The 72,089-nt window shown below is 37.9% G+C and overlaps 1 protein-coding gene and 1 long non-coding RNA gene across 2 annotated transcripts; both read right to left on the reverse strand.

The window, feature by feature from the left end:
• Positions 1–8,277: 8,277 nt before the first annotated feature.
• On the reverse strand, positions 8,278–40,171 carry C1H14orf180 (chromosome 1 C14orf180 homolog). Its single transcript, XM_060687300.2, has 6 exons — positions 39,249–40,171; positions 31,780–31,962; positions 27,767–27,874; positions 23,216–23,313; positions 22,329–22,455; positions 8,278–9,758 (listed from the first exon to the last, which is right to left on the reverse strand). The coding sequence occupies exons 4-6, from the start codon at positions 23,279–23,281 to the stop codon at positions 9,556–9,558; spliced, it is 396 nt and encodes a 131-aa protein (XP_060543283.1). The 5' UTR covers positions 23,282–23,313; positions 27,767–27,874; positions 31,780–31,962; positions 39,249–40,171; the 3' UTR covers positions 8,278–9,555.
• A 6,909-nt stretch (positions 40,172–47,080) lies between these two features.
• Positions 47,081–55,277, reverse strand: LOC117666155 (uncharacterized). The gene is made up of 3 exons (XR_015733492.1): positions 55,116–55,277; positions 49,543–49,656; positions 47,081–48,737 (listed from the first exon to the last, which is right to left on the reverse strand). It is a non-coding gene; the product is annotated as an uncharacterized LOC117666155 (long non-coding RNA).
• Between the last annotated feature and the right edge of the window lie 16,812 nt (positions 55,278–72,089).

Here is a 72,089-nt window from a genome sequence, read left to right on the forward strand (position 1 = left end):
TCAGCGCTTTGTGATTTTTCAACCATGTGTGCAAGTTCTTTCTATTGAATAACCAGTGATATCAAATCAATTTCTCAGGATTAATTTAGGAAAACTAATTCACACGGGCAAACAATGATATGATGCTGCAAGTAGATATGTCATATATGCTTAAACTAAGTATTAGACTGCCATTTGTGTAGATTTGTTTACTTACCTAAAGTTGCCATTCCTGTGAGTTTTTTTTAGATGTTTGAAGACATAATTTTGATCCATCTGCTTAGCTGAACTCCACTTTCTTTCAGAAATGACGTTCTGCATGATATGAACAATCCACATTGATATCTAATCATGTATTTATCCAAATGATGTGACTTTTCCTCTTAAAGTAGGGTGGAAATGGAAGTCAATGATTGGGTATCTATTAAATATAATGTTGAAAGGAGGGATTTTATGTTTCCATGATATAGCTAAAATCCATGGAATAGGTAAAATCCATGGGAATTTACACACTCATGTTAAGTATATACCTCAGTAGGAGTTGGCCATATGGCTTGGACAAAATTATTTGTGGCCACTGGTGCTCGCTCTCTCTCTCTCTCTCTCTCTCTCTCTCTCTCTCTCTCTCTCTCTCTCTCTTTCCATAATTTCAATGAATAAGCCTTAGATGTTGTCTTTTGGCTTCTATGACAAAATCTTAATTAAGAAAAACAAGATAAATGAACACTTATTTTTTTAACACAGCTATGTGCCAAACCGTATATATCTGATGCATGTGGAGCGGGTGGGGAGAGCTTCTGCTGATGTAGTCTGAAACCATGATATGTATGATTTAGCTTCCATCAATTGACACCACAATTATGAGAACAATAGCAATTGTGGTTCAGTATTGAAAATATGGCACTTAATTTTAGCCCATTAAGTATAGCACTTAATGATATTAATATTTCAATTGTGCATTGGAACACTGAAACTATTCAAGCATACTATTAGCTGCTTATCATGTGACTCAAAAGTTCTAGTCTTCTACAGATAATATTATCTTGATTATTTAAGGTTAAACTGAAACAACATTATCTTGGTTATTTAAGGTTAAACCGAAAATATTTCAGAATCGGCATCTAAAAATGTGATGTCGCAGATTTGCCAGTTAATTTGTTACACTTATTTGTTACACTTATTTATTATTTAACGCAACATTTCCAATGCTTCTGAATATGCAGCAGCAATGGTCTGTGTGAAGTTGCAGATTTGAATTTTGCCTTTTTTTAGTTTCAAGTTTCATTTTGAAAAGTTGACAAACAATGTCCTGCTGGTACATGTTCTTATATTATTATAATGAGGTAGACGACTTGCTGTAAGGAATAATCCTAGTATACTCTCCAGATCTCCTCAAGGAATTGCAGACTGCACTCTTGCTTAGCTTCAACTTTGAGGTTGGCACGGGAAAGATATTATTATTGCTTAGTAAAATATAGTGACAATATATATAGTGATAGTTGACAACATCTCTTGTAAGCAATTAATATATCTTGCTTGCTTCTTCATATATGGAACTAGCATTTATGCTATAAATTGTTAATTATATATTCCACTGTACTAGTGTTCATTTTTGATGTTGCTATCTTAAATCTGTGCGTGTAATATACAGTATTGAGTGCAACTACCCAAATCTATAAAATAAGCATCTAAATTATTGGGCAGTTGCTTCCTGGTTGAATTAGAAGAATTTCTTTTAATTAAACTACTGTGGTGGCAATCCAGGGCATATCTTTTTCAACACCATTTTCAAAACCTGTACAGGCATAATACTCTTCCATGGTTAGTGTTATATTTTGCAGTATAAACCCTGACCAAGTCATCTTTCTAATATAACTTGAAAAATAAATTGTGCCCTTGAAAGGGATCCTATGGAATTTACATAGAATTTACATGGAATTTAAAAGCAGAGGCAAGAAAATTATACTATAGCTTGAAGTGAATTATAATTTTACATAAAAGTTGGTGCAATGTTCCCATGTTCCAAGAGGCAAAACAATTTAGTCTGCATTATCGATGGATAGTTACAGCTATTTTTTGACAAATAAGAATCAATTTGTGGAGTAATTCATCAGCTTATTCTGGTATCTCTTTGAAGTTACTTATTTGATAATCTGAATGTCAGTCCCAAAGGTATTTTTATTTTAAAAAACAAAACATTTTCAATGGGGCTCTCTTCCAAGGAATTATAAGTAGGGATTTTAACTACTTAGTTCCAAAGCTTTAATGAGAGTAATAATACAATAAACCTGCTTTTTTCCTACACCTTTAATAAATGTAGTCTTACACAGTGATGCTTTTATTATTTATTTCAAGATGAAATCAAAACCCTCTCATAATGCAGGAATTTATCTTGTTCTTGGCTTCTTAAAGCTTTAGAGTTTACTCCAACAAATTGAAGACTTTTAATGATGAATTAATATATTTGTTGCTTTTGTGTAATATAGGATCATTTCACATAGGTAGAGATAGTGCTGGCTGACAATTGTGGACCCATCACATCAGGATATTAGTCATTGGAGAAGACATGTGTTATCAATCTTCTTAATAGAAATGATTGCCAAGAGAAATACAGACTTGAGTGGTGGGATAATTTGTTTGATCTTCATGAGAATGGGCATATGTCTCTGGAGACACTTGTTCTTGGTCATTTTTGCAGTATTGCAGCTACATTGGATTGAGATGCTTCCCTTTTTTATAATGTTGCGGGGGTGACATTTCTTAAAAAATGAAATTGTTTTCTGAATCAATCATTGATGTTAATTTTATATTATATTATATTATATTATTATTATTATTTTTGTTTTACTGCACTTTGCTATTCAAATTCCATTTTGACTCTGAGGGCTTACAATCTTACCGCATAGTAGAAGGTTGGATTCTTGTCCTTACATTATAGTTGTTTTCCAAATGTCTTTTGAAAAAAATAGATTGGATGCTGCTCAGTGAATACATTTTCTGAGAAGTATCTTGTGAATAATCTTATATTATTTAATTTGAGAATTTAAAACAATGCCAGTGATCTCCATATGAAACAGTACAGTCAGTTATAATGGAACAATGCATGTGGTCAACCACACCTTCATAGCTATCCTAAAAATGTTTTGGTTAGCTAAGGATGGATTTTTGAAACAGAAACCACTCATTAATACAGAAAAATTAGATCTGAGCACCAATCATTAATCACTGAAATTGCCAAACTAATATTCTACTGCCTTGTCAGAATTTGACATTATTCCAAATTTTAACACCCATCTAGGTATAAGGTTAGGACAGAATAAAAAAATATAACCAAACGCTGCATAAGTGGAACTTTTCATCTCATCGATTTGTGTCCTCAAATTTGAATTCTGAGCTTCTAAACACATTAAAATGTACCAGGTCAACAGATGAAATTCAAAATAAAATAAAATGAAATTGAAAATATATCTTTTGCATTTGTTTTGTACTTTATGAAAGTGCATATACGTCTGGCTGATTTCCATTGTGTTTTGGAGTCTGTTTATTCAGGCATGAATAGCATGCAAATATTAGAATAATTTGAAATTTTAACAATACTGATGATGTTTATTTCTTTTAGAACTGTTTTTTTTTTTACATGCAGCCAATTCTATATTGCAATGCTTCATGAATATCAAGCAAAGCTGAAATTTAAAGATCCATTACTTTTCTCATGTGAATGGCTGACCTATTTATGTTGGCTTTTGGGGGGGGGCGGATTTAGGTGGCCTAGACAGCATTGTACTGTAGTGTTGTATACTCTTCTTGTTGTTGTTTAATGAATGTGTTTTATATCAACTGCTTTTGCTTCCCTTTGGAGAGCATACTGAGCTTCTGATACAGTGCCATGCATAAATAAATGGTCGTAAAATTTAGTGTATTTTGGCATGTTATTTCAGAAGAATTGAATAAGCATGTTTATAAATCAAATTATATTTTTCTCAAGATAGATTTTCTTCTCATCTTTAGAAGGAATCATAATTGGATTGTATTTATCAATTTTTAAGGCTGCTGCTGAGTTTGATATCTACCACTCTTTGAATATACTTCTTTTCCAAGCTGTGGTGCAAAATAACACAACAACAATATCTATCCCACCTAATTGGCTGTTGTGTTACATTTCTAGTTTTTTACTTTGGAACTAAAATACTTCCTTTAATATTTCTCCATTTCTGGTTTGATTTCTAGATCACCAAAATTATATTATTTTATGTGATATGGAAGGAGTGAATATGTATGTTATAAGATTTTAAATTATAACATTTTAAATCATGTTTGATGCTTAGCCTCCCCCTTGTTCCTTTATTTTGGAGTAGTATCACAGTGTTCATCAAAGATCTTTTAATGAAGATAAGGACAATTCATGATCAGAATCAACGTGATAACAGTCCAGTTTGACTGTATGAAAAATAACATTAATTAAAATGAACTTAGCACTGCTGGATTCATTGCTTAAATGTAATCAAGAAGCATCTGTCAAAATAAAAATGCTGCTAGCCTATATAACAAATTAAATTGATTTTAATTATTATGTTTATGAAAATAGTGTCTTTTACACATGCAGGCACATTGTGTCTATACATAAACAAAGAAAGTGTCTTAGAATCAATGCTTTTCCTTGAATTTTTTTTGTTTTACCCTATTCTATAGGAGCTTTCAGAAGGAAAATTAGCCAAGACAAAAACAACTAAAGAGGATACAAAATGAAATAGCCTAACTAGTGGGCCCCCTTTCCTTTTTAATGGCTTCAAACTCTTCCAATTTCATTCATTCAGAAAGATGTGACAAACAGGATCAACCATTCCAGGGCTATTTTCAGAGATTTTAGGAGCTTTTTACTATCCCTATAATAAAATCACAACCATCATCATTGGGGGATTGAGAGAAAAGTAGATAAAGATAAAACTTGGCAATGGTTTACAACTGGAACATTAAAAAGCTAATTAGCATTAAAATTTAATTAACATTAAAAAATTAAAAAGTGAATACTGAGATAATATAATAAAAACACGAACAGAATACTGGCAGGAAAAATCATTACATGATCAACATCTGCAACAGATCGAGGGGAAAGTGGATAAAGATAAAACCTGGCAATTGTTTACAACTGGAACATTAGAAAAGAAACTGAAGGCTTGTTTGCATTAGTTTTTGAAGCGCAAGCCATTCAAACTAAGGCAATCAGGCCAGAATTGAAAAAATAATGATTCAAAGTGCAGATTCTGCAAAGAAGCACAAAAAGAAGATCCCACCAACTGATCATAAATAATAACATAAATGAGTTGCCAAAATGATTCACTGGAGCATCTTTAAAAATTGTCATGAACCAGTAATGTAAAATTGGTGGAAACATATAGTTGAAAAAGTAGTAAAAAAAAAATAAGCACGTGAAAATATTGTGGAATTTTTGAATATAGACCGATAAAGTTTTGGCTCAAAGCATAACAGATATAACTGTTGTTGAAAAGAAGAAAGTGCAGAAAATTGATTTGGCAACCTCATGAGATAGAATAGAGGACAAAGAATTGGAGATTACATAGTTTTAGGATCTGAAAATTGAAATTGAAAGATTATGGCATAAACTGGCCATGGCGATCCTAATGATTATTGGCACTCTGGGTGTCATACCCCCCCAAAAATCTTGGATGGCACTTAGAAAATCTGAATATTGACAAAATTTCTACTTGTCATTTGCAAAAGGCCATATTGCTTGGATCCCACATGTACCGCAAAGTAGTATATGGCTAGTACTGTACGTAAGAAAACTAGCAGGAAAAACAACAAGATCTGGCAATGGCTAAGACCAGGATGGTTGAAGAAAGAGATAGAGGAGTGAATCCTGGCTGCATAAGACCAAGCCTAAAGAACAAATGCATACAAAGTCAGAATTGAATAGACGGCACAGATAGCAAGTGCTTTCTGCAAAGAAGCTGAAGAAACAGGGCAGCTGCTGCAAAGAAATCTCACAGACAAACAATAAGATGAGAAAGTAGCAACAGTGGTGCTTTGGTGTATCTACAAGAAATACCATTTGCCCAGAATCAAGAAATAGTCAAAGTAATAGAAAATGAAAAAAAGTTGTTGGACTTTAGAATTCAAACATCTGCCATGCAACATAATCAAGATGATTAGGGGACTGGAGGCTAAAACATACGATGAAGAAGTTTCAGGAACTGGGCATGGCTAGTCTAGTGAAGAGAAGGACCAGGGGAGACATGATAGCCATGTTCCAATACTTGAGGGGCTACCATAGAGAGGAGGGGGTCAACCTGTTTTCCAAAGCATCTGAAAGCCAGACAAGGAATAACAGATGGAAACTGAACAAGGAGAGATTAACCTGGAAATGAGAAATTTTCTGACAGTGAGAACAATCAACCAACGGAACAGCTTGCCTTCGGACGTTGTGGGAGCTTCATCACTGGAGGCTTTCAATATACTATAGAATTAGATAATTGGCAAAAATTATGGGAAAGAAATTACAAGTTAATGATGTCAGCAGCATACAAAGAAAACATGTACAAAATGTTTTATAGGTGGCACTTGCCACCAGCAAGAGTGGCAAAAATGTTCCCAAGTATGTCACAAGAGTGTTGGAAATGTAAACAGGTACCAGGATCCTACTATCATATGTGGTGGACCTGTCCAACGGCAAAAAAATATTGGTAAAAGATAAAAAGGTAGTTAGAAGAGATGACAGCACAACAAATAGATCTAAAACCAGAACTCTACTTATTAGGTATACTACCGGGGAAATACAATAAAAGAATCACATACTTAATGTTACATGTAATAACAGCAGCTAGAATCACATATCCACAAAATTGGAAAAACGAAAGCATACCTATAGACAAAAAGGTAATAAAATATTAGAATGCGCCAAATTGGTCAGGTTAATGATGGAACTTAAGATAAAGAGGAATCAGAGTATTACTTAACATGGGATTTATTGTACAAATGGTTAGATAACAGGTGCAGAGTTTAGTAACTTAATAACGAAAGAAGATTAACAAAATAGAAATAAATACAGTAGATATATATAAGAATACATATTGTAAGCAATAGTACTATTTGATGTACGTGACTATAGATTAAAATGTATAGAGTGGCAAATGTATAGTGTTATAGTACAATTATGAAAATAATGGTTATAACTATGACATACATTATGTATTTAAAAGAGAATATACTGTATGACTACAAGAATAATGGTTATAATCAGGGTGTATAATACTATGTATACTTAAAAAGGATTTGATACAGCCAGTACACTGTCGTTGCAAAACTGGAAATGTGATGTATTATAAAGAAAAATGTATAATAAAAATATTTTTTTAAAAATGCCAAATCCAGACTAAACATCTGGTTGACTGTGTGAACAACCTTAATAAAGGGTTTATTATTAATTATTATTATTATTATTAACCTTAATTATGAAGGGTTTGGAAGCTAATTTGGACCCCTTTAGCCGGAAATATCATATAAAATAAGGTGAATGATAAATTGTAAAGGTAACTGTTGGAGTTTCCAAATTTGCTTACCTATGTATGGTATCAGGTTGAAGAAGGTAGCATTAAAATAACATCTGGGTTCTATAGTTTTCTTTTATAATTTTCCTTGGATTTGCCTCATATCCTAGGGGAGAAAGAGCATAGCTCTGGTATTTTTCTTAGAATGGAAGTGATCGTATCATCTGGTTGGATGGATCTCTGTTGTTTTAGCATGGACAAAGTTGATATTAAGGCCTTTATGATTTAGTATAATCAAGCTATGTCTAGATACTTTCAACAAATCCATACTTCATGTTTAAATTCCAAAGGCTGCATGTTATCTCACTGCATTTGATTAATAAAGTATTTCTGATAGTCCCTTCTCTATGTGAAGTTCCTGGATATGGAGAAAATGGCAGTGTCAAAATCCATCTTGAGTATTCAAATAAGCCCCTGTATAGTATGGAAACCCCCACCTCTGAAGACCAGAGTAGCACTGTCACTTTATCTTCAGAAAGATTGCTAAAATTTCCCTATTTTATAAGATATTGAGCTCCACTTGATTATTGATTACAACCAATCACCAGAATTATATAATTTATTTTAAGTAGTAGTGTCTGTTATGCCATTTTTGTTTCGTTATTACTTTGCATATAGAATCACACAATTGGGGCAATTAACAATGGATATATAAATAAATATAAATAAATAAAATATACATAAATAAAAAATACCTTTCAAGTTACGTTTCATAATAATAAACAGACTTCCCTTTTGATGTGGAGAAACATTGGATCATATTTTTATTATAATCTAAAACAAAAAGTATTTTGCACTGTATTAAATTACAGAATACTTAGTATATTCATGATAAGATATACATAGTATACCACTTTTAGAAAAAAATGGTTCAATGATTGTTTTAGAAAGAGTGTTTGTAAATATACCATTAAGCTATAGCAGCATTTCTATCAGTTTAATGTTTAGATTCTCCATATTCTGACTTCTGACTTCCCATAATTTAATGATAGACTAGATAATTAAAAACAATAAAATGGATAAAATGTATTATAAATACAAACCACCTTGTCTACTTATGGCCAAAAATATAATCTGCATAAGAAGAAGCAATTCCCAGTTCAGTTTTACAGGTAATCCTTGATTTATGACCACAATCGAACCCAACACTTCCACTGCTATGCAGGACAGTAGTTAAGTGAGTTGCACCCCATTTTACAACCTTTTTTGCCATAGTTGTTAAGCAAATCACTGGACTTGTTGAGTGAATCATGCAGTCATTAAATGCTTTCACCATTGACCTTGCTTGTTGGAAACCGACTGGGAAGGTCACAAATGGTTATCACATGACTCTGGGACAGTGCAACCTGCCATGCCAGTTGCCAAGTGCCCAAATATTGATCATGTGACAACAGGGACGCCGCAATGGTTGTAAGTGTGAAGACCAGTTGTAAGTCACTTTTCCCCCTAGTGCCACTATAATTTCAAATAGTCACTAACCAAATGGTGGTAAGTTGAGGACATAGCATCTCATATACGGCATCTGGTTGTCAGAAAACACAAAAAATTGAGCTGTGTTTAGACATTCCAGGTCTGAAGGAAGAGCTGATAATTCCAAGGAAAAAATGTTTTATTATATTCACCTTTCCATGTTTATGTCCATACATCATTCTGTAGATGATGTTCAACATTTGTTTCCACATTTAGCAGTCACAAAGAAGCTATTTGTGTGTTGTCTAGTTTGAGAATTCTTATTTTTAAAGAAATTGACTGGCAATACTTTGCTATTTTGTTTGTAATGCCCACACATCCCCAAGATTATTCTCAGTATGTTAATTATCTTAAAACAATGGGCTCTAATTGCTACCAAGATGGCTGATAGATGATAATTGCAGTCTGAAAACAAACTTTTATTCTACCATATGACAATGCTTTGTCCTGTTTAGTTTTCCTAAAAGCATTTTCCCCTCACTCCAGAGTTCTTCAGATGTTAATCTAAAATAAACCAGCTGTCGCTTCTAGCCTTATGGGCCTATTGCCTCAAAAACCAAGTCCAACATTTCAAAGCAATACGTCTGATCAGAAGAAGGATTGTAACAAGGTGGGAGTGAAATTCTTCCAGGACTTTGAAATCTTGTTTCCTGCTGTTGTAGTATAGACTTGCGGCTAACAGCATCACGACACAGAAGGAAAGGCCCAGGAACAAAGGTAAGATCCTGATTGTCTGCTTGTGAGCTGGGGTGTTGCAAAAGAAACAGAGAAACGGATTAGCTTACTCCTTTAAATTTTGAATTCCTTATCACATTAAAACCTTTTTGCACTTAGTAAAAATCTTGAAGAACTTGAGAAGGAGTATGGGTTTCTCTGAGCATTTGTGAAGAGGTGTCTATTGTTCTTCCAACTCAAGAATTTTCACCATCTCCTGCTCCTGTGTTTTTTTGGCTTTTTTAAGATTGCTGCTCAACAACCTATATTGTCTTTCATAGCACCCTGGGACCTGTCTTATTGTAATTACTACTGTCTTACTGTAATTACTTACTGTCTTACTGTAATTCAGCCTGATAGACTGTAACCTTGCCTCAACAGCAATGCATTGCAGATTGGAGTACTGCATATGTGGGGCTGCTCTTAGGACAATTTGGAGCCCAACCAAATACCGTATTTTTCAGAGTATAAAATGCTCTGGACTATAAGATGCACCTACCTTTTTTGGTGAGGAAAACAAGAAAAAGAAATCTGCCTCTGCCGCCCAGCAATTTTGCCTCGTTGCAGCAAACAGCAAATAGCCTGCTTTACTTTCATTTTCGTTTCTAGCATAGCTTGATTAGCACAAGAAAAAAAACCCTGCTCCCAGCAATTTACCTCCTTGCAGCAAGCAGCAGAAGCCTGCACAGCAATAGATAATGGCAATCCCTGCATCCTGAAACAGCTGCGAGTCGGGAGGCCGATCCAAGGGACAATCAACTTGTGCTAATTAGGCTGTGCTGAAACTGAAATGGACTGTTTCTTCTTGCTTGTTGCTAGAAGGATTGCTGGGAGGCAGAGGCCAAAGGGTGGGGGCCAGTGGGTGGGCGGGGCTACATTTGGTGTATAAGACGCACCCAAATTTTCACCCCTTTTAGGAGGGGGGGGAAAGGTGCATCTTATACTCCGAAAAATATGGTAACCTGTGGAACTGGCATTTGGATATTATGACCCCTATTGGTTTGATTACCTATTTAGTCCTGAAACCTATTTAAGGAACCCCATTGCCAAATGATTATTCATTCTTGGTATATATGATAAAGGGAAGCTATTATGTCTATTAAATTAATCAATACAGAAAAATGCGCGTACTGTTCACCTGTTGCCTCTGCCTTTTTTTCCTGTTTCCTCTTGTAATGCATTGATTGAGTTGCTGGTCCTCATCTTACAACTGTAATTGAGTCCAGAATTATGGTTATAATTCATGGAGGTTATTAGGTATAAAATCACACCGATTTAATAATCTTTTTTGCAGCTGTTGTTAAGCAAATGCTGTGGTCATTAAGTGATCTGTTTTATTCAATGGGCTTTTTTTTTTTTTTTTGCTGGAAACTAGAAGTTAATACTGGAAATTAGCAAAAAATGCTAAAAATTCTGGTCATATGACTACAGGATATTGCAAATGGTCACAAAACTAACCGGGTGCTAAGTGCCCAAAATACAATCATGTGGCCATGGGATTGTATATGTGGCCATCAGAATTTTGGAACAGGATTGTAAGTAGCTCTATGGAGGTCTGTTGTAACTTCAAAGTTGCTAAGTGACTAGTCAGTGACTATCTGACACTATACATTTCACAGAGCAGCGCTCCACCTATTTGTACTGTCTATTTATACTTCATAAAGTACCTGATAAATAATTTTCACGTTTATGTATTTCTTAGTTTTTGGTATGTGGGTTCCATTTTGGACTTTAATGGTGGGATCAGACAAAGATACATTTGTTTTAATATGATTTTAATTTTAGTTTTGTTAAAATTGCAGTACAGTGTTACAATTACTCTCCATTCAATAATCTTTCCTTAAATACTGAAAAATTTGAAGAAACCTTGGCAGCTTTCTAGAGTAATGCTCAAAATATTGGTGAGGCTTGAAGCCATAACTGAGGAATCTCATTTTTTGTTTTAAGGTATAAACCTGTATTTTATATAAAAAACAACAACCCTAAGCTTTAAAAAATAGGGTTAAAATCTTTATTGCTTCCATTCCCAATTAAATAATGTAGGCAATTCTTTTCTAGAATTGTTTTTATTGTCATTTTTATGCAGGTTTTTCTCCAGGAAGCTCAGAATAGCTTGAAGAGTCCCCTTCTCTCTCTTGGTTTGTGGTTTATCATATCTTTGTGAGGTAAAGTGGAAAGGTAGAAATATAATGAAACCCAGAACGGAATGAGGATTTGCGCAAAGATTTCAGCAAAGCATTTCACAGCACTTTGGCTAAGTTTAATAAAAGTTCAGCAGGACTTGTGAGTACCTGAGTGAGACAATATCATGAAATCTGAGAGATATTGGCTAGATTGGAAAGTTGAAAGAAATCCCCCCCTTTTTTTCCCCATGTAATGCTCAGGAACTGAACTCAGCTTACTGAAATCTTTGCCTCTAATGCTATTCAGCACCTGGATTGCTGCACCCTACTAGGCTCACCCTAACTCGGCCATCTTGATACTCATAATATATATCTATTTGAAACTGAAGAAGAAATACAACTGTCAGAAGTTCAGGGTTCAGAACCGATCCAGGTCATGCAAGGAACGCACAGGGCAAGTCGCTTGGACCAGAAGCATCGTTAATTTGAGAGTTTACACCAAGTTACAGTTCCCAAATGTTTACCTTTATATCTTTGCTTTGTTCCTCCCAGAACAGAGCCCATCCACTAGGAATTACTGGAAACTATAATTTGCTGACCAATAAGGCTGCTTGTTGATTAGGCAACCTGCTGAACTTTTGGGATTTTCACATATCAGCTGGTTTCTTGCTTAATTTACATTGCAACTCAAGGTAGCAGTCACATTAATAGGTGTAATATTTGGCATCCTTACCACCTTTGGCCACTTTTCACCTCTTTGTTGTGTTCCTTATCTTTTGTTTCAGTGTAATTTGAGGTGAAATCGGAGCAAGGAAAGTGCAGGTTGGCTATACAGATATAGGTTGAATGTGAGGCTATAAGTACCTTATTTATATAGGTTGAATGTGAGATTATAAGTACCGTATCACTTAACAATTGCAATTTGTTAAATCTCCATGATGTTAAAAGGCATAATAAGTTCACAGTACCTCATGTCTTTCAATAAAAATTGTTACCTAATCTAAAAAGGTGGTGTCAAACTCCTCCTGATTTTTGTATCCTATATGAGGACAAATAGGTTGATGGTGGTGAGCCTTATACTAAATCATTTAAGAACTGAATTACCACAATGGGGAGAATCATCCCACCTCCCCCATTGATAACATTGATTAATGATAGGAGATGAAGTTAATTGCTGGAGAAAAGCTGAATCAGATCATGTTTTGCATGAACAGGATGCAATCCTATGTGTTTCAGTATAAAAGATAGAAAAACATCATTTCCAACACATATCCACAGATTTCTTTGTAAGTGAAACAACACCTTAAAAATTTGACTGTCACAACAGCACCAATGGGTAAGCCACTCCCAAAAACATGCCACAGGTAGTCCTCGACTTACGACCACAATTGAGCCCCAAAATTCTATTGTTAAGTGAGACATTTGTTAAGTGAGTTTTGCCCCATTTTACGACCTTTCTTGCCTCAGTTGTTAAGTGAATCACTGCAGTTGATAAGTTAGTAACCCGGTTGTTAAGTGAATCTGGCTTCCCCATTGACTTTGCTTGTCAGAAGGTCACAAAAGGGGATCACATGACTTCGGGACCCTGCAACCATCATAAATAGGAGTCAGTTGCCAAGCAGCTGAATTTGGTCACATGATCATGAGGATGCTGCAAAGGTAACTGTGAAAAACGGTCATAAATCACATTTTTCAGTGCCATTGTAACTTTGAATGGTCACTAAATGAACTGTTGTAAGTCAAGGACTACCTGTACTGTCTGTACCAAATATTTCTCTCTCTCTCTCTCCCTCTCTCTCTCTCTCTCTCTCTCTCTCTCTCTCTCTCTCTCTCTCTCTCTCTCTCTCTCACTCACACACACACACACACACACACACACACACACACACACATTGAGAGGCATCAGGGTCAATTGTCCATAAACATAAGGATATTAAAGATGGATGTTTAGAATTAGCATTTTAGGAACAGTAATTTCCTTGAATAGTGGTATTTTTTTGAATTTTTTTTCAAAGTCAATCTACCCAAAGTGTAATGGGACAGAATAACAGTTGAATGGATATTATCCTGACAATGACTAGATTTAGACTAATCTGCATAAATCATATTAATAATAAGCTGTAAAAATCTATGAGCAGTTTGTATATAAGGCAGCTTCCCCTCTCTCTATCCAGCTCTGTTTTGGAACTAACGTAAGTGTCAAGCCAGGACATGCTGATGGGTTGCAGAGCCAGATAAAACATCTGCTTCACCTAACGTGGCAATTTTTATTTAAGGTGCTTCGCTATTATTTTGTAATAATGGTATTCTTTTATAAAGCTATTTGTGCATGGAAAATCTGCGCCTCAGATAATGATTTTAAAAAATTGAATAGACTACAGCCATTTGTCTGTTATATGCATATAGCTCGTAAGTGGAATTTAAAAAAACAAAACAAAAACCCTGCCATTGCTGTATCATTATGGGTAAAGGTCCACCATTCACTCTGGCCTATTTAAATTACCTGCTATTACCCGCTCCAGAATTCATGATAAACACACTTAAGCTGTCAGGCCAAGGCACATGACGAAAGGAGAAGTCATAAAGTCAGGCAACCCAGCCCATAATAATGTATCAAAATGTGTGAGGGGGAAGCACAATTCTAAGAGCAAATCGTTTTAAAACACCCAAGAAACTGAATCAATGTTCTCTAATAGAGTCGGGGGAACTACTTGCAGCAAATGATTTATTCATCTTTCATGAAGCCGTTCTTTCCGCTTGCAAATTATCTTTGAACAGCCTTCCATTTTCTTTGTTAAATCGATTGCTATTTAAAATTACTCTCTTTTGTCCCTTCTGTGAATAGTTGCCAGTAGCTTGTTTGCTTATTCCTCCATGCATGTACTGATTCAAAAAGTTATTTTGCTTCCATCTCATTTATTATTATTGTTGGTCACATAGTCAGCCAGATGTTGAGACTGGATTTGGCATTTTTATCCATCCATCAAGTCCTTTCCAAAGATGGGGAGAAAGGCAGATGTTGTTTCATGGTGTCAAAGGTATTGTCACAGAAAGTAAGCTGTTCCAAATAGAGCTGTGTTGTTGTTTTTTTCAATTGACTGATGGTGATTTTGTCAGTGTTGAAGGTGTTCAAGTGATGCTCCAGATGTTTTGAGATTGTACCCAAGACCTTTTACCACAGTCATTCTACTTCTATTTGCAGGTATTTGTATTTTGTGATTTTCTCCAGTTCTTTGTTTTCTATTTTGCTGTCTCCAGATACTGTCATGCCTACTGTTTTAATCTGTAGAGTCTTTCTATTGGATGACTGTTAAATCTCAGGTTTTATGTGGCAGGTGCTTGTCTATTTGAATTCTAAAATCCTAGAACAATTTGGCTTCTTCATTTTCTATTATTTTGTTGGTTTCGTGGTCCAACCAATTTTTGGTGCAGGCAAATGGTATGTCTGGCAGCTATTCCAATGCACCATTGTTGCTAATTTGTCAGGCCCTTGTTTGTAGTCAATCTGTGCAATCTTCTTGCAGTGCCTAACTAGGTTTCTTCACCTTCTTTACAGAGCTGGCATTAGCTGTTGTTGCTGTCTTCTCAATTCCAGCTTTTATGCATTTGTTCATTATTTGTTGGTTTGTTTGTTTATCAAATTTATTAGCCACCCATCTTACCACAGGGTAATTCTGGGTAGCTTACAATCTTAAAAATAAAACTATATAAATAGAATGTTGCAAAACTATAAAAATAGAAAATATGACACCTAAAAGATGGAGAGAGAAGGAGTAGGATGAGCAGGGAGGTAGGTAGAATCTGATATTAATCTGCAAGCTACCTCCAACATGAAGCTCTTCCTTTGGACCCCCAAGCCAACTGGCAGAACCAGGTCTTTAGGTCTTTAGGAAGATCAGAAGGGTTGGAGAGGGCCTCTCTCCAGAGTGGAGGAAGATGTGTTCCAGAGGGCAGACATAACAGCAGAGAAGGCCCTTCTCTTGGACCCTGTCATCCAGAATTCCCTGACCAACGGGAACAGAATACCATCTTTGCTGGCATGGACCGGGGGTGTGGGGGGATCCCAGGGTGATGAAACAGGTAAGCTGGACCTATGCCATGAAGGGCTTTAAAGATGATTATCAACATCTTGAATTGCACCCAGAAGCAAACTAGCAACCAGTGCAGTGTATTACTGTACCATGACTTCTAATATCTGAAATAAATGGTCTGAGATTGCTTGTTTCTTAACTGAGCAAGAGAAAGCTCAACTGCTTCCATATATCTTCAAATTATGTACTCAGAAATGTAGTACTTTAATTTATATTAGCTTCTTGCCCCAGAGACATTGCAACTAGATTTCCCAGAATTCCTAGCTATTGAACATGTGGACAGAGCATGTAGGTTGCTATAGTCTCAATCTATCTTGAAAGCAAATCTTTAAAGGAAGCCATTTTGGCTTTTGGGAATTTATCCTTTTAGACCAGGCTTTCAGCTGCCATGTGCCAGGTGAAAACAGAGGGCATGCCTGCAAACCTTACCTCCATAGATTCCATGAAATCCAAATCTCAAAGCTCTGCAGAGTCCCCATGTCAAGTATTAAGGACACTTTTAGTAAGTCTTTACAACAAGCTTGCAAATGGCCAGATAAATGCATGAAGGCACTCAGTATTTCTCTAAAAGTCCTGATTCAAAAGGAGAAATGGTTAAGAATATATCTCAGTCTTACCCAACTTTCACATCTTTTAAATGAGTAGACCTCAACTTTGAGAATACTCAGGACAACAATGCTGAGAAGGGAATTCTCAGCAATTCCATATTGCTGAAGGTCCACCTAGACTGAGAAGGATGATTTATGACTATCCTTTCTCTCCTGTTTTATGCTTGCGTCACTAGTAGTCATACTTCTTTTTATTGGTATTAAAATTTTCTTTTAATCCATAAAATTGCTTGTTCTCACTCTGAAGTTTCGCTGAGAAGTTCTGTGTGTGTGTGTGTGTGTGTGTTTGTGTGGCAGAATAAAAGTAAAATGAAGTCTGTCATTGGCAATTTTATCTTGCACTCCAGTGTGTGTGAGGAGCCTGCTACAGCTAGTTCATCATTGCTACATACCATCTTCATTTCTTTGATTGATGCATCTCTCTACCAGGTTAGGTGGTATGTACATACCTAATACATACAATAGCTCTATAAGACAGGCCATTGTTATTACATAACCACTTATTTCAAAAGCATAGAGGGGTTAATGCTAAGATGGAAAGCCTGGCCCAAGATCACCTAATGAATTCCTGGCAGAATGATATTTGAGCTAGGGAAGAATTATAATACTTTGGATCCATTCCAACTGATTTGTATTTTTATAGCGGGTATGCATTAGGCATTATTAATAATAATTGCAACAAATAATATATGTCTCACAGTCAGTGTATAAAAGGTTATGGCTATACAACTATTCAGTCACAGTAGGCAATGTCTAGAAAGTATATCACAAAGAAAATCTTTGGGGATTAATTCAAACAGGCAAATTGGATAAGGTTGGAAATTGCCCAGTTAAGAAGCAAATACTGATTTACTTAGTTGCAAATGTAATGAACAGCTTTATAAAGCTTCAAACAAAGTGAGCAAGATTTCTATTTCAAAAGTCATTCAAGTTAATTTAGCTGATTCCAGTTTCTTTCTGTAAAAGAACATGCCTGCTCAGATTTCTTCTTAAGAAGTTTTGGCTGGACACTGTTGCCTTCCTTATGCATTGGACAAATCCAATGCATAAGGAAGGTAACAAATATAAAATATGGTTTTGTGTAGCCACATATCAGCGTCCCAAGCTAAAGATTTAATTAATTAATTAAATTTATGTGCCACCCATCTCACTATTAGAGCAACTCTGGTAATATGACTGAGACAAAACTCCGATGTTGCCTTTTCTGCTAAATAATGATTATGTTCCTAGGTGGACAGAAAAATAGACAATCAAGGGTATCTTCAGGGTGTGTATGTCAAAAATCAAGGCAATAGGCACAACCAGGGGTGAAATCCAGCAGGTTCTGACAGGTTCTGGAGAACCGGTAGCGGAAGTTTTGAGTAGTTCGTAGAACCGGCAAATACCACCTCTGGCTGGTCTCAGAGTGGGGTGGAAATTGAGATTTTGCAGTATCCTTCCCCTGCCACACCACCAAGCCATGGCCACCAAGCCACGCCCAGAGAATCAGTAGTAAAAAAATTTGAATTTCACCACTGGGCACAACCGATGCAGTTGAGGCACTTTTCAAATGCATTGCTTGAGGCACATAAAAACAGGTGGGGCTTCAAGTATATGGCTATGACTGCCATCTTGAATTTTTGACCCCTCTATGCAGTAATTTTCTTTACTGACTTCTTCAGTCTTTCTTTGATACTGGTTTTGTCACTAATCCATTATTTGGCATTTCATTTTCTTTTTATGTTCATTGTTCCCTTATCTTTAACTATATTGTAAGTACAGATGGTAATAGAAAATCTCATCTCTGCAGATGTGTTTTCATTTCTTCAAAATGTGTCAGATATTGCACTACTGGGGGTATCTGAAGAACAATGTTAGTCACTAGACACATGACTCTACACAATGCTGAATTCCCCTTGAGGAGTGTGATTATTTTTCACAGGATGCCCCAGGGTGAGGAATATTTGCATATTCTGAAATATTTTCAGTAAATCAAAATGGTGGCTATCAAGAACTGCCACAAAAATTAGCTGCACTATTCTCATCTATTGAAGCAAAAGGAAGAGTTGAACAATTGTGGAATAATGAAAGCAAATGAGAAACAATAAACCAATTATTTGCCTTTTTTGCCCTAAAAGACAATTATTAAATTAATGGTTTTTAAAAACAAACTTCCATGCAAGATGTTGCGATATGACTTCATTTAGAAATAAATTAAAACAGGTTGCACTTGATTTAACTATTTGTTACAAAATGAATGTTCTCCTTATATGCAGCTTTAAATGACAGAGGGCCTTATACAAGAAAGTTCAACTTTGAACTGGTTTGTTACCTATTCAGGTGTCTTAAATCTACCAGTTGAAGAACATATGTTACCCTATAAAAAAACCTCTTTTGTAATCATGCTACTCCTTTTGAAAGGAGTTCCAAAAATAACTATGGATCCTTCTCTGGATATTCTGGAAAATGTCATTCTACTCATCTTTAAGGGAACTATTATCAAGTAGCTAGGTCTGTCCTCCTCCAAGATAAATATCTATAGTAGATGTCTCCTCCTGTCAATGGAATTGCCATATGAGTTAGGATCCTAATTTATTAGGCTTTTCTCTTATATTAAGATGGGACTCTCCATTTTAGACATAGAGGGGTTTTTTTGGTTGCTTTCTACACATGATGAAATGGAGGATGAGGATGGGATCCCAATGGGATGCCATTATTTTCTATTACTCAGACCCCCCCCCAACACACACCAGAGGTGGTATTCAGCAGGTTCTGACCAGTTCTGGAGAACTGGTAGCGGAAATTTTGAGTAGTTTGGAAAACGGGTAAATACCACCTCTGACTGTCCCCGCCTCCATCTGGTCTCTGCCTCCTGAGTCCCAGCTGATCAGGAGGAAATGGGGGTTTTGCAGTATCCTTCCCCTGGAGTGGGGTGGGAATGAAGATTTTATAGTATCCTTCCACTGCCATGCCCACCAAGCCACGCCCACAGAACCGGTAATAAATTTTTTTGAATCCCACCACTGACACACACACATACAAAAACATATGTGCACACACACATATAATACATATTCACATGGATATTCACATGAGTATTATCTTCCCAATGCAATTGTTGGCTGTGTGGCTTAGCTAGGTTTGGAACACTGAGAAAACTTTGGGGAGGGAATTCTTGGGGAGATGGGGAGTCAGTGTGTTAGGAATACTTAATCCATGTGGGGTGAGAATTCTAGAAATTATAGACTAACCCACATCACGGATACTAAATTAGACAAATCTATGTTATAGAACGTTTTGAGTAGACATCCATTTTATAAATCCATTTCAGTTATAAGAAGAATGATGATATGACTTTGCTTGTTGTGGAAATACAGCCTGTTGTAAGAAAACAATGATTTTGTAACCATGCTTTCTATTTTATTCCCAACCCCCCAAAACGTGACAGAATAAAAAAAAAATCTGCTTTTTTTTTAGAGTCACCCATGGTACACAAGGATAGATCATCTGCTTGTATCTTGGAATGATATTTGTTGATAAAAGCCATCCAAATCTTGATTTAGGGAGAAATCTACTGCAAATGGAAAAATGTCTGTTCTGCCAAAATGCTTTCATTTTTCAGTCTATATAGCTGAGCCACATTGATGGTTTGTGTTGTCATTTGGCAACATAAAATTTATCAGAGACCATTTGCACTAAAGGATATAAATGGGTGAGTTGGCAGTAGAAAATGAGGATTTCTTACCACTATTCCAAACATGATTTTTCATTGTGGGCTTTGTCATCATAGCAACTTTATAATAGCTCATGTAACTTTATAGTAACTGTTTTAAATAGAAGTAGGGACAAACAATTCATATATTTTGTTTTCACTCAATTTTTCATGTTTACAACTTTGAATTTGGTTTGATATGCTTTCACTTTTTGTAGCATTTTTCTTTTTAAAAAATATCTGCATTTGTGAACCTTTTCTGTGTGTAATTTTGTATACATTTTTTATTTGTACATTGTACGTACTTCAGTCTATAATAAGGCATTTAATGAACACGTTCAGCTAGTATATATTACTGCATACATGATATTGTAGCAACTGCATTTTAGGAAGTATTGTTGAATTGTGAACAGACAGAACAATTAACATCTAAGTTTATCATACTGCTGTTCAACAATTTTCTAAAATGGGGTGAGGAGGCAAAAAGTGGATTTGGGGCTGAGATCTTTTAGCATCCTTTCTGCAGTTCCTCTGAGGATGTCTGTCCCAAAAAAATATTGCCTTTTTTTGTATTTCTTGAAGAAATTGTGATATTTTAGGACTTCAGGTGCCCACTTCATTTTATAAAATCTCAAATCTCCTCTCTTCTCAAATTGGATCCTGGCTTTCACATTTTTGTATTGTTCTCAAACTACTAATAGCAGTTGCTTAAGAAATAATGGAAGATAAATTATACTTTCTAGATAGAAGTCACTGAGTAACTGTAATCCTGACCTTGCTTGGAAGTTGATTTAATAGATGACATTAACAATTTATAGGGACATTTCCAAAACATTTTATTACATATTATTGCACTATGGTAGTGTGAAAAGCAGTTTTTAAATCAAGAGTAAAGGAACATCCCAGTACCCTTTAGACACTTATGAAACTTCTCTGAGCCCCACTAACACTCTTAGTGCATGAGAAAGTTATACTTGCAGGATAAAATCAGTGTTGGGACCGAAAGGTAGTCTTTCTGTATTTGATTTTAGCTTCCAGCCTCAATTTTTATCCTGAAATTCTTTCTCAAAGATTTCCATTCATTTATTTGGGAGTAAAGTGTACTTATGAAATAAAAACACAAATTAAACATAATCTGAGAGGTTTTTTTGAATGTTCTTGTGAAACATTGTGGGGATGGATGGGTTTGTAAAAACTTGGTTAAATCTTGAGACAACGATGGAGGAGTTTTTGGAAACTCATTTATTTGTAATTTTAGTGTGTCATGGAAGATTTACCTGCTCCTACTTGTTTTTCTTAGTAAAGTGGCATAATGTTTAATGTGTAGAGCTATGATCAGTGAAACCCAGCTTAAATTCCAGTCTCAGTCGTAACTCACTGAATGACTTTCTTTCAACCCAATCCATACAACAGCATTTTGTTGTGAGAAAAATTGGGGGATAGTTGGTGTATGCTGTATGTCACCTAGAGAGCTCACACAGAAAATTCTAACATCAATCAATCTTCATGTGAAGCTATATTACAAACTTCCTGATACCTGCTCAGACCACTTATTCTTATAAATCTTAGTTATCCTTTTTGAATGATGGCAACTCGTCAGGTCCTCAAGAGCCCTTTTGAAGTCCTCTCATATTTGGAATCTGATCCCTCAAAACATTTCTTTGTCTGATTTGGGTCTTTCTGGATGCAAACAATGTACTCAGCCACTAGGCCCTTTTCTTTTTGATTATTTATAACCAAATAATTGGGAGCATTTGCATGTAGGGCAGAGTTAGGCACATATTTAAACAAAACAACATCCATACAATATGTGTAAATGAGATCTATGGTTATTAATTGACTATGCTTTAAGTCTAAAGTATGAGTCTTATACACCAAAGAGCAACCCCCAAAAGATAAGATTTTCTTCTCTTGATCTTAGAAAAGTGAGTCTCGTATTCCGCTTTAGGGGTCACTTCAGGGGTTGCATAGGGATACAGCCACAATTCAATAAAGATATCTTAAAAATAACTCAAAGCTACTTTAGAACGCTTCAAAAAGATTGAATATGACAGATCATAACTGAGAAAGCCTGAAACATACAGTACCATTTGTAATCATTTCTCCTGGTTCCCGGAATCGAACTCTTCTCTCTACTTTTTCCTTTTCTCTCAATGCTTGTTTCATGGAAGATTTTTTCCTTAGTATGGATGGAGGACATTGGGTAAAACGTGGCTAAAGAAAAAAGAAAACACTTGAGCATAAGATAAATGTCCAGTTAGTTTATGTGATGGTGTGAGAATTGGTTACATGTAGTTTGGTTATAAGATTCTTTGAATCTCTTTGTACTACTGTAAGAAAGGGTTGATTGGCAAGCTGCTGAAGATTCAAGTCAATTGGTAGCAACTACCAGTATAAATGGATAAAGAAAATAAAATGGGGAGATAATTGAGAAATGTCTTACTTGGTATTAGAACAGAGGTGGTATTCAGCAGGTTCTGACCAGTTCTGGAGAACCAGTAGCGGAAATTTTGAGTAGTTCGGAGAATCGGTAAATACCACCTCCGACTGGCCCCGCCCCAATCTATTCTCTGCCTCCTGAGTCCCAGCTGATCAGGAGGAAATGGGGATTTAGTAGTAACCTTCCCCCGGAGTGGGGAGGAAATGGAGATTTTACAGTATCCTTCCCCTGCCACACCCACCAAGCAATGCCATGCCCACCAAGCTATGCCACGCCCACCAAGTCATGCTCATAGAAACGGTAGTAAAATTTTTTGAATTCCACCATTGTATTAGAAGGAAAGAAAAGGAAGGAAATCTGGGATAAGATTTGGAGATGATTTAGCAATTCTATTTTTTTTAAAAAAGCAAGTTAGGAGGAAGTAACAATATGAAGCACTTAAGAATTTGACATAATGAGATGTCTACAGTAATTATATGTGCAAGTACATCATTTCAAGTGGGATAAATTACCATCATTCCAGATAATTATTACCTCTGAATCCTCCATGTAGGCTTTAGTTGATGAAAACAACATACTAGAAAACAGGGTAACGTCCATATCTCAGTATCCCATACTGAAGAAAATAAATCCTATTAAATAGGAAAGCAATATTCAAAGAAGCTTAGTTGATAATAAAGATAATAAAGATGTGTTTAATGTGGGCCATTAGTTGGAATCAGCTTTGAGTGGAAATCAAGTTCCAGAAGAAATGGAGGAGGGAAATTTGATCCATGAAACACTAAAAGAGATTAGTACAATTAGGGTTGTACTGAATCTTTCTTCTTAAATAACATGTCCAACAGTTAAAATGTCCATAATGCTGTGTTATCTCAGTTGGAATTAAGCAATGGATGTTTGATAATATGAAGCCTACAGCAGACAGTAGCATCCAGCTGACCTTGGCTGTTTTTCAAACAGATAAACAGGATTACAGCTCACTAGTGTATAGATGGCAGACTACCAGAAATCCCATGACTGTAGGCTACATGACGAAGTTAAAAAAGAAATATCTTGGAACAAAAACATGGCAAACAACTTTGACATTACTTCCCTCATTGGGCCATCCAAAGAAGCCCACAAATCTTTCCTTGAGATCCACAAGACCCCTTCTTCACTAATGATTTAAAGGGTCCTTAAGAGTCATCCAATCATTGTTGTGCCAAAATAATAGTAATGCAGATAAACTTTATATCTATTTAACAGTGGGTAGCTGATACAGAAATGATGTTAGTTATCTGGACCCAAGTACATAATATTATTTGCTGTACTATGTACAGCAAATAGTATTAAATACTATGTATTTAATATTAATATGGGCTACATAAAGATCTGGATTCAAAAGGCAAAATGTGGATCTTCATACAGTTAAGTATGGGTAACATCTTATATCTTATATCCTTGGGATTGTTCAGCTACCAAGCCATGCAAGTCATCTACGTTAATATTCTCACGTATGCTCTGAAGTACAGTATGTTCTTTCAGTTTGGGCCAAACACCAATGTTCTCAATAGCACAATAGTTTCTTTTAGCTTGTTTTTGTACATAGATTAACGCCCTCAGAAATCAGCCTAGTTGTGGACAGCTCATTCATCTTTCTCATGCTAATGTAATATGATTATATTACACAGATATGATACAAATTAGATCACTTTTAATAATAAAGTGGAATTAGAACATTAGCATTTCCTTTCAATATTATAATAAAATTATTCTAGAAATTTTTGTTGGGAGGCAATGTGGTTTACCATAGTCTAGGATTTCAATACTCTAGTCCTGCTCTAGTTAATTCTTAATCCCAGGTACTGCTCTACTACCTGGAATTAAGATGACTCAGCACTGATTGCTGAAACATGTTTTTTAAATTGGTTCCTGCTGTGTCAATGGCACCTGGAAGAGTTTCTTTTCTAAAGCTATTTGTTTTGGACTCTTCTTCAGATGGGGAAGAGATGATGCCTTTTACAGGTAGTTCTTGCTTACCAACCATTCATTCGACAATCATTCAAAGTTATGATGGCCCTGAAAAAGGACACTTATGACTAGTCCTCAAAGTTGAGACAGTCATAGTGTCCCCAGGGTCATGTGATCATGATTTGGGTGCTTGGCCACAGCACCTTTTCAATCACGTTTCTGGTCTTCACAGTTGGCTTTTGGCATGACAAGTTAGTGGGGAAACTGAAAGGAAGCCAGAAGTTGTAGTCATGTGACTCCTTGCTTCACAATCTGTGGTGACCACTTAACAACCACAGTTGGAATTGATGTCATTGTCAGGTTTAAACACATGTTCTTTCATTTTATGATCATGTTGCTTAGTAGCCCCAATTGTGGTTGGTAAGTGAAGGCTACCTCAATTGCCATATGAGAAGGGGAAAATTGTTGCCTTTATTAATATCCCCCCCTCCATTTTAAGAATCTCAACAAGAACTGAACTGTGAGGGAATCCATAGCGACTCTGCACACCAGGTGGGAAAAAAATGTTTAAAAGTGTTTGTAATTCTAGACTTCTCTTCTAATGTTCATGTCAAGGTTCTGACTAATGAACTCAACCAATTCAGCACTCCGAGACTTTCAGCTTTCTCAAAGGACTGGTTTATCGGCACATTTGAAAGCAAAACCAGCTCTGGCTATTTCCTGCACTTTCAGTATAATTAAAGAATAGAGAGCTCCCTCCCTCCTTGTCATAGGTCTCATTGTTCAATTAGATGTTCTGGGGTCTCCTTGATAACCACTTCCAGTCTCTGGCAGCACCTGTTGGGATGACCTTGGTTCCCACAAGATACTAAGGTGTTGATGTTTGGTTTGACATTCCAGAGCTCCCTCCCTCCTCCCCAAAGTGTGTCAAGCTGCGAAATGGAGAAAATGGCTGTAACAGGCCTGATCCATTTCGAAGTTGACAGTTCATGGGGCATATTTTTAAGGAACCACTGAGAAATGGTTTGATTCATGTTTTAAACTAAGCTGATTTTCACGCTCTGGAAGAATATATAGGAATTCTATGTTTTCTCCTAATTTCTCCTAATTTTATTATATAGTTCCTTCTTAAAAATACTAGAATACATTTTGCCTCTGTTTAGTCACATGTAGTTCACATCTAGAGACTGCTTGGACAGGACCCTGAAGTTTTCTTGGCAAAGTTTTTCAGAAATGGTTTGCCACTGTCTCCTCCTTAGGACTGAGAAAGAGTGACTGGCCAAGGTTTTTAACAGATTAACAGAGTTGGAAGGGACCTTGTAGGTCATCTAGTCAATCCTCCCACTCAAGAAGGAGACCCTACACCATATCTGACAAATGGCAATCCAATCTTTTTTTGAAAGTCTCAAGTGAGGAACCTTATGAAGGCAAGCTGTTCCATTGGTTGATTGTTCTCACTGTCAGAAAGTTCCTCCTCATATCTAGGTTGAATCTCTGCTTGTTCAGTTTCCATCCATTATTCCTTGTCTGGCCTTCAGGTGCTTTGGAAAATAGCTTGACCCCCTCCTTTCTGTGGCAGCCCATCAAATATTGGAACACTGCTGTCATGCCTCCCCTGGTCCTTCTCTTGACTAGACTAGCCACGCCCAGTTCCTGTAACCATTCTTCATATGTTTTAGTTTCCAGTCCCCTAATCATCCTGGTTGCTCTTCTCTGCACTTTTTCTAGAGTCTCAACATCTTTTTTATAGTGTGATGACCAAAACTGGATGCAGTACTCTAGGTGTCATCTTACTAAGGCTTTATAGAGTGGTATTAGTACCTAATTTGATCTTGATTGTATCCCTCTGTTAAGGCAATTTAGGATTGCATTGGCTTTTTTGGCTGCTGCTGCACACTGCTGGCTCTCACAGTCACTGCTATTAAGCCTGGTTTCACCCAGTCTATATGTGTACTTTTGGTTTTTCTTGCCTAAGTGTAGGACTTTACTCTTTTCTCTACACAGAATTTCATTTTGTTAGACAGGGCCCAGTGTTCCAGTCTCTCAAGATCCATCTGGATCTTGAGCCTATCTTCTAGGGTGTTAGCTATTCCTTCCAGCTTAGTATCATCTGCAAATTTGGTAAGTTCCCCTTCTATTCCTTCATCTAAGTCATTTATAAAGATATTGAAGAGTACTGGGCCTAAGACTTTGGGCTTTTTGCCTAAGGCAAAAAGAAGAACTCACAATGTCCTGGCTTCTAGCCTGATTACTTAACATCACATTAAATTACATTAACATCAACATACAGGATATAATGGACAAAATGTATATTAAAGCAAAAATTAAAAAATGTAGAATTGCATTTAGCAAAGAAATAAAAACATTTGCTTAACTTTCAAGTAAAGAAATACAAACCCCAGCAGAAGAAAATGTAGTTCTCCAAAACAGTTGATCTTGTGAAATGGAGCAGCTCTGGAATTGTTTCTGTATTGCTGCAAAACCCTTTGCCTAAGTGGATTTTCTTTCTTAAAAGGTTCCTGGTTGCATGTATGGTATTACATCGTGCTGTGATTCATTCCCAGTTCTACATTCCTAATAATAATATTGCATTTGTATGGTGCAAGAAAGATCTTGTCCTTCAAGGAAAATACTGCAGACAAATTATTACATTGGGCTGATAACACTATTCATTTAGTGTCTGTGTTTGTGTGTGGGAGTTAGAAGGAGAAATGCATGTATCCAGAGGTTTGTTCCGTTTTCTGAATCTTATTTACAATGGCTCCATTTTGTGTGTAGATTGTGTCGGTTACTTTTATGTACTAAACCCAATCACATCAAAACATCCAAGCCTTCTTTTGTTATAAGAAACCCTGAATGTTGCCATCAAGAAATAAAATCTCAAAGCGTCTACACTGAAAAAGTCACCTGAAAGTGTGTAGTTTATCTTAAATGTAAAATTTTTAGTAAAACCAGACAAATTTATGGATCTAGAGAATGCAAATTACATCTTCCTCTGGTCCCTAATCTTTTTAGCCCAGATGGCTTTCCATTTCATACCCAGTACCTAGTCAGGATCATTGTGGCATAATTATAGACCTTGTGGGTTTAGTTACCATCTGTGACTATCTGCTACAAGCATTCCAGAATTCTTACCTTTTTTTTCTTGTGCATTGGAGAAACTGAAAGCAGACATTTATGCTGCAAAAAAATGACATTTGCAGAACTTCTGAAAGCCTTGGAAAAGAAGCTCCTTCAATACATCTGTGAATGTAAATAAATAAAATAAAGAAATGCAAACTGATCAATGCTACTCTCATGATCAACATCACCCCTCATTTAGTAAAGACCCTTTTACTTTTTCTTCAGAAAAAACAAAGTTGAAGAAGAGTTAGCGGTTTTGCTGCTACTAACCTTTTATTTTACATCAGCTCTAAAATTTATTCATGCGGTCAGTAGAAAAAAACCTTTGAGTGTTTGAGTAAATCAATGGCTGGATACACTTTCCTCTATCTTTGCTTCTTGCCATAGATCAGGCCATTCTGTTGCAATCCTACTTTATTTGGATTGAGCAGAAAGAAGTGAGCAGGATTTCTACCAGTGTTCATATGGACTTGGATAAAAAGCTCTGCATGATTAGGTCCTTGGTAATGCAAAATCCTTGCCAGAGTAGAATTTGACTTAGCTTCAAGAAAACATGAATAAAATTTCTGTGGAGACCTCATTGGTCAACATAGCAAGGGATCTAAAGAGGCAAATCTGGTGTACATAGAGACAGTCCCAATTTGAAGCACCCTATTCCCTGACATATTTAGTGCCCTAACTCATTATTGCAACACATGAATAAGACTTAGCCAGTGGTGGGATTCAAGTATATTAACAACTGGTTCTCTGCCCTAATGCTTTCTTCCAACAACCTGTTTGCCAAACTGCTCAGAAAGTTAACAACCGGTTCTCCCGAAGTGGTGCGAACTGGCTGAATCCCACCACTGGACTTAGCTATAAATTGAATTGAAGGAAATTGTGCAAAGACTCTATTCTTTGATGAAAATACATAAACAAGAATGCTGATCCAAACACCAAGCCCAATACATTCCACTAGAGATGGGGCAGACATACAGAGCATTCTCTTTTATTATCATAAAGCATAAATTAACAGCTTGATCTGCATCCATGAATCAAATCCACTAATCTCATTTCCCCAAGACCAATATTGAGTAGGGCCAGGCAGGACTTGGGATCTGAAGGAAAGAATGTATTGGCGTCCATGTAGGGCTTCATGTGGCACCTGTTGGTAATTCTTAAAGCAGTATCTTTTACTGGGACTGCCTAGCTGCCCTTCACATCTGCAACACAATCTTGGGAAAATATGGCTTTGGATTAAGGAATAGTGAACAGTTGCTACATTCAACCTTATGCACTCTGAAGATTTTTTCCTCTCTGAATCTGAAATGCTGCACAGCCTTAATACTGACCTGTACCACAACTAATTTAATTTGCAAGCTGTTCCTAATTCACTATAAAACCTAACCCACTCTGGGAATCCTATAAGCAGAACATGAGTAATAATATCCACCTCCCTGGGCTCCACAATAACCAACAGAGTGACATATTGTCAGTCCTACTTGAGGTAACATATAGCCGCATGACTAGCAGCCATCAGTAGCTTTATTCTCTTTTAATTGGCCTCATCCCCCTTCCAAGTCATCAGAGTTGAGGGCCATCACCTCATTCTGTATGGAATTGCACAGTTAATAATGTCTGGTGTGAAAAAAAAAATCCATTGCCTGAGGCAGCCAGCTCACTTCCTCTTATAACAGAAAGATTTCTCTGTTGCAACTGCTGTTAAAATATAATAACACAGATACTCTGCTTTCACAAAAAATTCTGCAATCATTTACAGTGTAGTAATGGAGTAGCGGTATTATAGCAGACCACCAAGAATTATAACTCTGCAAAAAGGCAAAGGAGTGTACCATTTCCTTTTTATACTTCCCAGCGGTAAAAAGTCTAACAATAAAGCTTTTGTGATACTCCCCCAACCCATTTTTGTGCACACGGGAGAGCAGCAGAAATAATATGAACTCTATGTTCTCCCCACATTCCTTCTGCAGGAATAAATACTCGAGACAAACAAAGTATTTTGTAAATGATGTCTTTGTATGGGTTCATACAGCATGGTTCGATTAGTCCAAAACCTAGCAATTTTCTCATATCATTGAATCTGGTTTTATTGCAAATAAGGTCACAGGAATAGTTGTTCCCAGGAATAATGGACTTCATTTACCTTAACTATTAGCACTTCCAGGAGTTGTGTGTGTCTGCCCCAATACAACATTTATATACGTGTAGGTGCAAACACACAGGTATGAATGCACACATACATATGTATACGTTCATGCACTTATGTATATATTAATAATGAAGTAACCTTATCTTGTACAATCTGAAAACAAAACCATGTAAGAGCAGGCAGCAAAGTATGCCGATGTAACTGGAAGCTTGCATATCAAGGCTCACAGAAGAAACAAATAATGAATAAATAAGGAAGGATCCTTCCAGAGTTCTTTTGGCTTCCTAGGTGCCAACTGATCCCCTGTTCAAGATTCCTGGTATAATATTCCATTAAGTAAAAAAAATAAGGTGCTGCCTCTGATCCATCTCCAAAGGGGAATGGAGCCCCTTTTGCCAGGTGCAAATTGGACAATCACTTTGTCTCATAGTAATACACTTTGTAGAATATGCACAAGTTTTGGCTAGGAAGAAACAGCTTCATAGTGATAGATTCACACTTATGTGAACATCTATAGATACGATATAGACATTTCTCTTATCTGCCAGCTTATCAGAAAACATTTCCTATTATTAAGGAAATGTGGTAAGGCTCAATATACATAGCATTGTCTTGCATTAAATTATCTTTATCTATCACAGAAATGCCCAGTGTAAGGTCCAAAGATCAGAATTATCTGCAACCAAAAACAATGTCTAAGTATTATTACCAAATGGTAATTTTGCACGTATCAGGAAGAGAAATATATTAAATGCATGGCCATATATTCATATTTTTAGTATCACTTAATTATAAATGCAAATCAACTTAGTCTAGTTCTAGTCCCATTGCTTTTTGTCTTTGTTGGTTTGCAAACCAACTTAGTCTTTGTTCTAGTCCCATTGCTTTTTGAAATGCAACTCCTGGAATATCATTCAAACCCACCACAAAGACATCTTCCCAAAGATCTCCCAATCTCAGCAGCCAGTGAAGGCCCTGAAAAATTGTGACATTATGTAGGAAACACTCAGAGCCATGAGAAATGACTCATGATGAGACTCTTGATTCAATGCCACTCTTGTATCAATCATAACTGAGGCTCTGCTTTAGATGTACCAGAAAGGCAACCAAACTATTCTTAGAAGAGCATTGAAGGGGCTCTGTAGGTCTTGCAGTCTAACCCCATGCTTGCTAAGAGCATTGTCAAAATATGCCTGGGATCTCCAATATGAGGAAGGTCAGCAGATTTTTAACCTATTACTTGGACTGCGATATCTAAAATGTTTAACAAAACCTTCTTTCCTATACCATATCCTTTAGATGATTTTCAGTATTAGAAAATATTTAATATCTTCTCAACTGGTATTGCAAGTCTTTAAAGTTTACTGAAAAGTCTCCTTGGGGTTCTCTGTATGTTCATTGATCTTGATTGCTACTTCCCTCCCAATACAATTTTAATATTTCTGTTCTCTTAAATATTAAGAGTATCCATTGAATATACATGCATTAATATGCACTGGCTTTGACCTCTGCTGCTAAGAACCTCTCAGGGTTTTAAATAATTGGGAATACACAACTCTATTGAAAGAAGATTCATAACATTCCCCAGGCACTGGATATAGGAATGGTATGAACTTATTGGATGTTTTTTTTTTCCTCCCAACATTCCTATGTTACTCTTTGGATTGTGTTGTTTAGATTTTGTTTTATTATGTGGTTTTTACCATTTAGTCTGTCCATGTTTTCCCAATTGTAGTTCAGTCGATTCCTCTTTTCATATCTGCTTCTCTCCCCACTCTTAAAACTCTAAGTATGACAATAAGTACTTTACCAAAGACAAATTTGCAAAGAAAAATACTGTTTCAGATCAGAACTCAACATTGGCTCAGACACATACCTGCTCCATGATGTGCTAAAAACATACTCTGAAGTCTCAAGTCTGGGCATCTAAGTTGGGAGGCATGCTTAGCAAATCCTTCAAAAAAGTAGCAGCTGTTCTCCTTCTCTGTCTGCAAATTCCTTTAAAGCTGTCAAAGATGTTGTAATCAGATGAGGTTATCAAACCCAATCCTCCTGAGACCTGGAAATAAGATCCAGAGATGAGCAGTTCAACTGCAGTAGGACTAAGGCTGGAACACTTAACGTTTCTATTGAAATTAAATGAAGGGACTTGAATTGTTTCAAGAGTGAAAAGCAAAGCTTCAGCAAGGCTAAGCAGGACTTCTGTTTGGGCTGCTTCTTTAACTGATGTGAGATAAAGTTCTATGTGGCCCATAATGGAATCCGAAAGCAGTTAAAACATTTATTGATGGGAGCAAATTCTGCAAAGGATTGAATGTTTAGCTGTGCGGTTTTCCTGGCAACTCCCGCCCCCTCTTACAGCTGAGTAGTTTTATTACCGGAGAATCAGCAGAAGCTAAAAAAGATGCATAATCCAAAGCTTTTATTTGATCAAGTCTGTAATGTGAAAGCCCCAAAAATAGATTTGGAAAACAAAACAAAACAAAAAACATTGCAGTTTGTTTTATGTCTGCAAAGAATTTAGCAGAAGAGGAGGATTTAAGATACCCAAAGGGCCTACACATTTGTAGTTAGTAATGGTCCCTACCAACAATTGGATCTCCTGCTTTGCAGCTTGCCATTAACAATATCCATTGGTTAATGTGTAATGAGAGGCCAAGGCAGAAATGCCAGATGCATCTGGCAGGAAAGTCAAGACTGAAATCTATGTATTAAGAAAGATGGAGAACATTTGGCAGAAGAAAAGGTGTTGATGTGGAGGGTGGTCATTGTTTTATGAACTGGCTCAGTACTGCATGGGTGTTGCCTGTACTTGTCAGTCTATGAAAGAAGGCATTAAAAATGAAATAAACAGGAAAAGGGCAGCAACTCTGAGCCCATGCCTTTTTCTAACTGGTGGGGCTGGCAAGAAACAACTATGTATATAAAAAGTTAATCTGTGGGCCTTAGTCACACCCAAAACCACTGGAGAAGACTTACAGGAGATTGAAATTAGGTTCAGGGTCAATCCTGGGTTGGTGAAGTAGAGGGAAAAAAATCCAAAGGATTGTAAAAGGGTTGAAATGAAAGTAAAAAGCAAAAGAAAATGGTTGGAGCAACTAGTAGAATGAGAGCAGGCGAGACAGGCAGAAATAGGAAAAGAAAGAACCAGGAACCAGGTTGAAAGGCAGAAATCAGGGAAATGTCTCTTGTTTAGCAGAGTGATGGCGTTTGGGAAAAAACTGTTCTTATGTCTAGTTGTTCTGGTGTGCAGTGCTCTATAGTGTTGTTTTGAGGGTAGGAGTTGAAACAGTTTATGTCCAGGATGCGAGGGGTCTGTAAATATTTTCACAGCCCTCTTTTTGACTCGTGTAGTATACAGGTCCTCAATGGAAGGCAGGTTGGTACTAATTGTTTTTTCTGCAGTTCTAATTATCCTCTGAAGTCTGTGTCTGTCTTGTTGGGTTGCAGAACCAAACCAGACAGTTATAGAGGTGCAGATGACAGACTCAATAATTCCTCTGTAGAACTGGATCAGCAGCTCCTTGGGCAGTTTGAGCTTTCTGAGCTGGCACAGAAAGAACATTCTTTGTTGTGCTTCTTTGATGCTTTTTCAATGGAGAATTCCAGACATCACCTTGAAAGGAACGTCTTGCTTCTAGTATAGATACAGTATATCTATAAAAATGCACAGCAAAGCATACAATAACAATGCACACCCAGGTACAGTTGCCTATGGAACTGTCAAGTCATTCACTGCCTGAACCTCCATGCATGATACAGCTTGCTAAAGACTCCATCTGGATATGAGCTAAATACAGAAAGTTCCCATGTTTTTATACTGGGGTAGGATGTTTAATGCTCCTGTCTGAGTAGCAAGTGAGAAAAACACCAGTGCCATTTTTTTTAAAAAAAGCACTATAGCTTGGGCCATAAATGTTGGCTTATTTTGACCTACAAAAGCTTTCACTTATATACAAAATGGCTGAGCAAAATCTCTCTAAATTACCTCTCTTCTTTCTTTTGCTATTCTTGAAATAGACCCAACAAAGCTGCAGCTGTTTCTCCAAACTTCTTGCTTTCCAAATTTTTAAACTCAGAGATACCAGCTAAGCATGTATTCAGTTACAAATACTATTACAGATAGTCACTGTTTTCTTATAAATGGCATGCGGCAAAGAAGAGACTGAGGGGTTTTTTAAGTGGGTTTTTAATTAAAATTTTAAGGGGTTCGCAGGGGACCAGAGTGGGTTTGGGGGGTAATCCACCAGGGTCAAGGCCAGGACCTGTGAGGGGCTGTGACATTAGGGACACAGGGTCGGAGGTTAGGGAGGGTGCTGGAGCTCGACTTGGGAGGGCTGTTCTATCAGTACTGTGAGTGAGAGGGGCAGATATGGTGGAAGCAGAGGGCCATATCATGTTCGGGGAGTGCGCACTCGCTATCTTCGAGCGATTGCGCGCTCCGGTCCCCAATGCTTTTCTCGTTCCCCAGGTTGTTCAGTTCCTCAGGGCCGGAACCTCTGGCTGATGTTGTGCAATGCCAGGTCCGTGGTAAATAAAGCCCCCCTCATTTACGATCTTATCCAGGAGGGGTGTGTGGACCTGGTGGGTATTATGGAAATCTGGCTGGGCTCGGAAGGGGGGGGGTGCCCCTCGTTGAAATGTGCCCGCTGGGTTTCCGGGCATTCCATCAGCCGAGGGCTCAGGGAAGGGGCGGGTGGTGGTGGCGGTTATTATTAATGAAAGTCTATGTCTGAGGGAGGCCACTGTTCCTCAGATAGCTGGATGTGAGTCCCTCCTTGTGAAATGGGGCCAGGGGGTGCAGGTGGGCCTGCTGATTGCGTACCTGGCTCCCTGCTACGCAACAGAGGCCCTACCCGAGCTGCCTGACGTGATAGCCGGAGTGGCGGTTGATACCCCCAGGCTTATGGTCATGGGGCATTTCAACCTGCCATCGGTTGGTGAAACGTCTATGGCGGCTCAGGAGTTCATGGCTTCCATGATGGCCTTGGACCTGACCCAGTTAGTTCATGGCCCCCCACACACGGGGGGACACACTCTGGATCTGATTTTTGTCTCTGGTCAGTGGCAGAATGATCTAGAAATAGGGGACTTAGTCACTGAGCCCTTGTCATGGTCTGATCATTCACTCCTCCAACTGGACTTTCAAACTGCTAACCCTCATCGCAGGGAGACGGAACCAGTTAGATGGTTCCGTCCCAGGCACCTGATGGACCCGGATAGGTTCCTGATGGAGCTTGGGCCATTCCCTGAGGCTCTGGGTCATGGTTCGACTGAAGAACTAGTGGCGGCCTGGGAGAGGGCAGCCACTGGGGCTTTAGATCGCGTCATGCCTTTGCAGCCTCTGACCCAGCGCCATTCTCAATTGGCTCCTTGGTTCTCTGAGGAGCTGAGAGAGATGAAGTGCCCGAAAAGATGCCTGGAGAGCAGTTGGAGGGCCAGCCATTCCAAATCCGACCGAACACTGGTAAGATCCTATATTAAGACCTACCTAGTGGCGATAAAAGTGGCAAAATGTAATTATTTTTCCACTCTTATTGCATTATCAGATAATCGCCTGGCTGCCCTGTTTAGGGTGACCCGCTCCCTCCTCCACCTGGGAGCGCGGGAAGACCCTTTGCAGGGCAGGGCTGAGGATTTTGTGCAATATCGGTATGACAAAATCACTCAGATTCAGGAGGGTCTGGACTCTGACTGGGTAGAGCTGGATGGGATGATGGAGGTGGGTCTTGAGAATGTTAGCTGGGAGGAGTTTGACCTTGTGACTCCCAAGGACGTGGACAGGGTTCTGGGTAGGTTGAATGTGGCCACATGTTTATTGGACCCGTGCCCCTCCTGGTTGGTGCTGACTTCCTGGGAGGTGACACGAGGCTGGCTCCAGGGGATTGTCAATGCTTCTCTGAGTGAGGGTCTCTTTCCCGCCACCTTGAAAGAGGCGGTGGTGAGGCCCCTCCTCAAGAAGCCTTCTCTGGATCTGGCTGTTTTATCAAACTATCGTCCAGTCTCCAACCTTCGCTTTGTGGCGAAGGTTGTGGAGAGTGTGGTGGAGCGACAGCTTCCCCAGTACCTGGATGAAGTGGACTATCTAGATCCATTCCAGTCGGGCTTCAGGCCTTGGTATAGCACGGAAACGGCATTGGTCGCATTGGTTGATGATCTCTGGAGGGTTCAGGACAGGGGTCGTTCCTCTGTCCTGGTCCTGTTAGATCTTTCAGCGGCTTTTGATACCATCGACCATGCGTCGGTTGGAGGGGTTAGGGGTGGGTACCATGTTACAGTGGTTCTCCTCCTTCCTTTCTGACCGTAAGCAGTCTGTGTTGACAGGGGGGCAGAGGTCAACCCCGAGGCGCCTAGTTTGTGGGGTGCCGCAGGGGTCGGTCCTCTCGCCTCCCCTGTTCAACATTTATGTGAAGCCGCTGAGTGAGATCATCCGTGGCTTCGGGGTGGATTTCCATCAGTATGCTGATGACACTCAGCTGTACATTTCCACCCGGGGCCACCCCAATGATGCCCTTGAAGTGATGACTCAGTGCCTGGAGGCCGTATGGATCTGGTTGGGGAGAAACAAGCTCAGGCTCAACCCCTCCAAGACCGAGTGGCTGTGGTTTCCGGCGTCCTGTCATAGTCAGTTGGTTCCATCACTGACTATAGGAGGTGAGACTTTGACCCCCTCAGAGTGGGTTCACAACTTGGGTGTCCTCCTGGACTCTCAGCTGTCTTTAGAAGACCATCTGACGGCTGTGGGCATGGGGGCTTTCTATCACCTGATCCACCAGTTGTGCCCCTTTCTGGACCGGGACGCCTTGTGCACAGTCACTCACGCCCTCATCACTTCCCGTCTGGACTACTGTAATGCTCTCTACATGGGGCTCCCCCTGAAGAGCACCCGGAGGCTCCAGCTGGTCCAGAATGCGGCCACGCGGGTGATTATGGGGGCGACTCGGTGCTCCCATGTAACACCGCTCCTGCGTGAGCTGCACTGGCTCCCAGTGGTCTTCCGGGTGCGATTCAAGGTGTTGGTTGCTACCTTTTAAGCGCTCCATGGCATAGGACCTGGATATTTACGAGATCGCCTTCTGCCTCCAATAGCCTCCCACCAACCAGTACGCTCCCACAGAGAGGGTCTCCTCAGGGTGCTGTCGGTTAGACAGTGTTGACTGGTGACCCCCAGCGGGAGAGCCTTCTCTGTGGGAGTACCTGCCCTCTGGAATGAGCTGCCCCCGGAGATTCATCAGATTTCCGACCTCTGTACCTTCCACCGCGCCCTTAAAACACTATTATTCCATCAAGCAGGGCTGGCCTAAAATATTATTTTAATGGGGTATTGTGTTTTAGATGATTGGCCAAACTATGTAATAATTTTAAATTGTTTTTAACTTTTATATTGTTGCTTTTTATCTTGGCTGTACACCGTCCTGAGTCCCTTTGGGAGAAGGGCGGTATAAAAATTTGATAAATAAATTGATAAATAAATAAATCTCTAATCTAATCTTCATAGTTGTACAATACTTGAGCTCTCAAAGGATCCCAAACCTCATGCACTAGGAGAAAATTGAAGTCAATGACCCAATTGCATTGTTATTCAGAAAATGTAAACCAGGGAAAAAAAATAATAAGGATCCAGAATGGTAGGGATTTCCCAAAGCGTTTAGGATAGGACTTGCCTTTAAGAGACTCCCAGACTCCCTGCTGTCACTTTATTTCTTCTTCCTCATTATTACTACTGCTTCTTTTGGGATGCCCAAAACAAGCTTTATGTTAGAATAAGGCAGAAGCTGTTCCTTCTTACATTGCCTTGCAAACCAACAGCAAGAGCAAGCTGGAGAAGCAGCAATCCAGGATCTGTTCCAGAGCCCTGGAGCTCTTTTCAGAGCTTCCCCTCACATTAGGCAGCATGGCAGGGTGGCCAAAACCATCTAAATCTTAAGCACAGCAAGTGGTGACTCTTTAATGCATTTTTATTGTATTTTTTATTCTTAGAAAGAACATTTTTTTTAAGTAAGTAAAATAACTTTATCAGTTTTGGATATTGTATATCTTGATTTGGGATAAGAGGCACCATTATAAAAGATCATGGGCCAGTCCCAAATATGAGCTTCAGTAGGTATCTGATAAAGCACTCTATTTACCGAAATGAACTTACTCTGCCTTTTGAATAATATTTCTGAAATGGATGATTTAAAGCAGGTCCACCACTGGATAATTGGAACAATCAGAATACAGGTTGGGCTCTCAACACAAAATGCACCACTTTTTCTCATTTCTCTTTCTTTTCATAATGGATGATAAGCAAGAGAGGACAATTAAAGAGATTTATTAGGAATCCCTGCATCTGTCTTAAATTGCCTAGCAAACATTTGGACACTGTGACTTGTAAATAAAACTGCATTCTTTAAATAAATAATTAGATTTCATTTAGCAAATAACCAACAGCCTTTGGTAGTCTAAGCTACGGTTGGCAGGTAATTGGTGCAACCCAGCTTCTTTACCATGTTCCTGGGAGAGTCACACCTACTGACTTTATCAGAAGCCCTGTGGCTATTGGCCCATGTATTTTGCAAAAAATAAATAGGACATGGCAGGCAGCCTGTGAGCTGTGAGTAGACTTAGTTTACTATAATGTGGGGATACATGGCTTGATGTTAGGTTGGCTTGATGTTCAGAACATCAAACTGTAGACATCCCAAGCAGAAACCACCAAGTAACAAATATTTCAGAAATTTGAGGAGTCTTCCTAAAGAGTCCTACTTCACAATTTGTTGATATGAAGCCTTTAATGAACAATTTGGAATTTGTTTGGGTGAATGTTATTAATAGAAAGAGCCAGACTTTCGGAGGCAGTGGCAACAGAAGAAAATGTTATGGGAACTGTCAGAACACAGATGTCACAGGGATGGGATACTCATGTACAGAATAGCGGCTGTAGTGGGTGAGGTCCCTTATAGAATGCCCATTCCACAAATGAGTAAATCAATAAGCTAAAGGACAAATAATTTGCACCAGAATTCAAAGCTATAGTGGGTCCTAACACAAAAATATATTTTTTTGAATTTATATATTCTTTTCTTTTAGGAACAGACCACATTTCTTTCCACCCACCTCCAAACATGTTTTCTCTACCCCAAATCATAGCGTATTCCCACTGCTATTCCTAATTTCAATTGCCTTCCACCCTAGTTCTAGATTCCCTACAGATTCAACTGTATGCCAAATTTCTTTCTTTCCAAATTCCAGAGTACAGTTTTCTGAATTTATCCTTTGATTCCACCGAATCACTCTCAGATCTTACCAGTCCCAGATGGCTCTGAAATTTTACTGTTTCTCAGCTGGCAGTTCAATACCTACCTTGTCAATCAGGCACCATCAAGAAGTCTGTGGTCTTTCCCTCTCTTTGTTTCTTCTGAAAATGAGATTCCCAAACCACTTTGAAAGAATTACATAAATAAAACAATCACTTTGGCTAGAAACAGCCTACTAATATAATAATCAAACAGCCTATGCAATTATGCCAGCAATCATTTGATTTTTAACTTCATCTAGACTTCCTGCAATCCAGCTCTGTAACAGTAACTCTTTATAACTTTCCCAACTAAAGTATATCAGATGTTAAACAAAGGGAAGCAAAGCTTTCCACAGCAGCAGACTGTAGGATCCTGAGGATTCAGATGAAAATTGGGATGAATCCAAAGTTCTTCAGAAAGGTCCTGACAGAGAAAATAATTCATGATAGAATACAGAAACTGAAGTGCAAAAATAGAATTTAGTGCTGCTAAGCAACAAAAGGGCAACAAAATGCCTTAAAATAAAAATGATGAGGGAGAAAACTTAGGAAACCAGGAAAATAAGCATATTGGAATTTATCCCAGTCCCAAAGATCAAAGCAAAAAAAGGCAAGATTATCCCAAAAATCAAAGATGGATGTTAAAAATAAGCAAATCTTTCTAAAGAAAGACCACATTCCAGAAAGCATAAGACAAAACTGTCAGAATATAAAATAACAAGAGTTTGAAGTGACCTTGGAGATCTTCTAGTCCAACCTTCTGCCAAAGCAGAAGACATTGGCCCAAATGGCTGTCCAATCTCTTCTTAAAAACTCCATTGTTGGAGCACCCGCAACTTCTGAAGGCAACCCATTCCACTGGTTAATTGTTCTCACTGTCAGGAAATTTCTCCTTCTAGCTTGTATTTCTCTTTGATATTTTTGCCTCTATTACTTTTTGTTTTTCTCTCTGGTGCTTTGGAGAATAGGTTGCCTGCCTCTTCTTTGTGACAGCCTTTCAAATATTGGAAGAATGCTATTATGTCACCCCTAATCCTTCTCTTCAGTAGGTCAGGCATACCCAGTTCCTGCAACTGTTCATCATATGTTGATGAACAGTTTAGCTTCCAGTCCCCTAATCATTTTTGTTACTCTTCTCTGCACTCTTTCTAGAGTTTAGAGTCCCTCTCCAAAAAAGACAAACGATAAATTAAGGGCAAAAATGAACCTCCTGTTGAGATTTTCAATTTTTCCCCCCATCTCCTAAAAATTCTAATAACTTCTTCCATTTAATTCTACTGGGCCTGATTTAAAATATTGATCTGGATTGGTGACTTTTGAGGTAGAGAGAATGGGGAGGTAGAAATTCTCAAAAAACATTTTCTGTTTGTAGGGCTTGACATATTTTCAAGTCTATGGGCCCTTCACCTCTTGCCTAAACCCTGGCACCAACATGATCTGTCAAATGACTTTCTCTCTATCATCTCATGTGTGACCATGACTAGGACAAGCTAAGCTGTACAATTATCTGTAAATTAGTCATTCCCCACTTTTTCTACCATTATTCAAGAACACTCTGTTAGGCTTTGTTGACCTGAAAGGAAATCACTTACCTTTCAAGACAACATTTATTTCATTATTTATTGATTTGGCCATGCAACTCTGGGTAGCATCCTTTTAACATAGCATTAAAAACAGAAAGAAAGCAAAAATAAAAAAATAAAAAAGCAATAGAAGAACATATCTGATGCCAATTAAAAGGAAGGGGGGATGCGCATCCCCCTTACCCTGATAAGGGGACCCTCAAAAACAACTAATCACTGCTTTTAGTTTTTCAATCAGCTTTATGAATTCACATCAATGGTTGTTCTTTCCAAATACATTAAAACCCTTCAGGAATTAAGCACTGTTGGATACACAAAGACATTTTCCCCACCCCATCAATCAAGCAGCATCTCTCAGTCCAAGAGATGAGGAGCTGAACCTAGGAAAATTTTTTGCCTGGGTGATCATTAGGTCCAGCGTCTCTGTTTTGAAGAAGAGTAAATGAGGCATGTGTTGAAGTCAGGAGGTTCCTTGCCCTTTTCCCCCTGATTGACATATCTTAACAGACAAGTTGCTCTAATGGACAACTTAGCTTCTGTTCATAGTCACCAACCTCTGCCCTCCCATTAGTATTGGATGACAGGAGCAGAAATTACCTAGATGTGGGAAATGATAAAAGGAGGAAGTAAAGGATGGACCCTTTTATTCCATCAGAGTAACCACTCATAGGATGCAGTGCTCAAAATCTCAGCTAAGATGATTCTTAAACTCCCATTCCTTGACAGAAATTTGATGGCAAATAAGATGGCAAAACCTTTACAGAGTGGAGCTATTGCTGTTAAAGAAAACTAACCATTTTCTTACAGTTTTTCTTTTCCCATAAATGTCACCAAATACATTTCCCAACCTGATGCCTCCAAAACATGTGGCGGCATGTTAAAAAATTTGATGGTTCCCTGATGAATTCATTTGCCTTTAAAGCAATTTAAATTTGAAGGCATCATATTGTGTCAGAGAGTTCTATACTCTCTGTGACATTATGGCAATCATGCATTGTGTACTGAAATTTAATGGAGACTAGGAAAAGCATTGTTAATTATTTAATACCATGGTTCTTTCTTCTTTTTTTGGACTGTTTTCTTTTTTTACAACAAGTAAAAAGTTTGTGTTAGTTTTATGCAGTATATTATTTTCATTACCCTATTTTCACTGCGATATTTAAGTGCATATTTCTTTCTAACTGGATTAAACTGTGAATTTAATTTATGAATTTTTCAAGTTGCCTTGAAAAGGAATGAAAGAAATATAGCAAGCAAGCAAATGAATAAATAAATAAAGAGAGCATTATTTGGAAGAAAGATTCCAGCATTTCTTAAACTAACAAATAACCATATTGTTATCAGAATCATATATGAAGTCCAAATGCCTCTCCAAAGCCTGAATGTGTTTTGTTATGATTTTCAATAAAGATGATTTAGAATTCATTTTAAAACTATTCCCATAAAATCTTTAGAGCTGCCTGTATTTGGTTGATCCATACTGATCTGTTCTTTACTAAAGTCATATAGGATGTTAAATTAATCACAGAGTGCCATTGTACATTGAACTTATGATAAGATAGTCATGCTATCAAAAGGCAATATTAATTTGATTGATGTGAGAATATTACAACATTGTAGCAATAAATACTGTATTTCCCATAGTTTCCTCTTTGCTACACTCAATTTTTATTTGTGTGGGAATGTTTTATACTTTTTTCTTTTCTTAAAAAAAAACAACATAATCCAGTCTTGACATATTTTCATATTTTCACACAGATGACCTTCTAGAATGTTTCTTGGTGCAGCCAGAATTAAAATTACTTCTGTGCTTTAACTCCTGTCATTCCATGCCTGAGTTAAGAATGACTTGCAAGTAAGCTCAACCCATATTTGTCATACATAAGTGACTAAAATATAAATTGAATATGTTCTCTATTCCAAGAAAATGAACCACAATAAAATTATACATTGTAATATTGGTTTGGTAAGACTAGTAACACTGTGGTGCGCTTATATAGATATAACAGCAAACAATAGTATCATGAAATTGGAAACTATGAATAAAACCAGGGAGGTGAGCCAAGAAGGAAAGAATAGAGCTTTAGAGAATGCATGTAACAAAAAGCCTCATTTTGAATCTTTAGATGGCTATTTTTTTTTGAAGCCAGGACCTGCACTTTAAAAAAAATAGTCTTCAGAGGTATTGAAGGATATGTAGACTTGGTGCAAGGTTAGTGAGGAGCTAAGCAACATTGATGTTTTAGGCATACATATGGCATAAAGCATCTACTTTAGCATTTATTTTTTGCCAGGAAGAGAAAGAGAAGGAGGAGAAGGAGGTAGGTGTCCAACTTTTTGGCTTGCCTGGGCCACATTGAATCAAGGGGGAATGACTTGGGTCATGTATAAAATATATAAATATATATAAATATTTTGCTCCTGGAAGCATGAAGCCGAGAACACCAGCCTGAAGATGACGAATGAGACTTCGTCGAAACATCGCCAAGACACTTCCAATTTTAGGTGGGAGAAGACCCGAATAACCAAAGACCTACATATATAAATATATATATACATTTATAAAAATATATAATACAGTGAATAGAATAGGATAGGAAAGGACAGGACAGGACAGGACAGGACAGGAAAGAACAGAATAGAATTCTTTATTGGCCAAGTGTGATTGGACACACAAGGAATTTGTCTTGGTGCATACGCTCTCAGTGTACATACAAGAAAAGATACATTCATCAAGAATCATAAGGTACAACACTTAATGATAGTCACGGGTACAAATAAGCAATCAAGTCATACTAGGAAACACTATCAATATAAATTGTAAGGATACAAGCAACAAAGTTACAGTCATGCAGTCATAAGTGGGACATTTATATAATGTATATAATGCCCAGAGTTACCCTGAGCAGGGGTGAAATGCTCCCGGTTCGGACTGGATTGCCCAATCCGGTAGCGATGGCGGCGGGTGGTTCGGAGAACTGGTAGCAAAAATCTCTGCCCCCACATGCCCAGTTGAGCCACGTGATCATCAGAGGCTTTTTTTTTTATTTTTAAAAGCATTTTTTCTACAACCTCTTTGGCTGAAAAAATGCTTTTAAAAGTAAAAAAAAAAGCCTCTGATGATCGCGCGACTCAGCTGGAATCGTCAGAGGCTTTTAAAAGCATTTTTTTTCTCCAACCTCTTAAGGTTGTAGAAAAATGCTTTTAAAAGTAAAAAAAAAAAAAAAGTTAGCCACACCCACACAGTCCCATTACACTCCCCCACCAAGCCACACCCTCAGAACTGGTAGTAACAAATTTTACATTTCACCACTGACCCTGAGGTAAGATGAATGGCCAATACATTTTGTAAACAAACAAATAAGATCAAACTTCCTTTGTCCAGGGCTGCATGTGGCCTACAGGCCATGAATTGGACATGCCTGATCTAGATTCTAAAAATTGGCAATTTGCCACTAAATTTCAGCAGAAAATGAAGCTGAAGGCTGCTTAAACCTCATGATTGAGTGGACTGTTTACCCCTATTTTGGAGAAACATTAAGGTACTCCTGGATCCAGTTTTAGTTGGGATCACTTATAAACATATTAATGGCTACATGCCAGGTTTTGTCATAGACCCCAGGATGGCTGAAACTGAACACCAAAGAAGTGCATATGAACAAAGAAGAGAAGATCCAGAAGTAATAGATGCCAAAGGAGGTGGCTGGTGGACTGATAGGGAAGATGCTACCACTATACTATTTTTGCTTTTGCTTTTGCTTTTATAGTTTGGTACCTAATCTTATTAATATTTTAATATTTATTCATTCAACTGTAAGCTATTCAGAGTTTCTTTGTAAAGCAAGATAGGCAGAAAAAGAAAAAGAAAGAAAGGAAAAGAAAAGAAAAGAAAAGAAAAAGAAAAAGAAAAAGAAAGAAAGAAAGAAAGAAAGAAGGAAGGAAGGAAGGAAGGAAGGAAGGAAGGAAGGAAGGAAGGAAGGAATTGGTAGCATCTCAGTTGAGGGGAGGCTATGACAATTCATAGGATTGTTTGCATGAACCTTAGCTAGCATGACCAAATGCTGATATATGTCCAACAGCAGCTGGAAAACATTAGCAGTTTTTCATCCCTGCCACATAACCAAGTCTGTTTAATCTTTGACAGGAATTAAAATGTTGGAAGCACAAGAGGCCTTAGAATTGACTCCTGGAGACTCTGATTAAGATTCTTCCAGCCACCTTATACTAAAGAAGTAAGCTGTGAGAATTGAAATTCTTTGTTCACAATTTATCCAGTCTCTGCCATCTGCAAGGTCAAAATAATAAACTGGTTTATCTTACAGGATTGTTAAAAAGATGAAATATTTGGAGACATTAAAGTGGTACATAAAGGCATAGTCAATGCTTTTATGAAAAAGAAAAAATAATTAGTGTGGAAGCAGAAGTGCTCTTTCAGAACTGAATGGCTATTTTAGCCAACAAAAGCTTGTTCATTCTGTTTAAAATTTGTGGGAAATTCAAATTCAACCAACACTTAAACTGATGTGATTCCTATTATGCATCAGGGTTTATAGCCTTACTGCTTCAAATTTAATATCCTTTCCCATTATGAGTTAATTGCTATTAAAATAGGATGACTGTTATAATAAGTCTAATATACTTGCATGAAATTCTTATGGAGGTTGCTATTTCACAGCAATGATGATTATGGAGAATGGCTGAAACAGCACTTCTAAGCAACAAGTATCAACCATAAGGCTAGGAATGCTGCAGATTGTAGTGTCTAAAATGGCAATGCTTTTTCTAATTAAAAGGAAGAAAAGATTTACAGTTTCAGGAAAACTTTCAGGCATTTGTCTGAACGCTTAGACCACAATTCAGATGTAAGGGATTCCAGCAATTAGGAATGATCTTAACGTATCATAATCAGGATACTTGATAAAGACCTACAGAATCTTCTGGAACCATCCAGTTATCTTGCTGATATAGCACTAAAGCAGACAGACTTTGTATCATCTCAGTGATGGTTGGAGGATTCTAGAAAACATTAATACTCTAAGTCACTAGAGTATTAATGACTTTGTTAAACAATTAAGCTTACTCCAATGAAAAATAACTCAAAAGGAAGAAGTGGGAAAATTTTATAAGCCACCCAAAGTCACTGAGAGTGAGTGGGCGGTTATATAAGTTCTCTAAATAAATAAATAAAATAAAATAAATAGAACTTTCTTCTTCCTTTTGTACAAGGAACATAAGAATCCACAGAACATAAGAAGATATTTTATATTGTAGGGTACCGAGCTGAAGCTACAAATTTTCTTTTCTATTGGATGTTTTATATTGAATCATGCCATTGTTCTGGTACAGCATCGTAAACATGAATTGTCAGCACCAACACTTTATTGTCAGTTAGAGACAGGAAACATAGCAGATCAGTAGCATGAATCTTTAACACACTTTACTGAGAATGATTTGTAAGAAAGGAGAAATCCCAATCTCCCATCAAATTTAGGGGAAAAAAAGAAATTATTTACACAGAAGTAAACCATACTAACTGAATGCTATTTAATCCCAGATGCGTGATGCTGCTTTATACTGAGCAAGAGTGCTAATCTATCTAATCCAGTAACGTAAATCCTGTCTAACTAGGATTATCCAAAGGCTGAGATCTCCTTAGCAAAGCAGTACATAATGTTAGTCATGGCCTTTATGTAGCCCTTATTTTATGTAAGCTACATTTCATAATTAAATACCATTTACAAGAATTACATTTCTAAGCTGTACAATTATCAAGTGTACTTTTAATTACATTTAAATTGCGCTAATGCCAATTTAATTGTCTCTTCCCTTTCCCACTTCTTTTTCTTGCTATTTATTGCGTGCTCTTCTTTTTTTGGTGTCATTTCCTTCCTTCCTTCCTTCCTTCCTTCCTTCCTTCCTTCCTTCCTTCCTTCTAAATTAACCCAGTAGTGTTTTTAAAGGATCTATTGGTTTTATTGCTACCATCAAACCTTTCTGATTTGGAAATGTCTTTTTTTTTTGGTTTTCCTCTATTTTTATCCTAGGTATATGAGGTAACATGATTAACTGGAACATGGGGTAGATATCAAGCAGCACATTTAACATTTAAACAATGAACTAAGTTATGTTTTATTAAATAACATTAAATGGATTGCAAATACATTAATACTCTTAACATTACAATACATCTATAAATTACCTGCCCATCCTTTCTTTGTTCTGGCCTCAACTACATTTAGAATTAGTCCTAAAGCAGTAAACCTGGAACATAATTAACACTAGACAATTAAAAATAAATAAATAATACCATTCATATCAGGAGTGGGTTCTACTTACATTTACTACTGGTTTGCAGTGGGGCAGCTGTGCTCATGTGCTCTCTCTCTCTTCTGCGCATGCGCAGAAGCATTTTGATGATGGTGGGGTCGGTGGGCGGAGCCTCCCACCAGTTTTACTACCGGTTCTATAGAACTGGTGTGAACTGGGGGCAACCCACCACTGATTCATATGTGTGGTGCTTTATGGGATGCAACATCAGAGGTTCTAAATATACAGCCTATAATTAGATATAGAGAGAACAGCAGAAGGAAAGGAAATGGATTTGGGGAAAACACCTTATCCTTTTTTCCTGACATACTGTTAGTCAGGCTTAGGCGACGTGGCTCATATTCAAAACTTCCTATCCTATTCCTATTTTGATGCTCAGAGCATAATCAGATTACCTAGCTGAAATCTGAAGGCAAAATTGCCAGTTTCTGACAGCACAAATTTTCCTCAGTTTTGACTATCATTTCTCCAGAAATGCAAGCTTCTAGAAATCCCAATTAGATCAAACTGATTGGTAAAGGGATCTCTTTTACCTCAAGAAAAATGGCCAGTTGGCTGAATCCCCGAGCAAACAAAAATTTCCTCTTGAGATTGAATAGTGAGGCAGGAATTTGCTTTTATTATTCAGAATTTTCACTAGAAAGCAGCAGTTGGCTGTGGGGAAGTTAAGCTCTTCTGCCCCTTATTAAGGGAGAGAAACTTCCCATAATTCAGGAAGGAAACCAATACAATGAAATTGCTAGATACAATGAGTAACCAGACAATGCAAGATACACTTTGTGTGTGCTTATGTCTTTACCTGATTTATTTCAAAGTCAACTCCCTCCCCCAAGACTTAATCTTCATCTTACTTATTCAAGAGTGCTGGGTTCACTCTTGAAACATAGTTCTTTTGCCTAAGTCTTGGTTTCCCTTTTATCCACCATGGTTCCTCTGCTCCATTATTAGTTTGTTTTTCGGACACTTGGTAATTCTAATCACCTATTTTGATATTTGATGCATTATGATCTGCATGTCAAGAGGGGGTTAAAAAAAACCTAAATTATTTTTTTATGGAGTTACCATCCGGTTGTGCAATACTTGCATATTTTAAAATGAATGGCTGACACCCTGGTGGAATATGAGCCAGGAACCTGAGCAAGAAAATAGCTTGGGACCCATCTAGGAATTTAAAAAACTAAACATGCCATTGGTATTTATTACCACAGCACTGTAAATCAAAGGGTCTCGCATGTCAGCCGTCTTGTCTAAAATTATTGGTTCATTCATCTTAGCCTTATTAAGGCAGCCACATCTATCAAGGTCACATAAAAGGAAATACATATGGACGTCAGTTGCACGGTGGTTAAATTCAAGTATAATGTTTCTGGCAAGCCTTCCATTCATATTAATAAAGCTTTAACTTATAATCACTACAAAACAGGGGATGGAGGAGCAATAGTAATTTCCGGAGGCAGAAGCTGGAGAAACAAAGAGATGAGAAAAGAAAATGAGAAAATGCATTAGTATACTGGGCTGCATCTATCTATTAGTTCAAGAAAAATCTTTAGACTTACTGCTGTACAAGACCAAAAGGGGGCTCACATTTGTGCAGTTTGAGGCATTTTTCTATGTGGCATGTGGTAATTAAAATGGGGATCAGGCCTGTGGAGAAGAGAGAACATTTTGTTAGGTGAGATATTTTCTGGAGTTACAAGGTGGAACTACTTATGTTCTACCTTCTAGAATAGGGAAAGGGTGAAAAGACAGGGGTAGCAGCAGAGGATTCCAGAGTAACCTCTGAAATAATCCATGTTCTGCTTGAAGTTATGCCCACAATAGAGGAAATAGGATGGGCAGACTAGAAACAACCTCATCTCAAGTCTTCACCAGAATTTCTGAGAGCCTGAAAATAGATGAACAAGTGCTAAACCTAATCTCTATCTTCTCCATCTCTCAACCAAACTTTCAACCAAAAGTACAAAGGAAATCTGTATTTGTTTTTGAATGTGAACATAGCTTACAGAGCACAAAAAAGCACAAAAAAGCAGAGGATCCTGCCTTTTTAATTGGATTATATTACATTTATATATTTTATTATATTAAACTAATATGGAGAACTAATTAACAAAAAGCATAAATGCACACAAGAATATTAGTGGAATAATATAGCTTCAAAATTAATAAGCCTAATAATAATAAGGGGAAAAAGGAAAAAGGGAAGCCTAGAAAATTAATTTATAAATAGAATAATTCCAGAAATGTTGACCATATGAAAGTCTTTTTCCTTGTCCTAGTATATGATACTATATTTCTGTCAACCATTCTTCATGCCCAACTACAATTTTACATGAACTTTATTTTCATTTCCACACTGATTGTTTAATTGACAGTTTATGGGACCTTATTTGGTTATGGATTGCTTTAATTGAAGAAATTCTTAGTAGCTTGTTTTTACTGTTTTTCTTACCCCATTCAGGAGAAAGAGAACTCTTCTCAACCTTAGAAAATCATCTTTATTAGTTTTCTATATTTCCATATTCCAGAAATAACACGAAGGCAGCTCCTCTTTGAGATGGTGAATCTGTGGAAATTAAAGAGAGTAGCTTCTCCTTTTACAAGGGCTGTGAAGGGAACTTAATTTGGCTAACATTGGGAAAGAGTCAGGAAATTTCATAAACACCCCTCATTCCTATCACTGGTTTATAATTCATTCCTTTTTGTGAGAAAATTCCTTCTTCAGCTTCAGATTCTTATAGAGGGAATAAGATTCTAAAAGCAATACTTTCATGCTAAGAATAAATCTTACAACTGTTTTAAGGACTTCATAACAGTTTTTCAAGATCAGAAGCTGCTTTGAGTAGAGGAAAGCTGCCTTTTATAGAAAACAATAATGCACTGTGTCAAAATATACGACAAAACTGCAAAATTGCCTGAGCAAGGAAATTGTTGCTGGTAGGGATTTATTTTAAAAAAAAAACGGAAGGAGAATTAATAGCAGCTGATTTTTCTAAGATTTGCTTTAGAATGAGATGGATATTTAAAAGCAGATATGCTTTTCAAACTTGTCATTCTTGCTAGGAATTTACTCTTTCCAACTGAATAAAATAGAATAGTAAGGGGGCTTGAAACTCCAGCTGTCAACAGAATAATTTGCCCATAACTAAACAGAACTGGACCAATTTAGGTATGGAGGGAGAAACTGGCAAAGGATAGACTGAGTTTGAAAATGAGCCCCATGTGACCAGGGGCTATGGAAAAAAAAATTGAAAAAACAAGTTTTCCCAATGCATCTTTCTGCTGGATTCTGAATATAGCCAATATATCCTCCATTCTAAGCCCCTTTCAATCCCAGACATGTAATTCTCCATCGGTGGCGATATATACAATTAGATAAAACATTTTATGTGGAAATGGGGCAAATAGATTTATGAGGAACTCATGAAAAATGCTAAGGACTGCAGAATTTGCCTATCTTGAGTCTTATGTATATTCAATAGACAAGGACTGTACAGGCTCTGCTTTTCTTGCTGGCATCTATGGTGAATTTATAACTCAGGTTTTATGTAGTACAAAGGAATTATTCATAAGGAAAGTTACACTTCAAGGATGGATGACATCTTGCTTCAGGGGTCTCAGTGCATGATCTTTGGGATCTTTCTAGAGTTTGAAACATCTCAGAAAACAGTAAGTTGCTCAAGGCAGCATAACAATAAAAAGAAAATTGCTTTTGGCAGACATTACACACTGCTCCCCTGAGATTAGCAACACTATTTTCATGCTGAAATATTCTTTGTAAGAAAATAAAAAAAGGAAGAAAAATAAAAAATTGAATAATTTTGTTTACTGCATATTTGAAAGAAAACTCTTGGAGCTCATTGCTTTTTAATTGAATTTTTATGGAAGTTTAATAAAAAAAATCCACTGGAAATTATTACAATGGCTCTGCTATGTATATTTTTTATATTATTTCATCAGAGAGAAATAAGAAGGAGCCATTAGACTAAGACAGAATGCAAGAGTTTAAAGTAATTTTCTGTAAGTTTATAATTCTTAAGTATAACCAGAGGAAAAAAAAAGAGGAAATGGTCTCACTCAGTTAGGCTGCTTTGTGTAGGGTTAGGACAAAGATGCAACCAAGGACCAAGCGGGAGTCTCTTTGGTGTAGGTGGGAGTAGGGAATCGCAAAAAAGTGAAGATGACAGCCATGATTATGTGATTGAAGGTAGTCCCTCTTTAAACATTAAAAAAAGTTGTGACTTCAATGGTGTCACAGCTGTCATCCTGACTTTTCTGAACCATCAGGTGCCCCTCAGATGTCCCTAAGATTAAGGAAACTTGTTGTTGAGGACTATATTCCTTCAACGTAGTTCATCAGAGTCAACATGCCAGTAGTGGGCACAGCTAGTATTTAAAATATGTAAATTAGGCCTGTATAGATTATTGTTTCTGAACCTTGATGTGTTTAAGATGTTGACTTCAACTCATGCTGACCGGGGGGTTCTGGGAATTGAAGTCCACACATCTTAAACACACTGAAATTGAGAAACATTGGTACAGATTTTGGAGGAAGAGTTAAAGAAAGCTCCTCCATGAAGCTGCTTTGTGGAATAACATGTATCCCTCACTTTTAATACTGAAGCAAAATGCCTCCGTTGCTCTTCCTTGCCAGAACTATCCACTTCTTCAGCATTCACAGCTTTACAGAAGCATTGTCCAGCCACCGCAGCTGTCCTACAAGACTATGCACTAGTGAAAAACATTCTTCAAATCTAAGTGGCCATGTACTGTATAGGCTTAAAACGCATCAATCTAAATCTGGGCCAATACACCATACTTCTTATGATGGAATATTTAACAAATGCTGGGAACATGGAGAAGGGAGTAATTCTTAATTGCATTAGTATAAATTGATCTGGAGAACTACTTTGGCAGGCTTTCAAGATTTTGCTAAATTGCCATATTAGCAATCAATTTTTTCCCCAAATCCACGTTTTTTGTTTTTTTCGTCAGCCTTGAAGCACTTGATGCTTTCAAACCTTTGGTAAGTTTGCCAATTTTCAGTGAATTCTATTTTTAAAGTTGTAAGTAAATCTGCAATTACAAGTAATTTTCTTCAGCATCTAAGTTTGCTAACACACTTCTCTAATATATATATTATACAATATATCCAGTAATCCTTAATATCCATTTTTATCTGCAGCCTTTGAGTCAGGAAGTTCTTTCAAGATCGATGCTAATAAAGTCAATAAATTAAGGGCTGTTCTTGCCACATCAGATTATACTTCAGCCGATCACCCCTTATTGCCTGACAAAAAAATCTGTATCAGATTTAGGGCTGCTGCTTCAACAGCTGGACACTCATACATAATCTGGCTAGAAATGAAGCCAGTTTGACAAATTCCTTTCTGGATTTTAGCTTCTTCCTGTGCTTTGACTAAAGTGGTGGTCTCATGTACTGTCCACACCATGGTTAATGTGACTCAGATTGATGGATCAATTTACTTAATTTTCCTCCCGCTCATGCAAATAAAATAAAAAAAGCAACTGCTTTCCTACTGGTGGACATATGTTTTCTGTCTCCATTGTTGAAAAGAAAGAAAGAAAGAAAGAAAAAGAAAGAAAGAAAGAAAGAGAGAGAGGGGGGGAGAGGGAAAGGAAGGAAGGAAGGAAGGAAGGAAGGAAGGAAGGAAGGAAGGAAGGAAGGAAGGAAGGGGCAGCCTTTCAGGGAAGGCAGTCCAGTATAAATAACCTTTATTGTCATTTTTTACATGTGTACACTGGCACACATTAAAATGAAATTCTGTTTCTTGCTCTCAAAAGTGTATACCTACATAATAAACACATATATCACTGGTGCAGAGCAAGAAAACATTGTTAGAGCATGCATTTCCAGCAACATAGGGGAAGGATGATAACAACATCATCCAATATACCCTCCTGGAATAGTTAGATGGCCTGTCCTTGTGCTGAGGGAAGCAAAAAATGCAGATCAGCCTTCAGTTTGGATATACTTCCACATGTATTTCACAAGTGGCATCAAACCCAGTTTTATCCCAAATATATTTTTGCTATTCTATTGAAACAAGAATCTCTCGATCAGAGATACCCAACAAGCTAGCATACAGTGCTTAATTTCAATGTATGGTTCTGAAATAGTTATTTTCCTTTCTCTTCTCTCTTCTTCTTTCTCTCTGTTCTCCAGTTTTCTCAGAAGTTCAAATGAAAGGCCTGCTTATCCCTAGAAGAGGGATTTTTAACCCCAAACAAATGCTGCACTTTCCTTCTTTAGAATTGAGTATCTGCAGACTCAGTGAATTTAACAGAGGAGACGGAGCTGGAATTATGGTTTCCTTTTCTGTAAGTTTGTTTTTTGTTTGGGTTGGAATGGAAAAGAATAAGTGAACTAGGTATGTTATGATTAACAGTGGCTGAAGGCTGATTTTGCTGATTTGGGTTTAAAATTAAGTGAAAAAATAAGGTACATACTGGGGACCAAAAGAGCCCTAATGCCAGAGGTTGCCAATTACTGATCTAACCTCATATGATGTGGTTTGATAGATAGCAGGCCATTACTTAATACTTCCTGTATGGGGAGACGGTCTTCATTTGGAAGAGGTTAATTGTCTTTGGCATGTATTTCCTTTTATACAAGAAGCGGTCTCTCAAGGAACAGAGATGCTCTTGTAGGGGGGATTCCCTGGTATTTCCTTCCTAGACCCCGTGTCCACAAGAGACAGCTAGATCAAGTCCAACAGCTGCAGTCTTAGATTTATAAATGCCAGCAGACGAATCTTGTCAGTTTGGGAGTATCATTTGTCTAAGCGCCACAAGTAGAATAATTGTTTCATATCCCATAGAACGAGGCAGTAAATCATTTGACAAGAAGTTGGATTCGAAAGATAAATATGTTTGACCCATTGGGCCTGATCCATCCATTCTGCTTATGCTAAATAGTGCATTTTCTTTTATAACAGTCCATCCGCTTCTCGTAGTAGATGGAGCCTTTGCTGATGGGAGAACAAATTAGGAAAGTCTTCTGATCTGTTATTTTGCTTTCTTTTTATGGATTTACATTTTAAATCTTTAAAAACTGGATCCATTCATTCGTTTGTAGCTTTCTGTAAAATAAAAATGTTTTGTATGCTGTCATACAAAACACTATACACCCTCTTTGCACTTTGGTGGGAAATTTATTTATTCGTTATTGCATTTATGGCACTAATGTGTTACAGTCACAATACAGAGACTTAAGCAAATGTGCCAGTACAGCCTCTGCAAGTATCAGTGTTCTATCTTTCAGGTAGAGATGGGTGTGGGAACTTCTCACTGCCTGCCACATCATTACTGTGGCTTTAAACTGAAAGCAATGGAGGAAATGACAACAGAACTGAAGGATCTCCAAGCAGATTAACTGTCCCATACTTTTAACTCTGCATTCTTAGAAGTCAGCATGCACCAGTTTTAGGACTGAAATGGTGCTCTGCCTCCTCCATTATGACAAAGGGTGGGGATTCAGATCCTGCACATTTACATCTGGAAATGTGGAAAGAATCAGAAAATAATTTCCTATGCAATTATAGATTGGAATTGTTGGGGACAATGTTTCTGAGGTACCTAAATTGCTAACATGTGATAAGTGGTACCTCACAGGAACTGATTAAAATGTGTTTGGGTGAAGCATGATGAGTATGAACAGGATGATTTAAAATGGGAGCTGGAGACAAAATTATGAAATACACATCTGAGGTGAAGATTCATACACTCAGTAGACAGTTGCTGTGAGGAGAATGTCATGAGTCCCTCTTTTGAAGATTCTGCTATTACCCTGGTACACAGAATTCCTCTGATCTGCTAAGCTAGTACCCTGTCAAAGAAAAAGATGAGTTTAGTATATGATTTGTTTGAAACCAACCTATGCTGGATCCTATTTTCCCCTCATATGCATATCCAAGTATTTACAAATACAAACAATCTAACAATCTGCTTGAGGACCTCGTCCTTCAGAGACTTCAAGCTGACAGTTCAGTGCAATGAACTCACCCCTGGAAACTGGAGTTTATTACATGCCACCTTGAGCTGGTTCATCTAGGTCAGCAAAACCAAGATCCAATCAAAGACTCGGGAAACTAGCTGCAGTGAACCACTAGCACTTAAGAAATTATCAGCAGCAGTTAAGAGTCAATCTGCAGCAGCATGAAGAGCAAAGTCAGCAATCTCTCTCCCTCAGCTCTTCCTCTCTTCTTTTCTGCCTCTTCCAGCTCTCTTGCCAAATACCTGTTTGCTCACTTTTGCCAATCAATTGGCGAGAGGCTAAAAATATACTGTATATCCTTCAGCACTTGAATGCTTGTATTTGAACAAGTTTAAAGTTTTACATTCTCTCTTTGCTATGAGCCCTGTGGAATGAACTGCCCCCGGAAATATGTAAGATCTCCGACCTCCGGGTGTTTTGCTGTGCACTGAAGATCCTGTTGTTCCGCCAGGCCGGGCTATCAACATAATAATTTTAAACTGGGGTATTTTAAATTTCCGGGGTTTTAAACCGGGCCAAATCTATTTAATTATTTTAATTTTTAATCATTGTTTTGTCTTGTGTTTTTAAATTGGCTGTACACCGCCCTGAGTCCTTCGGGAGAAGGGCGGTATAGAAATAAAAATATTATTATTATTATTATTATTATTATTATTATTATTATTATTATTATTATTATTATTTGTTAAGGGGGAGATGTAGGATTGAGAGCACATCTCTATGCAAATGGTGGCACTATTGAGATTTTACATTCATACTTTTTCATGATCAGAAAAACAGTGCCTCTCTCTCACATCCCTTGCAGATAGTGGAAGGATTCTAGGAGTATGGTGGAACGGTTGCTTTCGTGGTGTGGAGACAATAACTTAGTCCTTAACACAAATAAGACCAAGGAGTTTATAGTGGATTATAGAAGGAATAGATCAGACATCCAGCTCTTGCTTATCAATGGAGACAGAGTGGAGCAAGTGGCCAGTTTTAAGTATTTGGCTGTTATCATAAAAAAGGACCTGACCTGGGGCAGTCACATTGCAGCACTGGTCAAAAGGGCCCAGCAGAGATTATACTACCTGAGATGTCTCAGGAAACAACAACAGAATGAAAAACTGCTGGTGACCTTCTACTGCTGCACCATAGAGAGTATTTTAACTTACTGCATCTGTGTATGGTTTGCCAATTGCACAGTGGCAGATAGGACAGCACTCCAGAGGGTCAACGTCATTGCCCAGAGGATCATTGGTTGCCCTCTCTCCTCCTTGGAAGAGCTCTATGGCTCCTGCTGCCTTAAGAAAGTTCAAAACATTCTTAAAGATCCATCTCATCCTGGGTACCCCTTTTTTGAACTATTACCATCTGGCAGACGGTATAGGTCAATAAAAAAAAGGACAAATAGGCAGAAAAACAGTTTCTATCCCAGGGCAATAACCATATTGAATTCTACTGTATAGTGCAATATTGGGTTTTCAATTTCAATTATATATAGAACGTAAAGGATGTATGTTTGTGTTTTTATTTTTATAGTTATAATGTACACTGAAGACGGCATTTAATTTTGTTGTACCATGTGCAATGACAATAAAGTAAACTATAAACTATATTTGGTGAAATACTCCTAGAAGATATGAGATAGCAACAGGAATTATCAAGCCACTATCGTAAAGCAGGAAGAGAAGTTTTCCAAGTTCTGCAACCTTTTCAGGCTTTGTCCTTGTATCCAGGATAGGATAACAGGTCTAACCTCCGAACAGTCCAAATAGGAAAAAGCCTTTCAGAAAACTTTAAAATAACTGTTGATATGGACAAAAGCTGTTTAATTCTTGCATGAGAGAGGCTTCTGTGGAAGGAGAGGAAGACTAACTGCTACCCATGGTGAATCCCATTAAAGAAATCATCCCCTGTTTTGACCTGGCTTTAAAATAGTTATGATGGAGGTTCATGAAGGCTGTTTTAAAACTTAAGTGCAGCGCTGGGCGCAGGAATGAAATTTATGGATAGGTTATGAATGTGCACGTCTGAATGATGTATGCATTGTACAGTCAGCTACTGTCTAGATTTCAGACAGTAGTTTTTCTTGCTCTATCTTTAAGATGTTCCAAGGATTAAACCTGCAATGTTCTGTATCCAGATAAATACTTTGGGTATAATATATAAATTTTTCTTTCAACAAATCTTGATACAGAAGTGGTTTGTTGCTGTTTTCTTATAGGATTTTTTTAAAATTTCCCAATCTAGCCTATAGCACAGGAATTTGCTGACAGTTGCCTATTTAAAAAATGATCAAGTCAAACCCTACTTAGCTTTTTTTGTAATCACCATGATCAACTAAGCACTATCACTTGGAAAATCTGAAACAATAGATTAGATAGAGCACATATGGCCCTCAGATGTTCCTGAATTACATTTTAATGTTCTTCTCCATACATGATGGAATTGTATACAGAAAGTCTTTGGGGTTTCTCTGCTATGTGCTCAAAGAGCACTGTTCCACAATATGTCCCATTGTCTGCTTTTGGAGCACAGGTGCATTCCGAAGAAGAGAGCTTTCCTCATTTATGGAAGAGACTAGTGCATCTGACATGTTGAGTCCAAATCCTGTTGAGGATTGACTTGATCCTATGGGTACATTGAATCTTTGTGGTTCAGCTGTAAAGCAGGGAATGTGTGACACTCTGGAGGAGCAATAGAGGACCATTTTTGGCCATAAGCAGAATAGTCCTCTATTGCTCCTCCAAAGTGTCACAACATTTCCTGCTTTACAGCTGAACCAAACTAAGACCTGGTCAATCCTCAACAGGATTAGGACTCAACATGTCAGATGCACTAGTCTTTTCCATAAATGGGGAAAGCTCTCTTCTTCGGAATGCACCTGTGCTCCAAAAGCAGACAATGGGACATATTGTGGAACATCTTGTATTGACTATATAAATAGTTTACCTTTGAATTTGTAAATAGAATAATTTTATATTTGTTTATTGAGAATGTAATAGTGATGTGCTTTTTAACATTTTTGCCATACCTAAATAAATAAATGCATTTTCTTTCCTATGATGAGTGCAAATGCTCTGAATTGCTTCTCAGCAACATCTGGATATTTTAAAAGAATCCCTTTCCCAACTCAGGAAGACTGAACCTGTATTCTCACTTTGCCCTCCATTTGACTCCTGAGTTTTTCTTCCACTTTAGCTCTAATCATTAGTATGTTAGACGATGTATATTAAAGGGATAATTTAATAAAAAGGAGGCTTTTTATTATTATTAAAGCAATCTAAAATGTATTAAATGTAATAGAAGTTGTATATTGTTTCATGCATTAGGAATATTTCACTTTCTGAAATCAGGACTAACAGAGTTTTAGGAATAAAATACATGCTATTTTATGGAGAGAAAATAAATTTATTTTGGTATTGTTTTTTCTTTCTTCAGGTAATAGTGGCTATCACAGAGGTGCTGCAAAATGGGACTATCAGGTTACTAATATCTGATTACTTAATGCAGAAGTTTTCCACCTATGACTTCCAAAGTGGAAATTATATTGTTCCAATGGCTAATATAGTGAGTTTAATAGGAGCTGTTACTCAGTATGTTAATTGCAAAAAGCTTTTTGTGCTGTTTTAAAATGGTGAAATATTCTTCTGGATAATTGGCAATCTGAACAGTAAGCATTGTGCTAATTTCCAAGAGACCCAGAAAATGAAACTAACTAGAAATGAGTGTGAAATTGACAAGCCATTTGCTCCTGTGTGGAAAGTATAATGTAGAACAGCAAGGAACGCTGATGTTTAATAATCTAAAATGTTGTTTGTAATAATGAACGGCAACTAGGGACTATTAATCATTACATAATTAAATGATTGGTTCTTGGTGTTGCCTCTTCTTGGTTACTGCCTTCTTCTGCCATGGGGGAAGCACATCTGTTCTCACAATGATGTATTACACTAATATATCTTCAGATGGAGCTTCCTTCCTAGTGATCTATTAGTGAAATGCATCATGAGAGTGAGGAAGATGATGATGATATACTACTGTATGGATAGTGCCATTAACAGTGAAGAAAAGGTCAGACAAATTATGGGTAACCCATAATCCCTAAAGGAACTTTCTCCATGTTGTAAATGTGCTGCTAAAACAAAACACGGCTCACCTGTATCCATTGCAATCAGTTAATCCTTGGAGAGTGTGAAGTGAGTAACTGAGAAAAGTAAGTTACTGAAGGGAAACATTATAGCTCATGGACAGAACACAGTGCTTTGCATCAGGTTTTGTCCCTGGTTTTCCTAGGAAAGGCTGGGTAAGCAGTCTTTCAAGAACTGCTTATAACCAGTGCAGATTACAGGTGGGAAATGTATGGCCCATATTCTGCTTGCACCCCCTTCGGAATTTTGAACATACTCTATTTAACTTCTGCTTATGATAAAAGTGAAGATAAAGGTTTCCTCTGTCCAATTGTGTCTGACTCTAGAGGGTGATGCTCATCTCTTTTGCTTAGCTGAGGAATCAGCGTTTGCTGAGGATACTTCCGTGGTCATGTGGCCATGTATACCAAGGTGCATGGGATGCTGTTGCCTTCCCAGTGGCACCTATTTAGGTACTCTCATTCGAATGCTTTTGAACTGTCAAGTTGGTAGGAGCTGGGGTAATTAATGGGAGTTCACCCCATCAGAAGGTGCTCTGGTCTTAAACGCTGGCTGACAGCTTAGCATCTTTAACTGCTGGGCCATTGTTCCCCACATCTGCTTATGATGGCTGCACCTGATTGTTAAGAACCCATTTCTCTAAGGCCAGAGCCACCCTTACTGCACTGTAAGCCAATCTTCTTTTCCCACTGACATCTTCTACCCACTGCAAGGACAGAGTACCCAAGACTTACAGACTACATTCAGGTCCCAACCTGATTTTTGTTGGGTCTCAAGATAGGGCTTAAGTTTGCAGTGAAAAATTTGTGGCAAACTGATGAGTAGGTGGTGTGATTTTTTTCTTTCTTTGCTATTTGAAAATAAGTATTTAAATGATTCCAGCAAGTTACTTCAAAATGAAAACAAGACTTAAGAGTTCAGTTCCATCATTTCAGCTGCCATCAGTTCTCAACATTATACTTCCTGAGTTCCTTGGAAGCCAAACAAATTAAACCTTAAATATTTTAGAAAGTAGACAAAAAATGTTGCCTGTTTCATCTTATAGCTTGACCTCAATGTGCTTGCCTTCTCCATGGATTCTTCTAAGTTGCTCTTTCCTTTCTTTGCTGGTTTCTTTCTTGCTTTGTCAATGGTATGATAGCTACTGCTGCCTGGATTTAATGCTACTATCCCAATGCCATCAAAATGTTTTCTTTCTCAATTGTAATTGAGAAGAAGGTGGAGGAAATGGGAACAGCTAAGCCTTACTTCTGCACTTTGAAAAAAGAAGAAAGAACTCCCAACAGCTAGACTTTGACTTCGATACTTACCCAGAACAATAGCTGCTATCTTAGGTGGACTGCTGCAAAGTAGAATCAAAGACTTCAAAGTGAAAGAATAATATGCTGGCCTTATTAGTAGAGAAGGTGGATAGGGTTGGAGATCAAAATTAAGGGGTGGGAAACAGTGAAAAATGGCTCTTTTGTTGGAGTTGACATAAGCAGGGAAGAAACCAACATTAAGAAAAACATGTTAAATGATTCCATTATTGAAGGAATTGGAGAAGGTAGTTGGTTGGGAGAAAAGCGAAGACAATGTGAAAGGTATATTTTTTTGTTAGATGTGTTAGCAGAAAGTAGGTGAGTTGAGGAAATAAAAAAGAGAAGTGTGGCTCGTTGAGAGGAGAAATTAAAGGAAATTATGTCCAATGCATCTTTTGGAGAAGATGAGAGAAATTGAACAAAGAAAGCAATAACTAAATGCAGGATAAAGTTTAATTGCTATTGTTTGTGAGTTCCAAAGAACTCATGTTCCTTGTTTGCACTCACTACAACTACTTCATTTTTTGACACTGCTCAGTAATTTATTCTCATTGTTGGATCAGTGACTAAAATTGCTGGCAGAAACACCCCCACCCTGCTTTTCCTGTGAAGTATGGACTATTTTCAGGACCCAATTTGCTAGACTCATCTCATTTTCAGCAATATGAAGGAGCAGGAATCAAGGCCACAGGTGGCACAGGTCTTACTACAGGGCATCATCTCTACTTCATTTACAAGATGTTTCTTCAACTTTACAGGACATTTCCTCAAGCCTCACATTAGGTTCTGCTCAAAATTATGGTAAATATGAATGACTGACAGCCCTTCAAGGTAATCCCAGTCAGGAATCAGATAGTACAAGAATTATTGGAACTTTATTGTGATTGGGTGTATTAACAGAATCTTGAAAGTCTGCCCAAGTTTCCTTCTGTCCTTTCTTTATATTAATCCGAATCTAGGCAGGTTATTTTTAAGTCTCTGCCTTACACTTCTTTTTCAAAGTTGACATTTAGTTTACCATCTCTTTTATATATTTGTGGCTTTTGCATCTGTTCATTATCTCCGCTTCCCTCTGCAGTGACTTCATCAGCAATATGTTGTGCTAACAGGTCATTATGACCAGACAGCAAAATTTCCTGCTCATTGGTCCCCACCTCAAATAAGACTGCTGGAATACAAACCATTATATAATAAAAGCACAGAAGGGCAAATGTTTTGCCATTCTTATTGCCTTGGTGTAGGCTCAGAAACTCATATCTGTACTCAGGTAAAATACATTTTTGTCTTCCTCCACTGTCATACCAATTGCCTCTTCTGCCACTTTATTTCCTGGAAATCCTCAGTAAATCAAGGAATTCCTTGGGATTGGCCAACAGTGAAAAGCTGTTTGGGAGGAAGCAGTCACATTGAGGACTTTTGTTGTCTCCCTTTTCCAGGAAGCAAACTGATGTGCTATAGGGCTGCCTGCCAGATGGCTGGAAAATTCCTGAAGCACATTTTTGGAATCATTAAGCAGGCAATATCAATAGGGTCAACCATCTAGCAGACATCCCAGGAATGTTATTCTGTTATAGCAAAGGTCATTCAGATCACATACCATCCACTCCAAGGCAACAGCTAGGTCTAATGCATATCTGCCTATGTGAATTAGTCCAGGTATTACTTGGGATAAGCCCATGAAGCCCTGAGCTTTTTAATAACCTGCTGTCAGGACATGAACATTGAAGTCTCTCAGCACCACAAGGCAACTCCATTACCAGCACAGTGACAGGATCCAGAAGCTCAAGGACTTAATTAGGGAGGAGAAAAGTCAGTATACAAACAGGCCTCTCAAATTTTCTCTATGGTCTAGCAGGCTACATGCAAGGTTTCTTTTAAGACTATTGCTACGTCATTCCCATCCCTGGTGTTTGAACTGCTAAAGAACCCCAAACCTGTTCTGTCCCCGTACCACGCACACACCCAACCAGCCAGCCGAGGGTTAAATAAACTCTTCAAACACTCAACGTCAGTGATAAGGAACTTGGCAGCAACTCTGTGGCTGCCTGCCAAGAGCTTTTACTCCGATAACACAGACAAAAATACACACAGTTTGAATAGTCCAGTTTGTAATTAAATCCACAGCAAATAGGTGTTGTGTCCGAAGGTGCAAAGTGCCTCGCCAGAGATTAGCTTTGTCGGTCACAGAGTCCGAATGGCCACCATACTCCCTTTTATAGCCTGTGGGGTGTGGTCTAGTGACTCAGCTAATCTCTGGCACGCCTTCCCCTCTGCTGCACATGCTTCTCCCTGCGCCTCTGGTGAGGGTCCAGCCAGCACTTATTTTTCTCGTCGCTGTCCACCTGTGGCTGCGGGGACGTGCTTGGCTCTGAGCCTATCGTTTGGCCTTTGGTGTTCTCCGGAGGCATTGCCAGAGAGGAGGGTCCTGGAGAGGGAGGCTTTGCCAACTCCTCCCCCTCACTCTCAGAGTCTGCATCTGTTGATAGCCCAGGTTCAGGCAACGGAGCCACAACAAAACCCTGAAGGGCATTTTTAAGAAAGGGCTATATGGGTAGCCCTCAATGTACAACCACAACTGAGCCCACAATTTATGTTGCTAAGTATTAGACATTTGTTAAGTGAGTTTTGCCCGTTTTCAACCTTTCTTGCCACAGTTCTTAAGTGAATCACTGCGGCTGATGAGTTAGTAACATGATTGTTAAGTGAATCTGGCTTCCCCATTGACTTTGCTTGTCAGAAGGTCACAGAAGGTGATTACATGACTTTGGGTCATAAGTATGAACCAGTTGCCAAGCATCTGAATTTTGATCACATGATCATGGGGATGCTACAAAGGTCATAAGTGTGAAAAATGGTCATACGTCCCTTCTTTTCAGTGCAGTTGTAACTTTTAATAGTCATTAAATGAACTGTTGTAAGTCGAGGACTTATCCTGCCCAACCAGGTTTTGCTAAGGAATTATAGGTTTGCTTGCTCATCATCAATTAAATCTTGGATGAAAGTGGTCTTGTTACACCTGGAATTTACCATCAGTAGCCGCCATCTGGACTCAGGAGCTGTACAAAAAATTATCTTTTTTGGGGGGGGGGCTGTAGGGGGCATACTTACCTTTTCTTCTCCAAACGATATTGAGGAATGGAATGAATTCCTGGTATTTTCCCTATCTTTTGAAGTTTTGATAAAATATAATTTTGATGGCTTCAACTTTCCAGACGGCTACTTTAGAAGTGGCTATTTTATTTTTAACTATTTTGATTAGCCTTAGGTATGCTTTTCTATAAAAACAAAAAGAAATATTTTCTATGAATGCATATATTAATTTTCAGGAGGTGTTATCTTTGACTGATTCCTTTGAATGGAAAAGTTATGGGAAATCATATCAAGGAGCCGATGGACTTTCTAGTGATGCCTATGCTTGATAAAAAGTGTCTTATTTCAGCATCGACAGATAATCCAGGGTTTACTTCTTTGTTGGAAGGCAATGCATGGCACACAGTATATGAATTATCTTATTGGAGATTTACTGAACCTAAAGGAGTCAGATATTTTTTAAAAGCAAAGAAAACCCAGCATGTTTTCAGCATCTCAGCTGGCATTAAATAATCCCTCTGAATGGCATTCCAAGGCATTTAAGATACCTTTGGGGTTTTCCTCATGCCTTCTATTTTCCTTTCTTTAATTCCACATGCTTCCTTCAATTTTATTTCTTTTAAAAAGAAGATTATTGAAGAGTGTCAGAGCTTTGTAATTTGAAGCTGTGGCTGGGTACTTAGTGAGATTCTTTGGTATTATTCGGTCTGCTCAGCAGTCTGACTTGCACTGTATTACAAGACCTGACAGAGTAGAAAAGCATTCCCTTGTCTTTTTTCCGCAGCTCTGAAAAGAATGGAGAGAGTGGTGGTCTTTCCCTTCTCCTTTCTTTTTTCTTTGCACAAATTTATGGTAATGATGTATCAAATGCAGACTTGTAAAAGGCATCATTATGCACAGCTTTGCTTTTATGAAATATTCTTTTGAGGCATCCGTACTAGATTCCCCTTGAAATAAGCTCAATTGGTTTTACATGGGATATGTCTTGAATTGAACATTTCAGGCTCCAGAAAATTGAACAAACACTGTCAGCTTTGGCCTTCCTCCCCACTATCTTGCAATAATTTCACTTCATTGCCGTAATAAAGAGCAGAGATGCAAAACATGAAGTCTTAAACGGTTTAGGTCTCTTATAAAACTGCCGGCAGTTTGCAATTTTTAATAGCATAAAAGGGCCAATTATTAAACACACGGGGAGTAATCATAATAGAGATGATTCCACACTGCCATCATTTCTATTGAAAAAGCTATTTGAAAATGAGTCATGATAATTGTCTCTTTCTTGTGATTCTGAGAACAAGAAGTTAACAGTCACTGATCTATTCCGAGCTGCTTTAAGTCTAAGAGTAAAAAATCCCCTTGCTTCTATTCCCTGGATGAGAAAGGGAAGGAAATTGCACAAATTCATATTCTTTCTCCAAATTGGGTGTGTTTGTCTGGTTGGGTGCAAATTCATCAGGACTGCTTCCAGAGAGAGTGAGCCGCAAAATAATTAACCTCTCTTTCCTGTTGAAATATCTGCTATAAATATTTAAATTCCCAGATTCCTTTTCCCAGATTTCTCCCCATCTGAGTGGATTTGCCATTTATGAAATTAGTTGACAACTGACTTATCGCTACCTTTTCCATTCCTTTCCCACCATCTCTATAATTTTTCACATTTACTGAGCAACCATTCCCTATAGCTTTTGCTATCATCCTGGGTTCATCAAAGAAAAGAGGTTATCAGGAATTTAGAAAGTTTTGCTTCACTTCTTGTGAAATGAATCAGCACAGGATTGAAGCGAGTTGTTTATACTGGGAGATCAAGCAGTTTAGCATGTTGTAAATAATTCAAAAGGCATATTCTAGAATTAATATACTTCTTACAAATCTGCATTGTCCAAGCCTCTGGTTCCCCTAGGTCAGCAAGTCACACATAAAAAAGGACTTCCTATATTGCACATTGCAAAGAAATCAAAAAGGACAAGCAACAAGGCATTTTCCAGTGACTGGTTCATTATTGCCAGACTTTTCATTTAGGAGCTGCCCATACATTTCCAAAGAATTTCAGAAACCCCTGAAATGCAAGCAGGAAAGGATCTTGAATGGAGTCCTACTGTTGAGTGGGATGTTGCATAGAGAGTGCAGAGAGAAGGATACCCATCTTTTGCTTAAGTGTTCTTCCATAAAGGAGAGATTGTCTCAAATAGTTGGCTTTGTTCTTTAAAAGTTCACATTGAGAATTCTATTTTAAATTTTAAGAGAATTTTGCTTCGCTGTAATTTTCATGCCTGATCCAATAACACATATTTGAACACTATCATAGCGCTCCTCCTTCCAGCTGTCTTTTTTCCAGGCTAAGCTCTTCCTTCTTTTCAGATCCTTCAGCCATGATGATTATCCTCAGAATAAACTCCAGTACGTCTTTGTAAAATTAAAATCTAGAACTGGATACTGAAGAGAACACAATAAAAGTCAACATAGTCAAATGGTGTAATGCTTTATTTTGAATTAGAAATACAAAGACCCAAATCCAGTGGTGGTATTCAGCCGGTTAGGACCAGTTCAGGTGAACCGGTAAGTGGCAACTTGTGGGTAGGCCCAGCCACCCACTCTGGTGCTATGGTGTCCTATTTAGCGACATTTTCTAAGCAGCGCACATGGGTGCAAGCCATACATACTCACATTTTTGGTGCACGGTGAACCAGTGGTAAAATTATGTGAAACCCACCTCTGCCCAAATCCATTGGGTCTCTGTTTGATGACTGATGATCTTCCATCAAACACTACCTCTTACCTTACCTTATGTAATCAGCCAGCCAGATTTTTAAGAGGATAAAATAGAGATAGAAAACCTTAGCAAAATAAGGAGAGAAGGGGGCAGTGGGAGGCTTGCACTGCATCAGTTTTAGTGCAAATATAGGCAACACATATGGACTGCACCCAACTTCCTGAAGTCCTTTTCTTCAATGTACCATATATTCTTGGACTCCTTTATTCCACTGAACTTTCTTCATCCTCTGCTACCAGCGATCTCAGTGAAGAATGGGGGAAAGCCCTCTCTAATTTTCCCTTCCAAGGGGTCTTGATGCAGCTGAGATTCTTTGGGTGTGGAAATTAAAGCTGTTTCTCTTTTGCTGATGTTGCTTCAAATGACCGTTTCCCCATTGCTTAGAGCAGCAAAGAGACGACTACTTTGGCTCCACTGAAACCACATAAAAGAAATCTTTCTCCCTGATGAAGTTAGAGCAGTTAAGAGATGGGAGTTTCAGACTTTAGTTCTCCTTATCCAGCAATGTTAATGAAACAGATGGCTGTGCCTTCTACTTTTGGTGGTGATATCATTGGAGGGATGCTTTGTATGAGTGCATTGTATTTAAAAGTCTCTTCTCCCCCTCCATGTGTGTGTATGTATGTGTGTGTGAGAGAGAGGGGGGGGAGAGAGACATTGACCCATAAATTGCACCCCATGCTAAAAGGTTTGTTCACCTTTCTTATTTTTTGATGGCAGGATTTCTTAAGATAGCAATATTCTTGCCTTCTAATTCTAGTTCTGTTGTGTGAAAAACATTTTGAAAAAAACTTTACATGATGCTGTCTTTTGTAGGGAGCATGGGGGCAGGAGAAGAACATATTGTGTCAATGTTAATGGCATTTTGGACCTGCCTTTTCTCTTGCTGGTTCAGTCTATGATTTTCAGGTTAGGTAGGTGAGCTGTAAAAATAACGACGGTGAAGAGAGTATTTGTTGTTTTCATGTGGAAAGTGGTCTTATCACTTTGTTTTGTGATGTTGAAGACAGATTTCCATTACAGTCCTTGGATTTTTGGAAGACCCAAACCCAATGTCTTTAAAGAACAACAACAAAAACAAAGGGCAAATATTATCTGACATAGTACTGTTTATTAGAAATCCCTCTCTTTATATTTTATTCTTGAATACAAAGCATTGGAAATTAAAATAAAAGGGCAGCCAATTAAATTCTCAGTTACACATAAACTCTTTTCCTCTGAAACAATGAATCATGGAAGATGGAGGCTCTTAATGGAAATATGGGGCTGAAAATCAAAGCTCCTCTTTCAATTTCCTGTTAGGACTCTTTTGAGAAAGAGAATAATATGATTCAGTAGCTGTATTAAAAATCTGCATTTAAGGACATGAGTCAGATAATACAGTAATAAAAAGATTTTTAAATTGGTGTTAAAGAAGGCTCGGAGCTATAATTTTGGAATTTTTCATCTCCGTTTAAACCAGAAATTGGGGTAGGCAACCTTTTACCCTCCAGATATAGTTTGAAATAGGCCTCCCACAATCCCTAGACATTGGTGCTTGGGGATTGATTTAATAGGAGCTGTACTTCAAAACCTCTGGATGGAAGCAGTTTTTGGTTGCCTGGATTAGGTTATGGACTTGGGCTCAGAACAAAATTGTCACTCACCTTTCTCTGAGAATTTGCATTGAAGGTTCTTTAAAAGGTGAAGAGGATTTTTGAAAAATTGTTTTAAGCACCAGGTTCTTTTTTTGTTCATTTAGTAACAAAGTGGACATGAGATGTGTAGAAATGATTGGACTTTTATTGAACTGATGTCTCTCCAATGATCTGTAAGCTTCCTAGGCTTTTATAATGAAATTAAAATCTAGGTTAAGTCCTCCTGAGTGAATTCTTCTCACTGGCTTTTTTAAAAAAAAGATTGATTCCCCTGTCACTACTAAAAGGATATTGTCAGGGTTCCAAATAACCTGACAAGTAACCCTGAACAGAAGTAAGACTCTAAGGCAGGTATTTTCCTCAAAGTTCCATTTTATTAGAGATGTCATATTGGCACATCTGGAAAACCCAAATCTGAAATGTCCCCGCGTTTTCCCCACCCAAAGGAAAGTCAAAGTCCCTTCCCCTGGACCCACATGTCCATCACATGGTACAATCAGGTCCATGGTGACTGGAGTTGTTTCCTAGTCACGCCTCTCCAGGTGCAGGCTGAACATCCTTGACTCCCAGGGAAAAGAATGTTGTTATGGCTATACATCTCACCCCGTCTCCATCCAACCCCCCTCCCATTTCCGACAGCATGCCCATCCACCAAGTGTGGCAGCCCTGAAGATCCAAAGGAAAAGATGGCCTCCTGGGCTGACAGGTATCCTGCCCTTGAATAATTGATGAACAATTTATCCTTCCTCTAGAGATATTTAGAGAAATCAGATAGAAAATTTCAAACGCCCATGTCCTGGTATGGCTAGACCATAGTTTGAACTATGATTTATGGGCTCTGATAATTAATACTTGGCTACATATATTGTGCATTCAGTCCAGCATCGAAGGTAAACTAGCCATTGCAAATATGAAAACTTGGATGGGCTTTTTGACCTTATCTTGTCAGTTGAACAAAAACCTTTGGCTCTTGCAAGTACCTTCAAAGTCTGGAGGAGAATTGGAAGTCAGGGATATCATGATCAATACCAGGATGGGAATAAGAAGGCCATCAAAACACTAGAAAAGAGTTGGATTTGGGTTGGGTTCAGGAAAAAAGAGAAAGCTGTCAGCCCTTTGGAAATCTTCATTTCGGAAATCTTTTGGAAATCTTTTTGGAAATCTTCAGGACTGCCACAGCAAGGCCTGTTACAGCTATGGGAACATGAATGGGGTGATAGAGATAGCTAGGGGAAAAGTGTAGGCAAAATATCATTCTTTCCCATGGGAGTTAAGGATGCCCCCACCAGGTGCTTGGAAGGCATGGACCCGGGGTGAGATCCATCAGGTTCTGACAGGTTCTGGAGAACTGGTAGCAGAAATTTTGAGCAGTTTGGAGAACCAGCAGTGGAAATTTTGAGCAGTTCAGAGAACTGGCAAATACCACCTCTGGCTGGCCCCAGAGAGGTGTGGGAATGGAGATTTTGCAATATCCTTCCCCCAGGAGTGGGGAGGGAATGTGGATTTTGCAGTATCGTTCCCCTGTCATGCCCACCAAGCCACCACACCACACCCACCAAGCCACGCCACAGAACCGGTAGTAAAAAAAATTGGATTTCACCACTGCATGGACCAAAAACAGCTGGAGGAGGACTATGACTTGATTGGGCCATGTGATGGATGTGTGACCTGAGGGGCATGAACTTTGGGTTTTGATTTAGGTGGGGAAAACTTTGGATCCTTCAGAGTCAGGTTTTCACCAGCTGTGCCAAGATGGCATTCCTAATAAAATTTTACTTTGAGGAAACTCCAGGCCTCAGAGTTTTGATTTTGTTGGATCTGTTACTTGGAACCCTGACAAAAGCTGCAATAGTGCTGAATATTAGTGCTGAAAACTGCAAAGGGCTATGGTGGAGTTGTTTCTGGACAAATTGCTGGAACTAAAAGGGCTGAGAGAGATTTATTAGGCTGGGGAAGAGGCATGATGAAAACTGTGGCCATGGTGATGAATTAATCTTCCTCAGCCCAGGCTGGAGCAGAGATATTTAACTCTCAAAGTTCTGCACAGATGCTAAGTAATTCTGAGACACCTTATTGCAAGGTAGCCAATCACAGAAGGGAGCATATATTTTAAAATAAATTAAATTTATTCCTTCTCCTCTAGCATACCATGACTCCCAATCTCCATCCCTACACTAACATTTACTTATGAAACAATGATCAATCCATCCATCAATCCCTCAACAATAAACCATATGGCAAACATTGTGTCTGCCATATTGACTGCTGAGACCATTTTGCTGAGGTACATTAACATGGACTGGCAGCAGTTCTGCAGAGTTTCAGGCCAGAATTTTTTTCCTTCATGCAGTTGGCAGGGATTGTATCTGGGCCCTTTTGCATTGAAAACACAGATTGTCCTTCTAAACTGCAAGTCCTCCCTAAATCCCTCTCTCTTTTTAATCTCTAAACAATGGGATCATTCTGAATTCTCATAAGAATAACATTCAACAAAGACCATTACTCCATACTATTTCTCTCAAAGATTTGAGAGTCTTCGAGTATGGCTTTACTGAATTTTCCATTGCTGAGAATTGTCCAGGTTGAGAAAATAAGCTGTAGCATCTCTTCTATTAATGGAACAGTTGTTCTGAGGGTGGGGGTGGGGTAAGGAAGCGTTGCACTCAGATATATTATTTTGATAAAGCCTTCTTCTGGAAAACATTGTTTTTTATTTATGATTGTGAATGCAACTACAATTATAATGTCCATCATTGCATGTTGTTTGAGTTCAAACACAAATGAATTGTAGAGGTATGCAGTATGACTGTATATTTACAGTCAATTGTACTGCTTAGAATTCTCCAGAACCAGGAAATTTATGGGAACTAATGCAAAAGAGTGTGATATTTGGAGATATCCTGAAGACCAATAAAATTTTGTTTGCTATGAGAGTACCTGATACTTTTCCACAGTTACATTCTATCAACTGCCTCTGTGTGTAATCTGCTTCTTAGGTGGATCAGACATTTATTTTATTTGCCTTGACGCATTTCTGGAAGACTCTGTCTTTCTTCCTGGGCCACCATATCTATTAAATGGCTCTTATTTTGATGATAAACAAAGGCATTAGATTGTTTTAAATAAGCTTGTTAGTTTATCTTATTAGTGGAAGCCTTTCAAGGTATCTCAAAGAAATTTTAATTATGATCAAATTAAGCATTCTGGTAAAGGCAATATTTCAGGATGAAAAAGCCTAAAGCAGCAAAAGTAGCAGCAATCACTGAAACTAAATTAAAAACTTGGGTTCAATCAAACTCTTTTCTTGTCTCTTTCTCTTAATACATCTTTCAAATGTGGGAAAAAGCATGAGAGATTACTTGTTCAGAAGAGAGAGAATAATTACTCAAAGATCTGATCCTCGTGATTCAGTAAGTTTGGAGGTTTTCATTAAAGCTGGGGATGATTGAGGATTGCAATCTCTTTTTTTTAACAGGTCCACATTTTTAAGGACAAATGACAAAAACGTATCTTCGTGTTGGGATTAAATACATTTTTTGTGTGTGGAAATTAGGTAGGGGTGAGAGGTGATAACATTTTGGCAAGTTTCTTCTCACACGAGTCCAGAGTTATTAGGTTTTGCATTGTCTTAACCATGATTAAGTCCAGTGCATAGAAGGCATCTTCAGTCCTGGACTGAACAAGACTGAACTCTTGGACAGTATTGATATTTGTTTTTCTCTGTACAACCTTACTAGAGTAGGTACTTAGATGTGGTTGACAGTGACAAAAATACATTGCCAAAAAGGAAGACAGAAGAACTTACAGATTTATTTCTGAGGTTTTAAAGAGATGCTAAGAGTGTTTGTGCAGGTATGTTCATCTTTGTATGCATGCTGTGTATGTGTGTATGTGTGTGTGTGTGTGTGTGTGTGAGAGAGAGAGAGAGAGAGAGAGGGAGGGAGAAAGATTTATTACAATAACAATGAAAAGGTCTAGAAACTATTGACACGGTAAAGCTGGATGACAGGTTTTACTGACTGAAAGCATAACACAAATGAGGACACCA

The sequence above is a fragment of the Pantherophis guttatus genome, chromosome 1, assembly GCF_059756535.1.
Source record: "Pantherophis guttatus breed Tessera chromosome 1, ASM5975653v1, whole genome shotgun sequence".
Classification (NCBI taxonomy): Eukaryota; Metazoa; Chordata; class Lepidosauria; order Squamata; family Colubridae; genus Pantherophis; species Pantherophis guttatus.

Excerpts from the sequence above, each read along its gene's own strand:
- C1H14orf180 (XM_060687300.2), bottom strand. The coding sequence starts at position 23,281 with ATGGACGTTACCCTGTTTTCTAGTATGTTGTTTTCATCAACTAAAGCC. Across the intron at positions 22,456-23,215 it reads CCTACATGGAGGATTCAGAG|CCACGTTTTACCCAATGTCC; the intron begins GTAATAATTATC and ends TTTTTTCTTTAG. Across the intron at positions 9,759-22,328 it reads AGGAGAAATGATTACAAATG|CTCACAAGCAGACAATCAGG; the intron begins GTACTGTATGTT and ends GCAACACCCCAG.